Source organism: Rana temporaria, chromosome 5 (assembly GCF_905171775.1).
Source record: "Rana temporaria chromosome 5, aRanTem1.1, whole genome shotgun sequence".
NCBI lineage: Eukaryota > Metazoa > Chordata > Amphibia > Anura > Ranidae > Rana > Rana temporaria.
The window spans coordinates 77,865,462-77,937,550 of record NC_053493.1 but is presented as its reverse complement, the minus strand read 5'-3'; the positions used below and the strand labels follow the sequence as shown (position 1 = coordinate 77,937,550).

At 42.7% G+C, this 72,089-nt stretch overlaps 1 long non-coding RNA gene across 1 annotated transcript; it reads left to right on the top strand.

Moving 5' to 3' along the window:
* Window positions 1–24,396: 24,396 nt before the first annotated feature.
* LOC120939579 lies at window positions 24,397–59,626 on the top strand. Its single transcript, XR_005749275.1, has 3 exons — window positions 24,397–24,443; window positions 24,619–24,706; window positions 59,316–59,626. It is a non-coding gene; the product is annotated as an uncharacterized LOC120939579 (long non-coding RNA).
* Window positions 59,627–72,089: the final 12,463 nt, after the last annotated feature.

Here is a 72,089-nt window from a genome sequence, read left to right as displayed (position 1 = left end):
ACGAAAATGCATTCTAACGAAAACGAATGCACATGTCTAATCCCCACTTCTTTTTGCTCTGGCCATTGAACCATTGGCTGAGGCTATCCGATCCTCTACAAATGTTGTCAGATTTCGCAGATTTACAGGTGAAGATAAGATAGCACTTTATGTGGATGACACTCTAGTGTTTCTGGGGGATACGGGCCCATCACTGTCCACAGTTATGTCCTTAATAGAATTGTATGGATCTTTCTCAGGATTTAATATTAACTGGGATAAATCCGTAATGCTGCTTTTGGACCCTGTCCGTTTGAAGCATCCACACCAGGTTCATCGGATAGCCCAAGTTACATCATTTAAATATCTGGGAGTGGTAATTACATCAAATATCACAGAATGCACAGACAAGAATGTACCCTTCTTATTGTCAAATTTAGACAACTGAGTAAAACGGAGTAAACTCCTGTTGTCCATGGTAGGGAGGACAAATTTGGTGAAGATGGTTTGAATGCCCCAGATGATATATGTATTGCACAACTCCCCCATATGGTTGACATTGCGATAATTCAGGACCATTGATTCCGTTTTTAGGGACTTTGGGCCAGATTCACGTAGAGCAGCGCAAATTTAGTTTGTCCCAAATGTGCGCCAGCATAACGTAAATACTGAGGCGTAAGGCGGGGTTATTGCAAGTGGGAAGGAAGTGGGCATGCTCCATTGAAATGAGCCGTGACCCCATGCAAATGAAGGGCCAGCCGTACTGCGCATGCGTGCACGAATCTGCACCTCACTGGGCATGCTCAGAACTTGGGCCGGCGCAATCAGTGAGATAGGAAAAAGGCCAAGCAGACTAAGTGAGATCCACCCTGTGTATAAATAGCCCCACACAAACGCACTTCCATTGCAAAAGTACATCCCTGTGTTCCCTTTCCTAAAGCAAGTTGCTTTTGCTCTGTTGTCTGTTGGTCTTTGTTGGTGAGTGTAGTATTGTTAGATAAAAGATTTATAGAAGTAGGAGGTTGTAGTAGCTGTGTTTTTTTTCTGAGTGTTTTTTCTGTTTGTTTTTTCTGTGTTTGTTTTTGAATTTGTATTAGCTGTCTGCTTGTGTTGTTTGATATTGCTGTCTTTTGTTTGCGGTTTGATTTTTGTGTGTGTTTGTTCAGTGTCTTTTTGTGTGTGTTTGTTCTGTGTCTTTTTGTGTGTGTTTGTTCTGTGTCTTTTTGTGTGTGTTTGTTCTGTGTGTATTTGTGTTTGTTTGTTTGTTGTGTTAGATTTTTGTGTGTGTGTTTGGTGCTGAGTGTTGGGTGAGATGGCACCAAAGAGACGAAAGCTTAATTTTTTGGTGCGAGAAAAGCAAATACTTGCCAGGGCCATCACCCGATTTGGGCGATATTTACATGGCCCTGAGAGCCGGGACACCACCCCGGCCAGAAAGAGGGCGATCATTCAGGAGATTACTGATCAGATCAATGCGGGGGGGGGGAGACGAGGACCCCCAGTGGGATAGCCAAGAAGATAAATGACCTGAGGAGCCTGGTCCGTGACAAGATGGCCAAGATAAATGCCCATGCCACGGGCACTGGCGGAGGACCACCCTGCTCCGTCAGGCTGACTGAGGAGGAGTGGGCAGTAGCCCGGTGCTTCCACAGACAACAAGTGGTGGGCCTGCCTGGCTTTGACTCCGAGGAGGGCGTGAGGACAGGTAATATTTTTTTTTATATCTGGTGAGTAGCATGTGTGGGTGGGGGAAGGGAATATGTGCCAAGTGTGTGGATCCTCCAACCTGTGAATGTTTTGTGTCATCCACAGATGGCCAGGAGATTGCAGGGCCATCAGGCCAGTCCGCACCAACCCCCGGACAACAGGCTGCTGAAGAGCCCCAACATTGAGGGGGAGGAGGATGAGGGGGAGGAGGATGGGGAGGAGGAGGATGGGGAGGAGGAGGATGGGGATGATCGGATGGACCTTGCCAGGGAAATCCTTTTGACTTCGGATGTGGTTACCCCTGAGGCTACCCCTGAGGCTACCCCTGTGGCTGGCAGCAGTCAGGCCTCCATCAGGGGTAGACCCTCCCACTCCTCCAGCAACAGGGCTCCACCACAAGGGTCTCTCTCTCCCCTCCTCCCAGGCCACAAGCCTCAGCTGCAGGCAGGAAGGCAACCCAGAAGACCAGGGGGGTGGCCAAGGTTCTGCCGGCTAATCTGTGGAGGGACCAGGCCCGGCAGACCCAACATCTGGGACAGGTCACCCGGACTTTGGCCCAGATGGAGGACAGCCTGGGCTCAATTAAGGACTCGGTCAATGAAGTGGGCACAAACTCCTTGGCGGTCATAACATGCATTTGTGACCTGCAGACCGCCACAGCAGGCGTGTCCCTGGAGGTGAGTGCCCTGACCCAGGCTGTCCAAGCAAACACTCAGGCTGTCCATGCCAATACGGCTGCCCTCACTGTGGGTCTGACCAGGATCGCCGTGGCCTTGGAGGGCAGGCCAGCAGGAGGACAGTCACCAGGGGAGGCTCCTCCTTCCCCTGCTCCCCCCCATGAGTCTCCCCTGGTTGGCCGTGGCCGGCCAAGGCGTAGCTCACGCCGCCGCCATTAATTTTGGTTGTACTTTTGATTTTGATTTTTATTATTTTTTTAATTATACTGTGATTATGATTTGGTTTATGTGTGTGAATGATAAATGTGGGGGTGACATTCCTGGTGAAAAAGGGTGTCACCCTCAGTTTTGGTGGAGTAGGGATCCCCAGGACCAGGGAGAAGTGATCCCAGGTCCATGTGAATGGTGTATGAATGCACAGTAACATAATTGGAGCCGTGGCGTGGCGTTGCTGCTCCCTAGTCCCATGGGGGGTACTTGGGTCTAATCCAATTAGATGAGGATGTGATGTGTCTGTGCTAGGGACCACAGTGGGTGTGCATGCATGCATTCTCATTGTGCCATGATTAATGTGTGTGTTTACTGTGCAAAGATGCATTCTGCGAGGCGTCTCCTGGCTGCTGTTCCCTCAGAAGAGGGGGTACCCTCGGTTACTGAAGTCACTAGTATAGCTATGAGCATGGATGCCCCTGGCATGTTGGTATACAGATTGTTGTCCTGCAAGTGTGTGTGCTCAGCTCTTCCTTAATGGTGTTGCTTTAGCTGACATTTACACAGCTGGTTTAAAGTTAGGGCACCTTTTATAAGGTGTAATTTTACACCGTGAAACTAGCAGATGCGCACAGGACGTAGTCTACGCCGCACAAGCGTACTTTTGTGGATCGCCCTATCTCCTTCATTTGCATATTAGCATAGAAAATCAATGGTGTGTCTAGCGTAGTTTGCGCTTCAAGATGCGCCGGTGTAATAGTTTTACACCGGCGCAGTTCAGAGCAGAGGTGTGGTGCTGAAGTGACTGCATAAGAGGTGACTAAAAAAAACTGAATGAGACAGCTGGACTAAAAACAAAGTCAATTGTGTGTCTAGCGTAGTTTGCGCTTCAAGATGCGCCGGTGTAATTGTTTTACGTAGGACGGAAAAATCTGGTTTTCAGGCGTATTTCGTTTTGAGGATCAGGCGCAAAGATACGCGCGGCACATTTTTCAATTACGCCGCGCATCTTTAGATACGTCGGCGTAAGTGTTTTGTGAATCTGGCCCTATGTTGTCAGTGTTTTTGGAGCTGTTAGGGAAAGCTGACAATAATGTTAATACGCCACGTAACTTCTAGGATGCGTCGGCGTATCTTTTTTCTGTATTCAGAAAGCAAGATACGCCGGAATTTTGCTAAAATACGACCAACGTAAGTCTCTTACGCCGTCGTATCTTAGGGTGCATATTTACGCTGGCCGCTAGGTGGCCGCTAGGTGGCGCTTATGTTGATTTCGGCGTAGAATATGCAAAAGAGCTAGATACGCCAAATCAGAAACGTACGTGCGCCCGGCAATTTTTTTTACGTCCTTTACATAAGGCTTTATCCGGCGTAAGGTTACTCCTGCTATATGAGGAGTATCCAATGTTAAGTATGGACGTCGGGACAGGGTCGAATTTTGCGTCATTTACGTCGTTTGCATAAGTCGTTTGCGAATAGGGCTTTGTGTAAATTACGTTCACGTCGAAAGCATTGACTATTTGCGACGTGATTAGGAGAATGCGCACTGGGATACGTTCACGGACGACGCATGCGCCGTTCGTTAGAGACGTCATTTTATTTGCATAAAACACGCCCACCTCTTCAGAATTTGAATTTGGCGCGCTTACGCCGGCAGATTTACGCTACGCCGCCGTAAATGGCCAGGATTGAATAACAATGATTGCCTCATATAGAATTCAATGGGGTCCACCACAAAGCATGCCAACTTCAACTTTGGATATATAACTTATGTGCAACACACTCATTCGTCTGATTAAAACGAACCAATGGATTTTTTCATCAGATATCCGATGAAGCTGACTTTCATCAGTCTTGCCTACACACCATCAGTTGAAAATCTGATCGTGTCCAACGCGGTGACGTAAAACACAACGACGTGCAGAGAAAAATGAAGTTGCTTCCGAGCATGCATCGGCTTGATTCTGAGCATGCATGGATTTTTGACGGATGGATTTCCCCACAGACGATCGTTTTTTTCTATTGGTTTTTTAACCATACGAAAATATTAAAACAGGTTCTATTTTTTTTTTCAACGATGGGAAAAAAACTGATGGGGCCCACACATGATCGGTTCGTCCGATGAAAACGGTCCATCGGTCCGTTTTCATCAGATGAACCGATCGTGTCTACAGGGCATAAGAGTTATATGTCTTTTCTTTTTCATATATGTGAACTTCCGTGGCAACCCTACGAAGTACATATTTTTATAGCAGTGGTTTCTAAACTTGATTTCTGTCAATCAATTTTTACAAGAACTTATGGTTACTACAAGTAGCTATGCCAATGCAAAGGCATGGCCCATTGTTGCCACATTTAGGAAGCCAGTTCAGAGCAGAGGTGTGGTGCTGAAGTGACTGCATAAGAGGTGACTAAAAAAAACTGAATGAGACAGCTGGACTAAAAACAAAGTCAATTTAAAAAACAAACACAGTACTTTACAAAAAAATAGCATTTTCACCCTGTAATACTTTAGATCTACTTTAAAACGAATTAGCTGTTTACATACATTTAAAATAAATTGAGGGCAGGGGTCGGAGGATGCAGTTTCCATAATGTGCTAATAAACATGTCACATTATAACTAACTTTTCTCGGATATAGCCTGCAGATACCGCCGCACCGTATTCAACTCCAATGTATGGTGAATAGATGGGCTCAAATCACACCTCATCGCACCAAAGTTGTGTATGCACCAATTTTTAAACTGCACTGCAACCGGAGTGCATGGTACTTTTCTACCATGTGATCCAGTGCAGGTAAGCACACTGCTTATTGGAATGGAAGGAATAGAGTCTAAATAGTGATTTAACCACTTAAGGACCGCCCACGCCATATATACGTCGGCAGAGTGGCACGAACAGGCATTATCACGTACCTGTAGGTGGCCCTTTAAATGACTGCCTTGTGGTCGCGAGCGTGCCGCCGGCCGCGCGCCCGCGACCCTGCGGCCTTCCCCGTGAGTCGGACTGCGGGTCCCGCAAACTTGATCGCCGCGGGGATCCCCGCGATCATCTCACGGAGGTATAGAGCGGGGAGATGCTTGTGTAAACAAGCATCTCCTTGCTCTGCCTAGTGAGAATGACACTGATCTCGGCTCCATGTACTCAGAGCGAAGATCAATGTCATGTGACATAGAGCCTATCCCCCCTACAGTTAGAAACACAATGCAGGGAACACTTAACCCCTACAGCGCGACCTAGTGGTTAACTCCTTCACTGCCAGTGTAATTTTCACAGTAACCAGTGCATTTTTATAGCACTGATCACTGTGAAAATGACAGTGGTCCCAAAAATGTGTCAAAAGTGTCCGATGTGTCCGCCATAATGTCGCAGTCACAATAAAAATCGCTGATTGTCGCCATTACTAGTAAAAAAAAAATAATAATGATAAAAATGCCATAAAACTATCCCCTATTTTGTAAACGCTCTAATTTTTGCACAAACCAATCAATAAACGCTTATTGCGATTTTTTTACCAAAAATATGTAGAAGAATATATATCGGCCTAAACTGAGGAAAAACATTTTTTTTATATATATATATATTTTGGGGATATTTATTATAGCAAAAAGTAAAAAATATTGCATTTTTTTCAAAATTGACGCTCTATTTTTGTTTATAGCGCAAAAAATAAAAACCGCAGAGGTGATCAAATACCACCAAAAGAAAGCTCTATTTGTGGGAAAAAAGGACGTCATTTTTGTTTGGGAGTCACGTCGCAGGACCGCGCAATTGTCAGTTAAAGCGACGCATTGCCGAATCGCAAAAAGTGGCCTGGTCTTTGACCACCCAAATGGTCCGGGGTTGAAGTGGTTGAAGGAGCACTTATTCTTTAAGATTACCGTTGAATATAATTTGATAAACTGTTTACCGGAAGGCCCCCAGCATAAGAATTCCAGCTGTTCCTCTGCACAGTAGCTGTAGTGATAATGTTCTGTGTATACAATGCTAACAGGCTCCACAGATTCTTACTTAGAAATCCTAATTAACTTGCAAAATCCCGATATTAAACTTCCATGTGGTAGATGTTCCATACAGGTTTAATATGAAAATTTCAGCTTCGGGCTTTATAATAGTTTATAATTGGTTTCTAGAGGATAACAGCAAATCTTCCAAACAAATTTTAATTGTAGAGAGCATTGTAAAATGTGCAGTTCTTTTACCTAGGGATAATATGGTATTAAGCAGTCATGATCTTTTGTAGGAGGAGGTAAATTCATGTTTACAAAAACCATTCTGCCGCTAAAAGCACATAATCAAGAAAGTTATTTTGTTCCCTTGGTACTTAATATTTTTTAAAGGCTGAGATTCTCCAGAGTACTACTTGTTCATAAATAGTGGGTACTGCTCAGGCATTTAGATCTGTGCCTCCTGTTTTGGAGCTTTTCCAAAAAAAAAAAAAATTCAGTTCTTTTACCAGCGGTGTGGATATATACAAATATATATATATATATATATATATATATATATATATATATATATATATATATATATATATATATATGGATATACATATCTATCTATCTATCTATCTATCTATCTATCTATCGATAGATAGATAGATAGATATCAATATATATAGATCTATATATAGATATAAATATAGATCTATATATAGATATATATATATACAGGTGCATCTCATAAAATTAGAAAATCATCAAAAAGTTCATTTATTTCAGTAATTCAATCAAAAAAAAGTAAAACTCATATATTTTATATAGATGCGTTACACACGGAGTGATATATTTCAAGCATTTCTTTCTTTTAATTTTCATGATTATAGCTTACAGCTAGTGAAAACCCAAAATTCAGCATCTCAGAAATGTAGAATATTACATAAGACCAACAGAGAAAGGGATTTTTAACTGCTTGCCGACCAGCCGCCGCAGTTATACGGCGGCAGGTCGGCTCTGCTGGGCGAGATCACGTAGCTATACGTCCAAGAGAAAAGTACTACACAAGGTAGTGACAGGGCAGACTTTTTCAGGCAATCACAGGGACATAGGGATTTAGAAAAATATAAATTTAATTACAAAAGTACATACAATAAATTTCAATAAAATACAATGAAAAAGTACAGAATATACATTCACAAGCAGTATTTTCTTTCGTCTCGCCTACGCGTTTCGCCTAGCGCCTTCTTCAGGACGAGTTTGAGAGAGAGTTTTTGACAATAAAGTATTGCTAATTTCATAAATCTGCAATGAGATATGAAAACTTGTAACGTACAGAAGACATAAGAAAAATTATAAAAATAAATTAAAACACTAAAAGCCGATATGCAAAAAAGAGTCTCAAACAGTACCAATTAAATTGCTAGCCATCCACGTGCATCGAGGACCAATTGGAGTCACAGATGTACAGATGATATAAAGCTTGTGAGAGGACTAAGGGCAACTAGAACATAGAGAAAAAACAGATAATATATTGTATTGTATATACTCGCATTCAACTTTAAGCCAGAAGTTTTAGTAGATAAAACACCTACCCCAATAGGAAGAGAAAAGAAGATCTCCTATAGTTAGCAGCAAACTGTAATGTATCAAAATACATAGATCCATGTATAATAGCTGACATATAGAAGCTTAAGACAACTTGCAAAAGTGCCCATTTACCTGAAGTAAAACGAGAACCAATACAGACCGGGACCAATGAGGCAGGGAGCAGGGGGAGAAAGCCAGGAGGGAAATTAGATCCACACAACAGGCAGCCACACTGCAATGTCCATTAAAGGACAAGCCAAAAGATTGGAGGCCTGAGTAAAATACAGACATTAATCAAGTAAGAAGGGTTAAGCAAGAATAAAATTGAATCTGCCCAGTAAAACAGAGCCCAGCAGAGAAAGCATACCTCGATAAAGAAGAATCCTTGTGTGTCCCGGGGGGGGGTAGCCTGTGCTGCACGCCGAATACTGACTGCTGTGATTGCATTAAATAGGGTAGTGAGGTGGAGGAGGTGGGCTCAGGCGTCACGTTCAGAAGGCGCGATGATGTCATTAGTAGAGCGCCGAGGAGAATGGCGCATAAACAAAGGAATGGGACGATTGCTAAGATATGTCGTAGCCCCGCCCATTCGGGTCCGTAATACAGGCTACAAGGGGAGTGGGCGTGCACGAGAGGCGGTGTCAAGCAGGCCAATGAGTCCCGCCCTGACCCATCGTTCAGGATGGGTTGGGCGTGTCTAGGGGCGGCACCATGCAGATCGTTGTATCGAATCTGGCCAGCCCTATCAACGAGGCAAGACGATACTCCCATAGATATAGTGGGCGTGGCAGAACGGCTTAGCCGTGTTGAAAACAACTAATAATAGGAATATAGGCCAGGGAGAACTAGTTAGTTTAGGAAAATAACAAAAGAACAATGAGCATGCAGCCAGGAACTAGAGAGCAGAGTAAAAATCTAAATAAATAAACAAGGAGCCGTTACGAAAAACGGTTTAGACTACCGACAGAGGGGGAAAAAAAAAAAAAAAAAGTCTCCCATATATGATTCGTGGACCAGGTTCAAACAAATGTTTCAGGTCAAACTAGGCTAATTCATGTATTTCATAGATAAATAAAGACTCAAATATAACAATGGATTATCAATAAATAGAGTCATGGCTGAAGTTTGATGCGAGTGCAATAATTAGAGTTGCCACAAGATGGCAGTTACAAAACAGAACATGTCTTATAAGGCAATCAATGGTAGAGGCAGAGACCCCAATTGCATACAGGCAATCAGTAGAATTAAAAAGGGGGAGGAAATTTTAAAGTATAGAATAGATGACATTAACATAATGTATCGATTCCCTGATTAGATACGTTGAAATAAAATATATATACATTAATTTGTATAGATATGGAAAATAAAGAAAGAAAAAACGAGAACAATAGTATTGAGTTGGTTCACATATGTTATCTTAGTTCCCTAAAAGTATATGTCTATTTCTTTCCTGAGATACAGACCTGGCAAATAGGGTATTGTATCAAGTTCAAGTGTCAGGGTTGGCATTTTTCTTTAGCGATGACACATGGACTAGTAACAGGTATGATTGTGGAAAAGGGACAGCATGAAGAGTACAGGGGTCAGAGGGGGGTGACCTTGGAGCTAATGCGTCTACAGGGTGTATTTTGTCCCGCGAGTTTTAAGCAGTCAAAAAAGGCTTAAAACTCAAGGCGTCATTCAGGCCGGGAAATTTATTAGCTTGCAGCCTATGGATCCAGCGTGTTTCGCATTGCAACACACGCTGGTCAAAGTTACCCCCTCTCGGATCCTCATAGATTCTCTCTAGAGCGGTGAATCTAAATACGTCTGGTTCGTATTTATGTCTAAAGGCTATGTGATGGCCCATGGTGGTATTCAATAGGTCAATGGTTGCATAATAGGTATGATCTTTGATGCGTTTCCAGAAGGGGCGTATGGTTTTCCCAACATAGAAACTACCACATTGGCATTGGATCAGGTACACAACCCCCCTAGTCTGACAGGTGATATGTTGCTTAATTGTATGTTTTTGCCCATTGGGTAATAGTACATTAGCACCCACTATCACAAACCTGCAAAAGTTGCATTCACCACATCTAAAGAGGCCAGGTAAGTCACGTTTTATGTCACTCGATCTACTATATTTACTGGTGACCAAACGGTCACGGATAGATCTTGCCCGTCTATAGGTGATTTCGGGTCTAGACCCTATGGGCCAGATTCACGTAGATCAGCGGATCTATAGATCCGCTCGATCTACGTGATTTAAGATCCGCTCCCGCAAGTTTGAGAGGCAAGTGGCTAATTCACAAACCACTTACCTCCAAACTTGCGTCGGCGGATCCTAAATCCCCCGGCGGAATTCAAATTCCGCGGCTAGGGGGAGTGTACTATTTAAATCAGGCACGTTCCCGCGCCAATTTAAATGCGCATGCACCGTCCGGGGAATTTCCCGGCGTGCATTGCTCCCACTGACGTCACTAGGACGTCAGTGGTTTCGACGTGAGCGTGACTTGCGACGCGCGTGTTTGTGAATCGGCGTACGCAAACGACGTTAGAAAATTCAAATTCGACGCGGGAACGCCGGCTATACTTAACATTGGCTGCGCCTGATAAAAGCAGGGGTAAGTATACGACGGGAAAGCCGCTACGGAAACGTCGTAAGAAGACTGCGTCGGGTCCGCGTACGTTCGTGAATTTGCGTATCTTGCCGATTTACATATTATTCAAGGTAAATCAGCGGGAACGCCCCCAGCTGGTGCCATCTGGTGGTGAGCCGTTGGTATTACAAGTTATTACCACCAGATGTGAGCTGGCTCCATCTGGTGGTGGCCGTTGGTATTACAAGTTAAGCATTACAAGTTAAACAGCAATTCTAATGTCATTTTACACTATTTTCACTGCCATATTCTTCCCTCTAATTAGAACCCCCAAACATTATATATATTTTTTATCCTAACACCCTAGAGAATAAAATAGCGATCGTTGCAATACTTTCTGTTACGCCGTATTTGCGCAGCGGTCTTACAAGCGCACTTTTTTGGGAAAAAATTACACTTTTTTTTCATTAAAAAATAAGACAACAGTAAAGTTATCCCCATTTTTTTTAATATTATGAAAGATAATGTTACGCCGAGTAAATTCATACCCAACATGTCACGCTTCAAAATTGTGTCCGCTTGTGGAATGCCGACTAACTTTTTTACCCTTTAAAATCTTCATAGGCGACGTTTAAAAAAATCTACAGGTTGCATGTTTTAAGTTACAGAGGAGGTCTAGGGCTAGAATTATTGCTCTCACTCTACCAATCGCGGCGATACCTCAAATGTGTGGTTTGAACACCGTTTACATATGCGGGCGCTGCTCACGTATGTGTTCGCTTCTGCGCGCAAGCTCGTCGGGACGGGGTGCGTTTTCTGGCTCCTAACTTTTTTAGCTGGCTCCTAGATTCCAAGCAAATTTGTCAAACCCTGACTTACACCAGTGCTGGTGGTAATAATGCGCTCACTGACACCAGTACTGTTGTTTTTGAAGTTTGAAAGTTTGCATGCGGCCCCCCATGGCATATGAAAACTTGTCTTGTGGCCCTCAGGTAATTTGAGTTTGAGACCCCTGCTGTAAAGTGTCTGGATTAGACTCCTGCTAGAACAAAATTACAATCTTATTGACAGCTAAAGTAGCTCACAGATATGTTTCAATTTTGTATTTAGCTGTTTGTACTAACATTTTAATGGATTACCATATATTAGGATATTTCTCAGGCTCCTAAAATAGAACTAAAGGTAAAACTTTTTTTCATATTGGATATATTAAGGGAGGGTTGTAAACCCTGTCAGTTTTTTTCACCATCTGTGTCACTTCAAAAATTTCCCTTCACTGAAAAAATGGCACCAGGGTTACCAGAACAATAGTATGCCTATTGAAAGATTTCCTCTCCATTCCTGTTCTGGGAACAACCTGAAATTTTGGATGTTCTTTCACGTCCACTCTTGGTGGCAATGGTGATCAGGAAGGAAAAATACAGAAGGTGAATATCCCTAATGGAAGTTCAGACAGCACAAAAATCCCGTCAGGCTTTCAAATCCCTCTCCACTCTATTCAAAGCTAAAAAAAAAAAAAAAAAAAATATTTATCTTTTAATACACATATTTTAAGGAAACTGTCACAAATCACATTTTTTGTGAAACCTCAGGTGGGAGCAGCCATATTCTCATTCCTCAGCTGAATACTAATCTTGGAGTAGGGACATCAATATCTCAGTGAGTCAGAAAATTGAGGCTTCTCGCATAGGTATTTTAAAATAGATATTTTTTAAATGTCATATAAACTTTAACATTCTGTTGTAATTTTAATCTTTTAAAATCTTTAGTTTTCCTAAAATAAATATATATGTCAAATGGGTGCAGCGCTAGATTAATTCATAAAAAAATATATAGAATAAATATATAACTATGAAATATATACATATATAAATATATTAAAATTCCAAAGTGAAAAGAATAAAGTGGAAAAAAAAGAAAACTAATGCAAAGTCCCAACATAGATAATGTCCATAGATTCCTATGTAGCAGTATCCATTCAAGTAAACAAATGTAAAATTGCAAGAAGAAAATTATGACACACTCTTCAACTAGAAAGCATAGTGCGCGCAGATCGCCACCCAAGGTGTTTGAAAAACCTGCTTACCAGAAAGCGATGACCGCCACTGCAGTCTCACCCAGCATAGGGAAGTAAAGGTCTCCCTTGAACCTTAGAAAATGTCCGGAGCTCCTGCTGTTGCTATTGGTACTCAAAGACATAAAAAGAAAGAAACTTCCATGGTGTAGTATGTTGATAAAATATGGGTTTAATAAAGGAATGAGTTTGCAATTACAAGAGAATGGTCATCTAACGGCAAAATAACGATACAGATTCAGCTTGTCAGAGTTGCGGTATCTCCACCAGCCTCGCTACACTTCCGATGTCATGCGCCCGTCCACCATCTCGGAACGAACAAAACGTGATGAAAAGTCACCGTCAATGGCTCCACCCTACATGTTTCGTCATCCATAGGACGTTGTCCAAAACCTGGTTATTCAGCCATGTAGGCCCTTGTAAAGGTACTTCCAGTGGTATGGTGACTGCACACTGTGATACTCCCTGACTCTCCATTGATCACAGATTACCAGCTCACCATAATGTATTTATTCATTTTCGTAAAAGCAATAATAAATGTTTTGAGGCCGTGGTGGGTCCCCTTTATCTGACAGACAGTTTCTACTGATTGCACTCTAGCATTGTCACCCTGTTATATGTACTTCCGGGGGAGACTATAAGTGACAGCACCAGTGTTCGGTACATGAACATATTATGATGTTGTCACCATCAGAAGCCTACTTTGTACAATAGCATGCATTTATCTTCTAGAAAATATTACACAAAACTTTGCAGAACTCCAAAATTCACTTTGGATAAAGGAGGCAAAGGTTAAAACCATTCTCCATTTTTGTTCTGTCTGCCATTAGGGTGAGTACCCTTCACTTCCTGCCCTGAAGCCACCATGGGGAATGAAGAGAGGGCTTGTTTACATCAGTTCTGCCCTTAAAAAGTCATCTGGGGTGGATTGCTTTTCAGGCGGTGTTTGACAGGTGGCGAGGAGCCATTAAGTTGCCTCCTCACTTCCTCTTTTAACCCCTAAAAACACACAACACCATGCCACAACTGTGTGCATTATACGCAGTTGCGGTGTGTCCCCCTTTCAGGGGAGGATAACTTTTGCCCCACTGTGATGCAAGATATCACAGCCCCACCATATGTACAGTACACCCCCATCTACTGTCTTTGCAAGTTAACCCCTTTGCGACCACCTAACACATTGGTGCAGTTGGAAAAGAGTGGGCTTTAATGCCCACACACCTCACATTTGTGTGTTTGAGTGGCCAATGTTTTTGTGCTAAGAGAGCACCCCCAGCAAAAGACAGCTTTAAGTGCCAACTAAAGATTGGTTCAAGATAAAAATGTATACCACTCCAGGTAGAAATATCAAAACTTCACCTCCCCTAAACATCATGTGTAGAGCACATGCAATAGAGGAAATCTGGACAGCCGCACTCCAGTGAAAAAATTATTTATTGAAAACAATCAGTCCATACAGCCATCAAAGAGAATGGATAATCTTCTGACGCGTTTCACACTCCTTACCGGTGCTTAGTCATAGCTGAAGATTGGTTCCGATCATGTGGCCACTGCCAATAAGGAATGCCGGAGTAGGTGCAAAAGGGTTAAGGAGGAGTGGTTGGCTGGTAGTAAAAACGCAGCTTAACTGCATGCTTTTACTTCCGCCAAAACGCAAGTGTATCACTAGGACAGATGTTCCCCATTGTAATTGTAAAATTTTGGCCCAGATTATCAAAGGGCTTATGACGGCGCAACGCATTGTACGCTGTCGTAAGTCCTAATCTGGGCCGTCGTATCTATGCGACTGATTCTTAGAATCAGTTACGCATAGATATCCATTAGATCCGATCTGTCGGATCTTAAATGCAATTATTTTTTTGCCGCTAGGTGTCGCCTCCATTGTTTTCCCCGTCGAGTATGCAAATTAGCAAAATACGCAAATTCCCGAACGTACGCGCGGTCGACGCAGTGAAGTTACAACGTTTACATTAGATTTGCGACGCGTAAAGTTGCCCCTGCTATATGAGGGGCAACCAATGTTAAGTATGGCCGTTGTTCCCATGTCGAAATGTAAAAATTTACGTCGTTTGCGTAAGTCGTCCGTGAATGGGGCTGGACGCCATTTACGTTCACATCGAAACCAATGACGTCCTTGCGATGTCATTTAGCGCAATGCACGTCGGGAAATTTTAGGGACGGCGCATGCGCATTACATTCGGCGTGGGAACGCGCTTAATTTAAATGCTATACGCCCCAAATTAGGCGGGCTTGCGCCGGGTGATTTATGCTACGCCGCCGCAACTTTACAGGCAAGTGTTTTGTGAATAAAGCACTTGCCTGTAAAACTTGCGGCGGCGTAACGTAAATGACATACGTTACGCCGCTGCAGTTTTACGCCCATCTACGAGAATCTGGGCCTTTGTATTTGCCTTCACTGTCTGTCTAAACCATCACAGTCACCACCAGGACAAAAAGAAAGGATGGATCTCCCTGGCAGAGACACAGACAGTAATAAAATCATACAAAAGATTTCAACAACTCTCTCGTCTATCCAAAAAAAAAAAAAAAAAGCTTTAACTTTAGATACACCCTAACTCTTTGCTGTAACGCATGTAGCCCAGATCCCTATTACAGCTCTCCACACTCAAGAATTGAGGGTTCATTACATGTCTTTAGATAAAATTCAGCTTAATGCCTTGTGCAATCTGGAAATAACTATGTCTGCTACTTGTTATGTTTAGGACTTTATTCATATTTTCAATGGGCAAGAGAAATGGAGGAGATGATGAAATATATGGATATATCATATTCTGCAATTCCTGAACCCCACACTGTAAAAAATGCTTTTCATCTACTGAATGTAAATGATGTTCTTATATATTCCATTAGATTCAGAACCATTCAGCCAGATTCCGCTTCAGAAACTGAACATTACTCACCATTCGCTCCATAACAGGAAAGAATTCCAATGCCTTCTGTTCTCTTCGCAAAGAAAGTCAATTTATTCACACAAAAAGCCAATCAGTGAGATTGCTGTACTTTCTCTGTTATTGATTTGCAGTCTCTATATGACTGCTTAAGTTTTTCTCTCTGTCATAACCACAGGCTTAGCTAGCATGAATTTATACCCCAATACCAGATAAAGATTATGATAGAGTTAGAAGTAATTTGATCGTATTTAACTGTGAAGTGGCAGATACTTGGCGCCCGAAGCGCAATGTCTAAGCACAGAATCTTCCATGAAGTGGCTTTGTCATTATTATATTTTATGTATTTTAAAAGCTTGATTGCTTCATCAGATGCACTTGTATTACAGCATTAATATAACAATCACAACTATACTCTGATATAAAAACGGATAATTCCATATGAGAAAAAAAATCTGGATGCACTCAGAGCCCAATAAAAGGGAGGGAAAACATGGAAGTGTTATTGTTTGCGCAAGCCAATCAATAGACACGTATTGGGATTTTTGTTGCCAAAAATATGTAACAGAATAAATATTGTTTTAAAAAAAAAAATTAATTGGACATGTTTTATAGCAAAAAGTAAACTTTTTTTTTTCAATCGGTCTTTTCTTGCTCATAGCGCAAAAAATAAAAACTGCAGAGGGTATCAAATATCAGCAATAGAAAGCACTCTTTGTGGAAAAAGGGACATACATCGCATTTAGGTACAGCGTTGCACAGCTGCGCAAATTTCAGTTAAAGTATCGTAGTGCCGTACCGCAAAAAAAAAATAGCCTGGTCATGAAGGGGGGTGAACCTTCCAGAGCTGAAGTGGTGAAATAAAGTTTATTGAAATGTCCCACAGACATTTCATAAAATTCAATTGGCCGCCACATGGTGTGACGCGGTATATTGCCTCATACTGGGCTGAAAAAAACGAATACATTCACTGTTTTCGTTTCACCCCGCAGTGGTGTGAACTATAGGCACATAAGGAAACAAGGCATTTTGCCTTGTTATACACTAGGACTGCCCTGGAATTGCCGCCCAACGCAGTCATATCGCATCTGATGTGAATACACTCTAAAGCCTCATATACACGATCGGACTTCCACCTGACTTTTCTGTGGATTTTGGTCCAAAGGGGCGTTGGCCGTCAACTTGGTATGCATGCATACGGCAGAACTTTTTTAGCCAACATTCACTAAATCACATAGTTTTTCAGCTCTTTACCGCCACCCTTTGGCCAACTTCTGCTATTCTTGAGTGATGTTTAGTATTAGTTCTGAGCATGCATGTTTGTATTTTGGACTTCAGTCCGATGGACTTGTGTACACACAATCGGATTATCCTCCATCGGACATTTGTTGCCGGAAAGTTTGAGAGCATGCACAGCGAACATTTGTCCAATGAAAACACGAAAACAATTGTCCGATGGAGCCTACACACGGTGCGATTGTCCGATAAAACACGTCCGTCGGACCGTTGTTATCAAAAAGTCAGATCGTGTGTATGGGCTTTTAGACCCTATTAGATTTTCTGCAGATTTTTGTCTTCAGATTTACCAAAACCATATAATATGAGGTCAAACCTTAATGCCTCGTACACACAGCCGCATTTTCCGAGAAATCAATCCAGACAGGTTTTTTTTCTAGGAAAGTCCGTCCATGTGTAGCCTCCATCAGACTTTTTTTTTCGGAAGTCCGACGGACCTTAGATAGAGAACCTGTTCTCTTTCTTTACGTCAGACTTCTGACGGACTCACTGCGGACTTTTGCACGGTCAAAAGTCCGACCGTGTGTACAAGGCATAAAAGTGTCAATTTGTATGCAATCAGGCAGGTCCTTTCGCTACATGGTTTTGGTAAATCTGAAGACAAAAATCTGCAGAAAATCTAATATTGTGTATGGGGCCTAAAGCTGTGTCACTAGGTAAAATAAAAAACTAGAATAAAACTAATGCAGCCACCACATCTAATGATTGATAAGCTGCAATAAATGATATTTTTGTTTTTTGGGTTTAATACCATTTTAATTACAACTTAATTAAATTCAATGTTTCTCATATACTGCATTAATGGATGAAAACGCCCAGGATACAGCTGGCTGCAAGTTACCCTTGTTCAATTAACCAACCGCTATTACAGTTGCAATTCTCCTGGCAATTAATGGAACTTATTATCATAATATAATGTTCTAATATGTTGTATAAAATGAAATAATATATCTAATGTGTTTCATAAAAAAGAACATGGCTAAACTATGAATTTATTTTGTTTCTCATTTTATGTTTTTTATTTTCTTATTTTAATAACTAATTTGTTATGTTAATCTAAGCAATAGTATACTAATTAATCTGCAACATTTGACTAGGCTAAAGAAAATGAAATAGTAAAAAGCTATTTTTTTCCCAGCAGGTCAGTACATAGCTAGTGGCTGTATTGAACGTTATTGAATGAAGTCCTTTCTGTTAAATATAAATAAAAAAAGAACACAAATTAAGATTAATTCACAGTGGCAAACTGGTCAATATAACCCTTTGGGCTTCCTTCAAAACTAAAGAAGTTAAGTTTAATTAGTGGATGTGCAAGATTTATTTTACCAGTATGTAGACAATAGCACTGCAAGATGCATAACATTCTTTCAATTGCTACATTATTAGTTAAATCATATTTTTTTTCTGTAGCTGCAAAAGTAAAGGCACACCTAAATTCTCAATATACCCATTAAATATAGTGGTGTTTCCACTTTAAAGCGTAACTCCACTTTTGTTGAGAAAAAAAACATTCCCCTCTGGGTGATCTATATATAGTGCAAGGATTTTAACAAAATTTGTTGCAGATTTCTACCTTTTGTTATTAAGAAGAAATCCCTTTGTGTCTGTCTACTGTATATCCATGTGGGAAGGAGAGTCTAATGGAAATGGTTTCATAAATTTACCCAGCTGTGCAGCTGTAGGATTCTAATGAGGAAAGCTGCAGGACCTGCATCCCTTAAGACCCGATTCACACTGGGGCAACCTGTCAGGCGACTTAGTCCCCTGACAAGTCATGCCCCATTCAGTGCAATGGAATCGTTCTAATCGGAGTGACTCAAGTCACTTTGACTTAGAAAAAGTTTCCTGCACTACTTGGGGGTGACTTCAGTGCGACTTGCATTGACTTCTATCAGCCCCGAGAAGGATATGCCCACTAAATGACCAGGCCATTTTCTGTGATAAGGCACTGCGTCGCTTTAACTGATAATTGCACGGTCATGTGACAATGTACCCAAACAAAATTGACATCCTTTTTTTCCCACAAATAGAGCTTTCTTTTGGTGGTATTTCATCACCTCTGCGTTTGTATATTTTGCACTATAAACAAAGACCACATTTCTTCATCAGTTTAGGCCGATATATGTTCTTCTACATATTCTTGGGAAAAAAGATTGCGATAGGCGTATATGGTTTGCGCAAGACAAAGCAGGACTACGACAATGCAGCGGACAAATCTGATCCCAAATGACACTTTTTAGGGACCAGTGACAGGATTGGATATATCAGTTTGTAAATGGATAGAAAACTGGCTAAAAGACAGAATTCAGAGAGTGGTGGTTAATGATTCTTCCTCTGAATGGTCCAAGGTTATCAGCGGTGTACCCCAAGGTTCAGTGCTGGGACCCTTACTTTTTAATATCTTTATAAATGATATTGGGTCTGAGATCAAAAGTAACATTTCTGTCTTTGCAGATGACACCAAGCTATGCAGTGGAATAACGTTCTTACAGGATGTCTCCAATTTACAAGCCGACCTCAATGCTCTGTCTAATTGGGCGACTAAGTGGCAGATGAGGTTTAATGTTGATAAATGTAAAGTTATGCACTTGGGGGCTAAGAATATGCATGCATCATACATACTAGGGGGAGTACAACTGGGGGGATCTGTAGTGGAGAAGGATCTTGGGGTGTTAGTTGATCATAAGCTCAATAATGGCATGCAATGCCAAGCTGCGGTTTCCAAAGCGAACAAAGTCCTTTCTTGTATTAAGAGAGGTATGGACTCCAGAGACAGAGATATAATTTTGCCCCTGTACAAATCATTAGTAAGACCTCATCTGGAATATGCAGTTCAGTTTTGGGCCCCAGTTCTCAAAAAGGATATCGGAGAACTGGAGAAAGTGCAGAGAAGGGCAACCAAACTGATAAGAGGAATGGAGGAGCTCAGCTATGAGGAAAGATTAGAAGAACTACATTTATTCACTCTTGAGAAGAGGAGAATAAGGGGGGATATGATCAACATGTACAAACATATAAGGGGTCCATATAGTGAACTTGGTGTTGAGTTATTCACTTTACGGTTAACCCTGAGGACAAGGGGGCACTCTCTACGTCTAGAGGAAAAGAGATTTTATCTCCAAATACGGAAAGGTTTTTTCACAGTAAGAGCTGTAAAAATGTGGAACAGACTCCCTCCAGACGTGGTTCTGGCCAGCTCAGTAGATTGCTTTAAGAAAGGCCTGGATTCTTTCCTAAATGTACAGAATATAACTGAGTACTAACATTTATAGGTATAGTTGATCCAGGGTAAATCCGATTGCCTCTCGGGGGATCAGGAAGGAATTTTTTCCCCTGCTGCAGCAAATTGGATCATGCTCTGCTGGGGTTTTTTGCCTTCCTCTGGATCAACTGTGGGTATGGAGTTGGGTGTATGGGATTGCATTGTGTTTTTTATTGTGTTTGTTTATTTTTTTTATTTTTTTTGTGGTTGAACTGGATGGACTTGTGTCTTTTTTCAACCTGACTAACTATGTAACTATGTAACTATGTGACATTATTACATTGATCAGTGCTATAAAAATGACACTGGCAGGGTGGGGGTTAACACTAGGGGGCGATCACTTTGTTCCCTAGGTGTGTTCTAACTGTAAGGGGGTGGGCTTCCAGGGACATGACAGAGATTGCTGTTCTTGATGACTGGGAACAGAAGATCCCTGACATGTCATCTGTCAGAATGGTGATCTGCCTTGTTTACACTGGCAGATCCCCATTCTGCCTCTGTACTAGGCGATTGTGGGCTGCCGGCGGACATCGAGTTTGCCCGACCCACTGGCACGCTCCCACAGCAAGCAGCGGGCGCCCATCCGCCACTGCGCCTGTGCGAGCAGTTGTACAGCTACGTCGATTTACACAGGAGAGCCAGCCTGCCGCCCTATAACAATGGCGGCTGTTCGGCAAGCAGTTAAAAAAGTAGTTTGCAAGCCGCGATGAAGTTGTGCTGTGCGCCGCAGCTTCAAAGTCTGCCGACTAGTGCAAACTGAGCCTTAGATGTGATTTCCTATCGGAAGTATCTCACCAAAAATGAAATTTCTGTTGCAGGGGATGCCTGAAATCTGACATGTATCTTAGTGCAGACTTCTGGGAAAATTGGTGAGCCAATCACACAAGCAGTACATTTTGTTTCTGGGGGGGTTCTGGACACATTTTCCAGAAAATCACAGCGGCTGCAGAATGAAAAGGAAAGGTAATTTTTAATAACATTTAATTACAATATGACTTGATTCGCAATTATATATGCTATATTATTTTCTCTTCATTTGCAATTTTTTTTTTCCCACAAAAGTGAGCATGCCTCTCATCATTGGCTGAGACAGCAGTGCGGTGCCATTTACAATCACTTTAACTTACACTTTTATGTTTCATGGATTATGTGGTCTAATAAAATTATGTATTTTAACTATTGAGTGCCTAAAAAGTCCATGTTTCCATGTACTTCTTTTCCAATATATAAATGTAGGACTTGGCACAGTGAAAACATTTTTTGGACACCCACAGTACCACCCTGTGGTAGCGTGTCTATCAGGTACTATTTTAGTCAGGAAATTAAATGTGCAATTTATGCCCCTAGGATTTCTGAAGGTGCTGATTGGATTTTGGTCCTCTCTATGTAGATAGGCTGTGAAAAAGTCTCACACATATAGTATCGCCCTACTCGGGAGGATTATAATAATGTTTTTGGTGTGTGAAAAAATGACAACTTTGTGCAAAACAAAAAAAATGTATTTACTTTCATAATTTTCCCAAAAGTTATGGCAAAAAATTACAACTTCAAAAAACTTGCCATGCCCAGAGTGCATACTGTCTATGTTTGGAGCTGTATACCTACACCCACAAACCTGTCAAATTATTGTGTTTGTACAGCTGCTGTGTCCCAATAGTTTCTCATAGCCTGTCGGCCACATAAAGAAAATATGACCATAGACTGTACAGGACATGACACCTATGTGAATGAGCCCCAAAACCTCATTCACACACAGCTTTATTTATTAATTCAATGCAGTTTTATCTTTTATGTTTAGCAGGAAATTTGTAAGTTAAGTTATGTGACCACTAATTTTTTGCAAAATATTGTTTTGATATTTTCCTGTGTGGGGGGTACCTAGTCAGGTAGGCTGTACGAGGACCCATGATTTCTAACAGCAGTCCTGAAGACACATTTTGAATCTTCAATACATTTTGTCACTCAGTTCAGAACACCTTCTTTATTTCTAACTTTGAATGCAGAGAAGGCATTGTCACTTCACACTTAACACTTGGTTTCACTGATTAGTTCCTTAATGTGGTTAATAGCATTATACACACTGCCCTTCAGCTTCAGTAAGCAATGTGTGCTTTCACTCCAAAACGATTTCAATAAGAAATAGCACAGCATAATTAAGTCAATCAGTGATATTCAGCATTAAAAAAAAGGAGAGATTATGAATGCAAATTCACTTTTTTTTAGGAAGGCACCATGGGCCTGATTCATCAAGCAATGCGACCACTGGCAGAATGCTAAAAATGGCACAGCAAGCTATTATATCATGTGATAGCACATGGAAGAGGGCAGAAAGTTTAGAGTTTAAGTGATACCCTGTATTAGCTTACTTGAGCTATTAAGGGTGGATGTTCCTGAATATCCTCCCTCATCAGAGGTTTGTGCATGGCTCCAAGAGCCACGAGCCTGGAGCCTGGTGATCAGTGTGTGTCCCGGACACAGCAGATCACATGACGGGGTACAGAAACAATGAAATTGGTCCTGTACCATGTGATTTCTGTGTCCAATCTGTAAAATGTAAACAGAAGCCACGTGGTGTGGCATCCAGCTCCTTCTCCTTACACTGTGATCTGTTTTTGAGAAAGAGCTGTTAGCATCGCCAGAACCTGTATGGTATTTGAAAATCAGTTTTACCCCACTGCCATCAACCTCAGTATCCCTGATCACTGCCACCTGTAAGTCCTGTTTACCCATACAGTGTGCCCTGATAACCATACCAGTGTGCCTTGATCACCAAACCAGTGGGTCCTGATCTCCTTACCAGTGGGTTCTAATGACTGCCACACCACATCCTGATAACCACCATACTAATGTGTCCTGATCACCACCACACCATATCCTTCCTGATCACTGCCACACTAGTGTGTCCTGATCATCATACCAGTGGGTCCTGATCTCTGTACCAGTGTGTTCTGATCACCACCATACCAGTGGGTCCTGATCACCATACCAGTGGGTCTTGGTCTCCACCATACCACATCCTGATCACCTCCATACCAGTGGGTCCTGATCACTACCATACCAGTGCGTCCTGATTATCGACATACCAGTGCATCCTGATCACTGCCATACCAGTTGGTCCTGATCACCATCATACCAGTTGGTTCTGATCACCGCAACACCAGCTTTCTGATCACTGTCATACCAGTGGGTCCACTGTCCTGGTGCTCCATGGCCTCCAAAAATGTGATGGTTAATTGAGATATAATTAGATGACATTAAATGTGTAATTTATGCCCCTAGAATGCCTGAAGGCACTCATTGGATTTTGGGTCTCTCTTGTGGCTAGGCTATGAACAAGTCTCACACATGTGGAATCGTCATACTCAGCAGGAGTAGCAGAATGTGTTTTTTGGTGTAATTGTAAGTATTCCTTTTTTGTGTGTGAGAAATAACTTTAATAATATTTCAATAATATTTCTGAGCATCTAAAAAATATTTAGATGCTCAGTAAGGAGTGCAAGCATGGGGGGGGGGGGGGGTTGTGCAATCTTTTGTCATGACATGGTGGTCAAGTATGTTGTCAACCCCTGCTTGGTTACATAGTTAGTGGGGTAAAATAATACAAAGGTCCATCTAGTTCAATAGAAAAAAATTAACAAAACTCCATATACACAATCTGTTACCCACATTTGATCCAGAGGAATGCAAAAAATCCCAATAAAGCATGATCTAATTTGCTGCAGCAGGGGAAAAAAATCTTCCTGACCTCCCAGAATATGTGAAATGTTAAATATTCTTTCTTTGAACCACAGTTTCAGTTCACTTAGCATACCACTCTTCACAAAGTACTTAAATATGTCTTGATTGCGTGAACTGTTTTGCTCAATTCCTAAAAAGTTTCCTAAAAGTTTGTTGCTAGTAGGTGTTTCTCTTACCCACATAAGAAAATTTGGGGTATGGCCATTTCTATTCATTTTGCTTTCAACAGTACAAGTAGCTGAAAAGTGGCCCAGAACTAGTTGGGGTGTGAGTGAGAAAGGGGTTATCCATGCGTATTGGTATTAATCATTGCAAACTGTATTTTAACCTTTTCTTTTAGGGAAAAACAAACATAAAGTTATTAAATTTTTATTTGTATTAACTTATTTATTTTTGGTTTATGTAGTTGTACATTAATCTGTGTGGACTCTTTTATAGACATGTTTTCAAGCATATAATCTGAGGAGCTGTGAATCCCTTAGGGTAAGAATTTATATTTCTCAAGATTACAGAGTGAAGCCAAGCATAGAGATAAACAGAAGACACAGTACAGTCCTGTATTGCCAGATTCCTTCAACTAGCCTCAATTTATTTTTCTCAGCCAATGTTGATGTTAATCATAAGCCATGCTTCACTAATGTTTCAATAATTATTTCAGAGCAACGTACCCAATGATGGCTGAAATCCTATGTAATGCTGGCAAAAGCCTGCCAGTTTCCCATCTTCTTAGAGTCGCGAGTGTATCAGTAAGTACAAATTTTGTTATGTGGCAAATAGCGTGCAATCTGCAGTCTGCTGATACTATACAGCCCCCACAATTTCACACTGACAGGTTTATCTGAAACAAGATTAATGCTCGGGGGCTGATGTTGCTCCTTACACATCCAATTTCAGAGTAATACAGAACAGAGTTAGATTTCAGGAAATGAATATGGAACTTACTGAAAAAAAAATCTTGTCATTATTTGTAGTCCTTACATACTCTATTCACTTCACTGCCAATCAAATGAGTAGGATTGAGAAGAAGACTTTGTTTCTCAGTAACTTTACAAGTTTGCAAGAAAAAAAACCCTAAGGCCCCGTACACACCATAGTATCCATCCGCACATAAATCCCAGCAAATGGGTTTCAGCGGATAGATCCTATGGTGTGTATCCCCTGGGATGGATTCCAGCAGATCGGATATTTGCTGACATGCAGAACAAATCCATCTGCTGGAATCCATCCCAACGGATGGATCCGCTGGTCTGTACAGACTCACCGGATCCATCCGTCCTAAGGGATCCCCCGCATGCGTCGTAATGATTTGACGCATGCGTGGAATTCCTTATATGACAGCGTCGCGCACGTCGCCGCGTCATAATCGCTGCGACGGCGCGACATGTCATCGCCAGAGGATTTCGGCGCGGATTTCAATGCGATGGTGTGTACACGCCATCGCATAGAAATCTGCTGAAATCCTCGAGAGGATTTATCCGCGGAAACGGTCCGCTGGACCGTATTCGCGGATAAATTCTCCCGTGTGTATGGGGCCTAAGATGTCACAATATGCAGCAATAGTCAACTTTTTTTCTGAAAAACTTTACCTGTATCGCTCATCATTAAAAATCAGTCCTTAAGTTCTATTGTAGTGACTTTGCCTTGACTGAGATGATGTCACCGGTCTGTTTTAGGCAAGAGGAGCATTTCCTCCATTTATTCACCCCCAGTGGTCACAATATAACTTTGTAGTAATTCACAAGATAAGAGGTTGCAGAAGAGTGCAGATCATTTATATCACACACAGACACCAGGATTTAAATAATTGTGTCATCCATGAGCCAGCAGCATATTAGTAAGGTAGAAACCATTTTGGTTTCTCCAGTTGACCTCCACTTCACTACAGGACACAGGAGGTTAGAGGGAGGTCAGGGGGACACAGCAAACCGGCAATCCCAATCTTTACAGCGGAGGAACATTCAGCAGCTCAGGCTTCAGAAAGTTAAGTATTTAATTTATTCTTTTGCAGGTGACCCTTAATAAATGAAAAGAGCTGCTTTAACTGGTTGCCGACCAGCCGCCATCGTTTTACAGCGGCAGGTCGGCTCCCCTGCACAAGAGCACGTAGCTATACGTCGCCTCTCGCGCAGGCCACTAGGGGCGCCCCCCCGCTCTTCCCCGACTCCCGCTCGAGTGCCCGGTGGGTGCGATCGCCGCCGGGCACACACGATCGCTCGTTACAGAGCGGGGAACGGGAGCTGTGTGTGTAAACACACAGCTCCCGGTCCTGTCAGGGAGAGAAATGCTGATCTTCTGTTCATACAATGTATGATAACACAAAAAAACTCCTGCGCTCTGGTGTTTCGCCAAACCGGGTACAGCGATCAGTCATTTTCCCATGTCAGTCCCACACCCCCTTCAGTTAGAACACACCCAGGGAACATAATTAACCCCTTCCCCGCCCCCTAGTGTTAACCCCTTCCTTGCCAGTGGCATTTTTATAGTAATCAATGCATTTTTATAGCACTGATCGCTATAAAAATGCCAATTGTCCCAAAAATGTGTCAAAAGTGTCCGAAGTGTCCGCCATAATGTCGCAGTACCGAAAATAAATTGCTGATCGCCACCATTACTAGTAAAAAAAAAATATTAATAAAAATGCCATAAAAATACCCCCTATTTTGTAAACGCTATAACTTTTGCGCAAACCAATCATTAAACGCTTGTTGCGATTTTTTTTTACGAAAAATATGTAGAAGAATACGTATCGGCCTAAACTGAGGGAAAAAAATGTTTTTATATATTTTTGGGGGATATTTATTATAGCAAAAAGAAAAAAATATTCATTTTTTTTAAAATTGGCGCTCTATTTTTGTTTATAGCGCAAAAACGAAAAACCGCAGAGGTGATCAAAGACCACCAAAAGAAAGCTCTATTTGTGGGGAAAAAAGGACGCCAATTTTGTTTGGGAGCCACGTCGCACGACTGCGGAATTGTCAGTTAAAGCGACGCAGTGCCAAATCGCAAAAAGTGCTCTGGTCTTTGACCAGCAATATGGCCCGGGGTGTTAAGTGGTTAAAGCAATATTCATAAACCCAAATGCAAATATGTATTGTATTTCAGCTCACCAATTCTTAGATGTGATGTCTACATATGTTTTCTTTTTAAGGCTTTCTTTCTTCTATTTTCATCTGGTGATCCAGCCAGCAAGTCTGTTTTTTTCAAAAGAACAATCTCTCCTACATATGTATCGATTTATAGAGATGAGACAAACCATTTCACAATAGAGAGGGTGCTTACTTTTATTTATTTATGAAAAACTTTATTCTAAAAGGAAAAAAAATGTTTGTTGTAACTGCTAATTAAGTATTATCTGGAGTTTGGCTTAAATTTGTTGGTGTATTTAAATCTTCAAGTTTCTTTAACCCTACGCCCAAGTGACAATGCTGCTTTCTGCTGTGACGCCTCATCCAGAGTGGGGACACTCTATCACAGGAGGTGTCTTCTGTAGCTGGCCAGCTAAGACCTGTCCTAGGTTGCTAATATGACTTATGGCATATACAGTTAAACCTGCTAATAACCTTAATACAGTTCATATGCTCATATGTGAGAGATAATAACAGAGTTATTTACTTTATATATGTGTAGCGCCCCCTTACTTTGAGTAAAGGCGCTACACTAAAGTTAGTGGGGGAATGAGAGAGGTAAGTTGCTCTCATTCCTAATTATGTTAAATGTGGCTGTCGCCAAATCTGGATTGTTCTGTGGGTCAGACTGCGTTCCAGGGATGCGGTACCATTCCTGGGCATCAGGTGGCGCCAGAGGGGTCCAGGCGGAGCCGCTTCTTCCCAGCAGCCAATAAGAGGAGTTGAGCCTCGCTGTGCATGCTGGGAGGGAGTATTTCTGTGGCGAAAGCCGTTGTTCTGAGTTCTTTGCGGGTTCCTGTTTCCGGGTACGGCATCCACCTTTGGGGTGTGCGCACATCGCAGGCCCCACCACTATTGCCTACCTGGCCTGGGGTCGCGCACAACACGGAGTTCCTGACTCTAGGCCCTCATGGCCTGGAGTAACGGATGCTACCAAGGGCCCCAGTGACTTACTGGGTCCCCAGCTCTACTGAAGAGATCCTAAGCTATGTGCTGTGCGGTGGGGGATTGGCTCAAGGAGAACTCGGAGGCAGGTTGTCTAAGAGAATTGAACGAACCATCAGGGATCTGCTGACCGGGACACTGACAGGTACACTTCCACTGTCAACCGGTGACCTTAGCACAACTCATTGGGAGGATTTGCTCTGCTGTTCACATTGTCAGTATTGAGCCTGTGGTAGAGGCCTCATCTGGCACCTTAAATTTAATATAATCAGAGCCAAGTCTGTGGCAGGGACTTGTTTCTTTCCCAGCAACCTTAAAGTGACATTTCGGCTGCCAGGCCTGTGGCAGGGGTCTGTCCAGGGGCACTTCACCCACTCTGGCTGGAGTGGCAACGAACTGTACTGTTACTGAAAGCAGGATTGCTTTCCTTCTATCCAAGCCTGATACCACAAAGTTCCTTTACTTCATCAACCTTTCCTATCTACCTCGAGTTGATGTTGGTCGTGTTGGGCCGAGAAATAAAGCATTCAGAAAAAACCTTATTCGCTGATCGGACATTAGTTTACTGCTCTACTCACTACCATCACTCCTAGGCAACGATTAGAGGTAACTTAATACGCCGATCCCAAAACAATCAGCGGCTCCTGAGGGGGTAGTGCTACATATGGATGTCATATAACAGTTGTATATTGTGTTCACAGAAGCAAAAAGAGAGAATATGCCTTTTAAGATTTGTTGTGTGACTGTAATGTAAGCTCAAGACCCAGCAGAATTGAAACCAGAAAGCATAGAGTTAAGCTTTTGTTACTCATCAGGAGTCTTGGCCAATCACAGCCAATCTCACATTGAGCAGGAGTCCTGGCCAATCACACCCAGCCTTACACTCATTCTGTCTGGCAAGTTCCCAGCAGAGCTACTAGAATTCATTACACCAGAGAGAGAGAAGATCTGAACAGACACACACCACAGAGGCCCAGATTCACGTACAGCGGCGTATCTTTGAGCGGCCGTAACGTATCCTATTTACATTACGCCTCCGCAACTTAGACAGGCAAGTGCAGTATTCTCAAAGCACTTGCTCCGTAAGTTGCGGCGGCGTAGCGTAAATAGGCCGGCGTAAGCCTGCCTGATTCAAATTGTGAAGAGGTGGGCGTGTGTTATGTAAAATAACCATGACCCAACTTGATTGACGTTTCTAACGAACGGCGCATGCGCCGTCCATGGAATATCCCAGTGTGCATTGCTCCAAAGTACGCCGCAAGGACGTATTGGTTTCGACGTGAACGTAAATTACGTCCAGCCCCATTCACGTACGACTTCAGCAAACGGGGTAACATTTTAAAATTTCGTTGCGGGAACGACGGCCATACTTAACATTGGTACGCCGCATGTATGCCTCATATAGCAGGGATAACTTTACGCCGGGAAAAGCCTAATGTAAACGGCGTATCTGTACTGCGTCGGCCGGGCGTACGTTCGTGAATTCGCGTATCTAGCTGATTAACATATTTCTAGGCGTAAATCAGCGTACACCCCCCTAGTGGCCAGCGTAAATATGCAGTTAAGATCTGACGGCGTAAGAGACTTACGCCGGTCATATCTAATACAAATCTATGCGTAACTGATTCTAAGAATCAGGCGCATAGATACGACGGCTCAGACTCAGAGATACGACGGCGTATCTGGAGATACGCCGTCGTATCTCCTTTGAGAATCTGGGCCTCAGAGTTCAGTTTTAGCAAGTGGCCAAAGTAGGTATTTAATACAGTTATAAATGTTCTTATTGTTAATAGTGTGATTAGAACTGTATACTGAACTAGTTGTGTGTGTTTACTTGTCGTTCCACCAAACCAAACCTCAAACGTGCTATCAAACATCACAGGAAACTGCAATAGCAAACATGCTATCGAACCTCAAACTGCAAACAGCAATATAGAGCGAGTAAAACTATTGATTAAGCCTCAGAGAGATCATAAAGTGTTTAAATAACTTAAAGTGATAGTACAGATACTGAAGAAAGAAATATATCTACCATTTTATGTAGAATGACAAGATTCAACAGTTAAGCCGCGATTTGTTATACTTTATTCAACACATGTTTGTACATGCAAAATTGGCAGTGTTATATATGAAGAAAAGCTGAAGTTAATAAAGAAGTTATCTCAAGAGTTTGGTGTGCTCTTTAAACCTACTGCTTCCATAGAACGTTGCTAGAGGAATTATAGAATAACAGATAGTCTTGTTTGGACTAAAAGATCAGAGAAATCAAATTTCTTCTAATCCCACACCCTTTAAACGCACTTCATAGTGCTGCGCCTGCCACATCTTCACCAAGTGAAAATAAGAAATAAAAACACCCTAAAAAAAGAATATTATTGTAGCCACCACATCTAATGATTGGTAACTTGAAATATATAAAATGTTTGGCTTTGGAATAATACCGCTTTAAGGATGGCCATACATTATACAATTTTTTTTTCAACTTTAGATTTACCTTCAAGGGCCTGCCTGATTGCATACAAATTAAAAGTGTTTAGGTTTGGTGTTTGTAAATCTAAAGGAAATTTTATTTTTACAAAAAGATTGTATCATGTATGGCCAGCCTGAGGCTGCATGGGTACTCAAAGCTGCTCAGTTGGAAATCTGGCGTTTCGTGATCACCTTCCCCCTAGCTTCCATTTTTGTAAGGAAGGGATTTATTATCTATTTCTCTGTAGTTATTCTAATTATGATCAGTCAGACAACACTATTCACCTGCCCTACTGAAACAGGTAGAAAGCTATATGTGCAGTTAGGTGTACATAAGAATACGGTTCACAATTAAATGAATTATTTTACTTGATGCCTGAAGTTGCTCTTTTAGGTAAAGTAAATCAGTGAACTGATAAGGCCAACAAGCACACAACTGCAATTGTTCTAAAGATAGACGTTAAACTCTTAAAGCCCATATCTGGAAATTACAAAACAATTTCCCTTGTGGTTTGGCCACCACAACAACAAGGGTTGAATGCTCATTTAGTCTAGGGGTAGAGGAATAAAGTGGAATATTTACCTTTTTAATCAATGCAGTGGGCCCCTGTAGAAGTCCTATAGGACGAAATGCATAGGGTTCTACGTTTGCTACCTTTACTGCGCTTTTTTATCTGTGATCACTTTGCGTAATCATTGCTGGATGTTTACCATTTTTTATCTGCCATTTTTATATTTTTGTTTGGTTCCTGTGTTTTAAATAAACCCCTTTTTGGTTAATCTGATCTACGCCATGTGGAGGCTTTTTTTCTTCTTTCCATGTTTTTTCCATATCCTCAAGCCGTGGAGGAGTAACATTACTGCTGCAGTATACTCCAGCAAGCTGTCGGGAGTTCACAAATGTGGAGGATCGCATCAGGATTTATGACGGCAAAGCTACAAAACACTGATGGAGACTTTGACGAAAAGAGCCTGAGTGAGTAACTTGTATAGCGCAACAAATGCGAACTTAATCGCCTCAATGCGCCGGTCCTTCAGAAGAGGTGGGTCTTTAGTTTTTTCCTAAAGGCCTGATGGTTTTCCTCCAAGCGCATGGTAGTGGGTAGAGCATTCCAGAGCCATGGTCCTTGGACCGAAAATCTACGTTCTCCCTTCCATTTGTAGCGGGATTTAGGAATTTGGAGAAGGTTTTGGTCGGTTGACCGGAGAACGCGCTTGGTGACGTAGGGTTTTATTTTACCGCTTAAGTATTGGGGAGCGTTCCCCTGTATACATTCGTGGGTGAGGCAGAGTGTCTTGAATGTCACCCGATCCTGTACGGGCAGCCAGTTGTCACATCACTATTACCTCTGCTTTCATTGACCCAGACCGAAAGGCATTTGGGTCCACGTCACATGGTAAGAGTATTCAACATATCTATATAGGATTGTCTCCTTGTTTTGATTTGAGTCCACCGTCAAGCTCCACACCCCACTTCCCTATCAGCTGGAAGATCTGCCAATTTTAATTTCATTCTCGCATAGACTTTCCATTTGTTGCTGCGTGCAGTCTTTTCATTAGACTTCTTTAGATCAGCTTATGTTCACATTTCATTGATGTTTGGACCTACATGAGTCTCTTATGCTGAGATGCCCGTATATGCAGCAAATTATCTTCTGTTATACTTATTTTTTTATTTTTCACCTATGTTGCCAATGTGACATTTTTGGTTTATTTGTGTATATATTGATTTATATCACTCTTATATATCCTGTTTATCAGGGTTTAGTTCACTTTTCTTAGCGCTGCACATTTGTATTTTTCACCTTTGTCACATATTTTTCTGTATGTTTTAGTGCTAGCAGCTGCCCCACACTCACCCAGCAGCGTGGTAATTTTTCCCTTTACCTTTAATGCAGTGGGCCCCCTGCATCTGTGCAACTAATCCCTGAAGCCTCCTTTCTAAGATGCTCTGGCTGGTGGTCACTAAAAGTTCTGCATCCTCCATGTAGATGGCGAGGAACCCCCTAGAGCAGGGGTCTCCAAACATTCAAAACAAAGGGTCAGTTTACTGTTCTTGAGACATTGAGTGGGCCGGACTGTGGGCATTGAGAGTAGAAAAGGTCCCGACATCAGTGGAAACAAACAATGCTCCATCTTTGGTGTCAGTGGGAGGAAAAGCGCCACATTGTTGGTGTTAATGGGGCCCATTGTCGGTGTCAATGGGAGGTATTTTGCCCCATCTTTAGTATCATTAGGAGGAAATAATGCCCCTTTATTGGTGTCAGTGAGGACAATTACGCCCCATTGTTGGTATTAGTGGATAAAAATATTGCCCAAAAGGCCAGATATAAGCAAGCAAAGGGCCCTAGAGAGTCAGAGAGAAAAGGAGAGCTGGAGCAAGATTAAAGGTAATTATATCACCTTATTCATCTACCCCGTAGACTTAACAAGTATTTAGCCCTTGCTGTGTGGGGAGGCCCCACCACAAGGGATAGCTGTGTGTAATTCCAGCAGTTGAGCGTTAATCTGCAATTTATGTAGAAAAGGTCACATTGTGCTCCTCAGCCTCTTGTCTCATGATTCTGTATTGTGCAACCGCCGTGTCTATGATTGACAGATGGTAGTGTCTGTAGATTGAGCACTATGCTTACATATTTATAGACCTCATTTCAGGGGTGATAAAAAAAGAGAACATGGCCAACCATATGAATTTAACAAATGTATCCATATGTGGCCTAGGATAAATTTTAGAAGTCACTCAGGAAGTAAAAAGTGAACCTAGGTCTGTTTAAATGTAAGATTTAATTGCATGAATCATTGATTAGGTTATGTTTTTGACATTTAGACCACAAGACCTGTATTACATTAGGTACAGTATGAGACTCTGTATGTGATAAAAATTTAGCTGAACTAAGTCAACGCTTTCCTTATTTTTTTCTTTGCTGCCTACTACAACATACATTTCCCTAGTGCCCATAACGTAACTGCTCTGTAGCTATAAAACAGCAAGGTCTGATTTCTGTCACTTACATTCTTCTACTATATTTGTATCAAGGGAGATATTAGTTTATTGTTGTTTCAGCGTCTTGAATACAAATCCAATCCATAATCTTCAGCAACATATATTGCCTTTTTATACAAATGTTTTTTTGCAAATGTTGCTCTATGTAGGGAACAAAGGTCCCTACATAGAGCAATTGTTATCAGTGACATGACCATGAGCCATTATGTAAAGAACCTGGGGGTAGGAAACTTTCTATTCAGGAGTCTCACTATTTTATGTTTATAAGGGTGCAGTGACCCTGAACAAGTCAGACCTGCTGTACAGCGAAATGTTATAGTCATGCTGTGGTCTTAGCTACCTAGGGAAGGCACATGAATAAAGACATGTGATATCTGTATAGCTTTGTGAAACAATAAGGAATTCTATGAGGAAATTAAACAATCTGTTTTCTGTATGCTGTATGGATGCAATGGATGGGTACCTAACACCAGAACTGATTCACAAAGATTGGAGAAAATCAAATACGGGCAGCTACTCCCTGCAGTAAACATTCAAGAATTACATTTCTCTAAAAATAAAAAAATAATTCTGATTAATTATTATGGGCAAACCTTAACACCCACTGTTTTATATATTTATTTTCTCTTTGCCAGGTTCACAGAATATTCCCTTTATGTACACGTAGCATCCCCTAGCATTGCTAGAGTGCTAGAGTTACAGTAGGATGTTTGGTAGGTGTAGGTAGGTAAATTGTCAAGCTTGGCTGGAAACCAAGCCTGTGTTTTTTTCTGGCGACTTCCCTGCTTGCTAGAAACTTGGAGAAGATTCCAGAAGTAGCTAGGAGGGATCTCGGAGGAGCTGCCTGGAGTATTCTGAGGGCCCTGACCAATCCCCAACAGATGGGTTGGCAGGGGACAGGCCCCTCAAATACTCAGGGTCAGCCCAGCTAGAGGAGTGTGGAGTTTGGATGGAAGATGGAGTGTTAGGCTTTTGAAAACCTTTGAGAGTAGCACCCTAGTCGGTAGGAGGGAGTGACCTCAGAGCTGGGCTCGGGTTTGGAAGGGACCCCTTCTCATGACACAAGGAGGCATGCTGACCAGAAGGCACGTGAGCATGGGGAGGACAGCGGGAGAACTCTGCCAGGCAAATCTTCAGGGAGGAAAACAGCCAAGAGGGCTGGTAAGTGATGCAGTCAGATGATTGAGAGGCATGCCTGAAAAGACTGGGTGCAAGCAGTTTCGGAAGGATGCAGAGTCTGTCCGGGAGGACTGTGTAAAAGTAGCTAGGAGGACTAGGAAAAGGGGCAGCTGCAGCCAGGCAAGCTGGCAGTGCCTGAAGAGATGGTACTGGGAGAAGAATGTACAAAAACCGGACAGCTAGCACCAAAGACCTCTCTTTTTGCTACACTACCAAAGGGGCCACGGTCCCTACCTACAAAGGGCATTTGCTTTGGATCTGACTGAATCAGTGCTGGATCAAATTGTCAGTCTAATTGATCCTGGACTCCTGGGAGATGTAGTTCTACAAGCAAGTCTGAGCTGGAGGTAGAAAAGAAGAAGTGTGTATACATTGGATGTATTTTGTGTCCCTGAATATTTCTCTGCTGATCAAGTGGGCATCCCACAATAACCCTTCCCCATCCAAGTTTAATCCCCCTAAATAAAAATAAAAACACAAAGCTGCAAGGACTGATTCCTGTCTCCAGAGAGAATTGAAAATGTGTGTGCCTGGCTGTGCAGGGTGGGAGATACCCATATTCACCAGCGGCTCCCATGGGGGTAGCACTACATACATAATCATGTTAAACAACAACATCGGGAGACTCTGCTACAGAGTCGGATGGCAACTTAATACCGGAGCTCCTGGCTATTCGGGGATACAGCGGAATATAGCGACCCGCTGGGACACTTTTAAACCCTTTTTTTGGGGCGATATGACTCTGGGACAAACTGGGACCATGACTAGAAAGAGGAAGAAGAACAGAAAGCCACAGCGCCTAATGGATTTCTTCATCCACAAGCAGCATGGAGGTAGGCAAGATGGCACCAGTTCATCCTCTACCCCGGCAGCTAGGTCACAGGCAAAAATGCCTAAATTGAGCACCCTGTCACAAAATAGTGGCTCCCCTGACAGCCCACAATCCTATCCTCAGTATCTGGCAGTCCGGCTAAAGCCAAATTTTGGATGGATGGAACCGGATGCAGCCCAGCAGTGAGCCCTGTCACTGATTCCGAGGATGACACGAGGGAGCTGCCTGAATCTATTGAATCATTGGATACTGTGCTAAAGGATATGCTTTTGTCCGTCAGCAGCACATTACAGGCTGACATTATGACATGCATGCATAGATTTAATAGTGAAATCCAAGCTGTGGAATCCAGAGTGGAGCACATAGAAAACAAAATGGGGGAATATGCCTCCATCATTAATGACTTAGTGGATTCAAATGAAGAGAAGGAGGGGGGGATAAGAGTGGATTAAACCTAAATTAGCTGATATCGAGGACAGGTCAAGAAGAAATAATATGAAAATAAGGGGGATCCCTAAATCCATTCAGCACTTATGCCTCATCACTGTTTAAATCTTTTCAACCTGACCTCTTTAATTTAGATGTCACTATAGACAGAATCCACCATTTATCCAAACCAGTGTACCTAGAGATGTGGTACTCCATCTCCACTAACATACTAAGGAGCAGCTTATGATGGTAATGTGTTAATGAGATCAAATCACATCACAATATCAAAATCTGCAATTTTATGCTGATTTATCTCAGTATACTTTGCAAAAAAGGAAAAACTTAAACACTGTCACCAAGGCACTCAGGAACTACAGGATTAATTACAGATGGGGCTACCACACTATAATCACCTCTTGAGAGAGGGACGCACACATATTGTAGACTCCCTGGAGAAGGGCCTTTTCCCCTTTCCCAGGTTACTTTTTTTTTTTTTTTTTACTAATCACTAGGGTTGGGAGCAAAGGGCAGGTGCTGCCCCCTTAGAGTTGGGAATGTTTATCACATATATGTAAACATAAATAAAATTAAAATTTTTCTTTTTTTTTTTTTTCTATTCCACAAATCACTAGTCGGAATCGGAGGTAAGGGGCAGGTGCTGCCCCCTTAGAGTTTAGGTAGGTTTTTACCACAGATATGCATATATAAATATAAACAAATTGTATTTTTTTCTTTTTTTTTTTTCTCTCTCTTCTGCTTCTCCTCCTTTCTCCCCTTCCCCCTTTCCTTTACCATCCCTGTCTCTACACCCACTATTGGTATTTGGACTAGGAATCATGGTACAGAGTTATATATATACTAGAGAGGCTTTCTCCCTCTTTTTTAAGTGAATGGGGGAGAATAATAGGACACCATAGAATAATAGAATAACCGAAAATAAAGGACTATAAGGAGACCATGTGTGTATGTGATGTTATATGTATGTCAACATATGGATGTAATAATGTATATGTCAATGTTAAGTGTATGTCAAAAAAAAATATTTAATAAAAATGTTATTGGAAAAAAAAAAAAAAAGTCATGGGAGCTTTCTCTCTGTGGCACTAATCAAGGAGGTGTGACTACTGTGTGTCTTAAACCCCTCAGAACCAATCACTTTCATTTTACAAACCATCACTGCCCTCTATTGGCTCTGTGTCTCTGTACTTCACAGAAGCATGAAACTAGATGCATAAACAAAACTGAAACCACAGGTACATTATATGATTGATTTTTATCTATTTTTAATCATTTTTAAAAGGAATCAGTTAACTATTACGTCTCTATACCCTGTAAACAGTCATTTCAGCAAAACATTTTTTTCCTTTACAACTCCTTTAAGAGGCACTTAGACCGCTCTTGACAGAAATGCCAATATTCTGGCCCTTCCTTTTAATCTGGCGTCAGCACCAAGGGGTTTCACCAAGCAGCTCGCACTTATCCTAGCTTGGGATAGTTGGGACAGCGAGGCTTTGCCATCGTGGGCTACTTAGACGACTTTCTTCTGAGAGCAGCTTCTGGCTCAGAATTAGTGGATGTGTCTATAGCAATTCGGACCCTCCAAGAATTCGAGTGGGTGTTAAACATTTGGAGTCGGTCCTGGTTCCGACTCAGCGTTGGAGTATCTAGGGTTGATCCTTCGAGGCGGTACCGTATGCCCAGTTCCACACTCGTGTTTTCCAGAGGGAAATACTGTCCGAGTGGAACAAATCTCTTTGTCTCTGAATCATCAGATTCAGGTGCGCCACCTAGTCAGAGTCTCTCTGAATTGGTGGCTGAGATCCCTGACTCTTCGGTCAGGGAAGTAGTTTCTTCCTTCCAGTGGATGGTGATTACAATGGACGCCAGCCTCACGGGTTGTGGGGCACCTGGGGGGTCCAGTCGGCCCAGAGTAGCTGGACTTTAGTGGGCCTACGAGGAGGCCACGCCTACGGCCACGCCTCCCTGAATGCGCCCACTCGTCTGATCTCAGTAGTTACCCAGGGTCGGGCCTGGTTAGTACTTGGATGGGAGACTGCCTGGGAATACCAAGTGCTGTAGACCCTGTCTACCGTTCATTGTCCTAGTACTTTGGGCGATCAGGCTATGCCTCTCCTCGTGTTCAAGGAGGTTGCAAGGTCGGCCAATCTGGATTCAGCCGGACAACGCCATGGCCGTGGCTTCGGTATACCATCAGGTATACAGGCAGGCTGACTACTGGAGTCGCCAGATGCTGGACTAGGGCGCCTGGTCTTTGTACTTAGAGGTGTTTCGGCTCCCTTGCAGGAGGTGAGTGTCACAGGGCATGGATCTCCTGGCCGCTTGTCTCCACCGCAAGGATGTCGAAGTTAGTGGCCAGGCCTAGTGATCTTGTACAGACGCGTCAGTCGCGCTGGTGGCTCTGTGGGGTCTGTATCGGCGGCTTTATGCCTTTCCTCCATCGTAGTTGCTTCCTCGGCTGCTCCACAGAGTTGGAGGCTGAGGGGATCCCGATAATTCTAATCGCTCCAGATTGGTCTCGGCGTCCTTGCTACCCTGATCTCGGGCGCCTGGTAGCGGAGGTACCTTGGCGATTTCAGCCTTGGCTGTGTTCTTTCAGTGGCCTTTTTGCGGCCCATTCCCTGGTGGGTAACTGTCACGTACCTGGTTGGAGGCCGAAATGCCGAGAGGGCTCCCCTTGCGGCTAAGTGCAGTACACCCCTGAGGTTGGGTACAGAGGGTGTAGTGCCCAGAGAAGCACAGGTTGCCAGATGGATCCAGGAGAGAAGAGCTGGTGGGTGCCTGAAGAATACAGGAAACACCGCTGGGCTGCAGTCTCTGGGAGTCCTCGGTAACACTTAGCAAGGTGTGCACAAGGAGCAACAGTGGAAGCCGGCTGGGGATCAAACACTGTGGATCCAGGCAGGAGGTGCAGGTTTGCGGGAGTGAAGACAAGCCAAAGGTCTGGTGTTGGGAAACAGGCAGGAACAGATAACTGAAGCAAGGTCCATGAAACAAGCCGGGATCAGGTGCTGGAGAAGGTAACAAGTCAGTAAAGCAAGCCAGGGGGTCAAACCAGGAGAGCGGATCAGACAGGTTAGGAACAAGCCGGGTCACAACAGGAAATCCAAACAGCAGTAATACAGAGACTCAGGAACTCAGGAAGGCTGACGACAATCCAGCAATTTGGATCAGACAGAGGCAGCCTTTTATAGGCCAGCAAGAGGAGGATCTTCCTGTCACATGATGAGCCTATGGCTCCCATTTCTTTTACTGGCAAGATTGCCAGTACTTCTTCTATGGCCATTTCTTCTACTGGCAAGATTGCCAGTACTTCTTCTATGGCCATTTCTTCTACTGGCAAGATTGCCAGTATTTCTACGGACATTTCCCTGACAGTAACTTTTTGTGCAGGGGTTTTGTCATACTTTCCCCTCTTGGCCCACCTCTTCCCCCATGAGTTTTGACTCTGCTGCTCTCAGTTCTTCAGGAACCTTCCTTTTGGAAACATCAGAGAGATTTTTCTCTTGACACTATCTCTGAAGGTGGCTCCTTTATTGGCCTTTACCTCTGTCAGAAGGGTTTCTGAGTTGGCGGTCTTGTCTTGCAAGTCGCCATGCTTGATCCTCCATAAGGATTAGGTGGTGGTGCGCCCGCGATCTTCCCTTCTTCCGAAGGTGGTTTCGGCCTTTTGTCTGAATAAAGACTTTGTTCTTCTATCCTTATGTCCTCGGCTGGCGCATCCTACGGAGGTTGCGTTTCATACTATAGGCATGGTACGTGCCTTGGGGGTGTACCTGCCTGCTACGGCTCCGTTTCGGAGATCTGACTCTCTTTTTGTGTTGGTGTCTGGTCCACAAAAGGGCCTGGCGGTCTCGTCGACCACCATTTCTCGGTGGATCAGGCAGACCGTCATACATGCCTATGCTCTTAGGGGGCGGGCGTCCCCTTTCTGGTCACAGCATTTTCGACCAAGGCAATTGGTGCATCCTGTTTTTTTTCCGACATCATGCGTTGGTCTCACAGGTGTGTGAGGCAGCGACTTGGTCGTCCGTTCACGCTTTTTCCAAAATTGACAGGGTTGCTGTGAGTGCATCTTCTGATGCTTCTTTCAGCCGCCAGGTTTTGCAGATGGCTGTTTAAAGTTGCACCTCCTCTGTTGAGGAGCTCTGCTTGTTTTGGGGTGAAGTTACAACTGGTTTTACTGATACTGTTCCCACCCCTCTTTTTTGACACTGCTTGGGGACGTCCCACTTGTCAAGATTTAAGGAGCTGTGTCCATCCATGGACGATAAGAGAAAATAGGATTTTTTGTACTCACCGTAAAATCCTTTTCTCTGACGTCCATGGACAGACACAGCACCCACCCCTCCTTTTTAGGTTTGTACTGCTTGTTACGAACTGAGGCTGTATACTGCAGGGAGGAGGGTTATGTCTGGAGGGACCGCCCCCTGGGCGGGGCTGTTCAACTCTGTTAAATTAACATGTATTTAATTATCTAACATATTTCTGCCTAGTCCTCTCCTGTAAACAGGGAACATAAGCCACTTGTCAAGATTTAAGGAGCTGTGTCCATCCATGGATGTCAGAGAAAAGGATTTTACGGTGAGTACAAAAAATCCTATTTTTTCTCCACTTCAGACAACAACCAGTTGCTTTTATGGCCTATGTTCAGCAAATGTTCCACTGTTTACAAAGTTTTGGCTGAAAAGAACAGCTCCCAAAGGTGAAAAGAATTTGGATCTGATGCACGTGAATTTGTGGAAAATAATTTCTACGAAGATGGTGGGCCTACAGAAGATGAATCAATTGATCTTCTCAAGAGACTTCAGGATATGCTTGCAGTGACAAGTTAATGAAAGTCTTTCCTTCTGATGACCATTCTGTTAGTGTAAAGGGATTTGAGCTAGGAATTAATCTTTCCCTCAATGTAGCCTTGAAATGCTTTGGAATATCAAACAAGAGACTGCTGTGATCAGCATTTATGTTCAGTGTAAGATACTTCTAAGATAACTTACTTCTGAAAAAACAGATTGGGATGCCCCATCACCCAGAGAGAAACAACAAAGATGGGAATCAGGGAAAGAGTCCCTGAAAGCACTATCACAACTTCAGATAACGCACTCTTACATTTCTGCATCACTACTCTACTACTTTCTCATCTCCCCCATCACTTTCTCTCCTTCCTATTCCTATGTCTCCACCCCTCCTCCCCTTAATCCATCTGCCCTTCTGTCTCTATCCCTCTACTCCCTCTTCCACTCTTAGGGCCAGATCCACGTAGATGAGCGGCGGCGTAACGTATCGTAGATACGTTACACCGCCGCAATTTTTCATCGCAAGTGCCTGATTCACCAAGCACTTGCGATGAAAACCTACGCTGGCGGCCTCCGGGCGCAAGGCGGGCCAATTCAAATGGGCGTGTGCCATTTAAATTAGGCGCGCTCCCGCGCCGGACCTACCGCGCATGCTCCATTTCCGAACTCCCGCCATGCTTTGCGCAAAGTGACGTCATTTTTTCGAACGGCGACACGCGTAGCGTAATTCCGTATTCCCGGACGGCTTACGCAAACGACGTTATTTTTTAAATTTCGACGCGGGAACGACGGCCATACTTTATACAGCAATACGATTGCTGTGTAAAGTTAAGGCACCAAAAAAAAGACTAACTTTGCGACGGGAAACTAGACTAGCGGCGACGTATCCCGTAACTCCTAATTTGCATACCCGACACTGGTTTACGACGCGATCTCCCCCCAGCGGCGGCCGCGGTATTGCATCTTAAGATCCGACAGTGTAAAACAATTACACCTGTCGGATCTTATTGCTATCTATGCGTAACTGATTCTATGAATCAGTCGCATAGATAGAACAACAGATACGACGGCGTATCAGGAGATACGCCGTCGTATCTGCTCTGTGAATCTGACCCATAGTTTCTAATAGGAGTTTCTGTCATATTTTAGGTTGTTAGTAAAAAAAATAGTTTCGTCGGTAGATTTTACATGTTTTCTCAGTGTGGGGGTTGGCAGCCCTGTCAGAAAGGAGCAAAGTGGGAGCCGAAGAGCCGCACAACACAATTAACCCTCATCAGTAGGTGCTAACTACAGCCCCCAAGAGCCACACCCAATTTTTTTCAGCGGCTCACTGCACTTTGGCATTAGGGCCCAAATTGTGATCTTGCACACAGGCCCACTGCCTTCATAAAACACCCCTGGTTGCATCATAAAGAAGACTGCCACACCATGACCATCTTTAAACCTGGAAGTCCCCAGCGGTTTCTACGGAAAGAACCTAGGAACTTTCATGTGGTATATATTTAAATGCCCCCTCTATGCAGATGGCTGCAATAACAAAATGATCAGGGTCATGGAGGTTCTTTGAGACATGGTTGGGAAGCCTTCAGGCACCGGACAGGTTCTCAGATGCCTGACAACTTTGAACCTGTCAGGTGTTTGGTGGCTTCCCAGCAATGCCAATGGGAATCTCCATGAGACTAAGCTGCAGACAAGAACTGGGCATTTGCCCATTCTTGAACAGCAGGGCTGACAGCTTTTGCAGTTGTCCGTCAGGCTCTTCTGTGCAGTTGAGCTGTAATATGTGGAGGATGGCTGCCATGAATGCATGTAATGTGGGAAATGCAATATGTAGGAGGGGCTTTGTGTGGGTGTGGCTTGAGTGTGGGTGGGGACACAGGATTCAGGATCTCTTTGTTGCCATGGGGCCCCATGAGTTGTCTGTCCACCCCTGCCTGTAACTGAGACTGCAGTCAGTGTGTGACTGCCAATCCTAACCCTATGGGAAGAGGGATATCTCTTACAAAGATAATTCTGTCTTCCTTTTTGCTACAATGTATTAGTATAAAGCAAATCTTTTGGTGGTCTAAGGCAAGCCTTCACACTCCTATACTGGCCTTTTCTTTTCTACCTCGCTACTCAATTAATTCTTGTGAACCAAAGAAAATATTTCCGGGAATGTAGGAGCATTTGCTTCACTTCATGTGACAGTGCTGAGCCCATCATCAAGACTGTCACGTGGGAAATCCATAGAAGGGTGCAACTATGGTGATTATGGTAGGTTGTACAGAAATATACTTCACTCTTTGTGGCTAAACGAAGCAGTGGGATAGGGAAAGGAAGGTAAATATATACTGCTGGGAAGAACTAAGTTAAAGTAACATTGTTGCTTTGCCCGGAGTGCAAAGCGCAAGTTCACTTTAGAGAGTAAGGTGTTAGAGGTATCTGAATTTCAATAACAGATCTACTATAATTAAGATACACACACATTTCTATTAAGTACTAACTTTTTAATACACTGTTGTAAAGGCATTTTATCATCTGCTTTGGTTTTAATTACTATTGTGCTGTTTATAAAATAACATGTAATGTAAAAAATAGCTAAAAATGCTGAGTTGTTGCTCATAGTGATCAGTGAATTTTAGAAATTCCACTTTTACTTTTATTTTATTTTCTCTAGTTTTTAATAACCAACCCACTCAGTAGAACAATAAGTCTCTGAAGACTAGTGTGTATTTTACATTATTACATCACAATTGGTTTTAAATTAGCTTGCTAGTTTAAGCTGTGTCTTTTTTCCCTCTAACCTTAGAACACAAATATATATTTGGACTTCATCGCCAAATCTGCATTATTTATGCCCTGGAAATTAAAAAGCAATATTGCAAAAGACAATCCTCTTTGCTCCTTCGGCTTTTTGAACATATGATACATTAAATATATCTGCCAACAATGTGATAGAAATACGACCTGTGAAATTTAGTATTCAATAAAGAAATAGCATGTTGGTATAAACAGGAAAAAAAAATGTAATCTGATATTCTGTGGAACTGTTACATCTATAAATGTTTAAACAGAGGTTTAAAAATGGCTGTGACTGTAGATCATGCAATTAGTTTTGATCTATTGAAAATTGTCAAATGAGGGGAAAGTGATAATGAAAATCTGGCTGTCTAAATTGATCAGGAAATATTTTTCCATTATTCCTCATTTTATTATGAACATTATTAAAATATATAACATATTGACCTATGGACACAAATACATATAATTCACATGTGTAGCTCCTGGTTGGCATGGCTGGTAAAAATCGGACATGTTTCACCTGATTAGGCTTCCTTAGAGGATATAATTGTCCGCTTTGCTTCATGCTATTCTCTAATTGCTCAATGTATTGCTTCAGAAAGTTATTTGAAAATAGAATTGCTATCGTCCAACCTATTTTTGGAGTTCAGTGGGGTCACAGGAGACACATAGTATCAGTCTGTCTATCAGTCTGCTCATTCTCCTCTGACTCGAAGGAGAGAAAGAAGGTGATCCCTCATCCTGCACATCGGTGTGGTCCTATTGATGGTGTTCAGAGTGGCAACCTCTGCCTTGACCAGGCCTGGGAAGTGTATTGGTGGAATAATGGTAGTGTTGGTATTAGGATAGAGAAGGGGGATAAGAGCTGGGTGGGTAATGTGGGAAATTTGTGTAGGGAGCAGGTGGTGGTGTGAATGTGTATGATGATGAAGGAATGATAATGAGGTTTAGGATAAGGCGGACTTGTTGATGGAAGGGATGGGAGTTGTGAGGGTGTGGTTTTGTGAATGAATGATGAAACAGTGTTCAGCAATGCTCTGCACATTTCTACCGGGCTAAATTGGGGGACTCGCATTTAAAATTTGTTTCGGTTTTTAGAAATAAAATGCTTTCCTCAAATCTTTTGTAGAAGTCATCCATTAGGTCAACCAGCCAGTTAAATCTGTCCTGCCCCCTGCCTCAAGCAGGCATTGCCAATGAGGGGTGACCACTTCAGCTGGAGGAGTGACCACTTCAACCAGAGGGGTGACCACTTCATCCTGAGGGGTGGCTACTTTAGACTGAGGGGGTCACATTTTCGCCAGAAGACGCCATTGATGTGTTGGTAAAAAAATTCTGGAGGCATGTGAGGCTTTACCTGCCGTGCTTCTTCATCGTGGATTTCATCATGGTATTCTTGAGGAGCAGCAGCAGCACTAGCTGCCGTTTCACCATGAACATGTGCAGTACAATTTGGGATGTGATGCACAATATGGTGATGGCAAAGCCTACGAAGGAGGAATGGCTATCGATAGCAAATTTGTTTTGGGATCGGTGCAATTTTCCGAACTGTGTTGGAGTGGTAGATGGAAAAAATATTCACATCGTCCAACCACTTTCAAGTGGAAGCAAGTACTTAAATTATAAAATATATTTCTCTTTTGTCCTACTGGCAGTTGTCGATGCCAACTACTGCTTCCGATGTGTTGACATTGGCTCCTATGGGAGTAGTTCGGACTCCAGCATCTTTGCCCATTCCACCTTCGGCCAGATGCTGCGGTCCAATGATCTGGACCTGCCTGCAAACTCTCCACTACCAGGAACCAATAATCCACCTGCACCCTACGTTTTTCTTTGGGGATGAAGCATTTGCATTAGGAGAGCACTTTCTAAGGCCCTACTCCAGAAGAAACCTAAACTTTGAGAACATGGTGTTCAATTACAGGCGGACGAGAGCAAGAAGAGTGGTGGAATATGCCTTTGATGACATAAATTTTAATATGTAGAATGCCAAATGTGCATTAAGGCAGTGTACATCTTGCACAATTTTGTAAGGCAGCAGGATGGCGTTTTCTTTGAAGATAAATCGGCCTATACAGAGGGCTCAATAGAGCAGAAGCCGTGGGAGTGCAAGTAGCGCCCATATCTGGGATGAGTTCTCCACATTTCTCATGACAACTGGACAGGTTCCATGGCAATTGGAAGCCATTGAAAATTGATAATATGGCAATTTCAAATACATTTGAAAATAAGGACTTACTTACCTACCAATACTATTTTCCTGTATTGCTGTGCACAATAAAGTTTTGGAATTGACTTTTGTGTTATGTGTTTTTTATGTCAGCTTAATCTTAACCTTTTTGGATCAGTCTTTTTTACCACACCATTGACCATGGGGGCCACATCTTAAGGAATTTGGCGTGGAAATCATGGAGGATACTAGTCATCTTCTCATTGTTTATGATGGTCAGGGCCGGCGCTAGCAATAGGCCGATCAGGCGGCTGCCTAGAGCGCCAGGGTAAGGGTGGCGGCAAAATCCGGATCCCCAGCCACTTGCTGGGGATTCAGGTTATTAAAGAATGTCCAGGACTGACTTTTTTTTAAATACATAACATACTGCCTTATGGCGCCAGCTGCCAGGCTAGGTGGCGCCTGCGCCTGTGAAGACATCGAGGACCACTCTGCAGTGCCGCCCTAGCAATGAGAAGATGAGGGGAGAGGAGCCAAGACAAGGAGCAGCCGAGGAGTGCTCGATGGAACCGGCTGGGGCGGATGAGATGGAAGCCCTGCATACGGGCTTGGCGCGATATTCGCTCCCCCTCCTCCTGGTCGCTCGGGGATCTGTTGTGAGAGGACAGGCAGGCAGCAGCAGTGCCGCTCTCATAGTAAAGCCATCACCCGCCGCTGACAGGTATAGTGGAAGCATAGGCAGCACGGTCATACATGCTGCAGCCTGCGGTCACAAATAAAAAATGTACTCTGCTTGTGAAGTTTTTAGTGCGTTGCACTGTATACAGATGAGAGACAGATGTGTGCGGGGGGGGGGGCAGACGTGCAGAGGGGGGGGGGACAGATGTGTGTGGGAGGGGTTACAGAGGGGGATCAGATATTTGTGTGGTGGGGGGCAGACTTGCAGGGGGTACAGAGAGGAAATTATTGGTGTGTGGGGCATGTAGAGGTGCGTGGGGCATGTAGGGGAACAGAGGTGCGAAGGGGGTACAGATGTATGTGTGTGGGGGGTGAACAGACATGCAGAGGGGGAACAGGTGGGGAGGGGGGAACAGGTGGGTAGGGGGGGACAGATGTGCAGGGGGGTACAGAGAGAAAATTATATGTGTGTGTGGGGGGCATTCAGAGGGGAACAGAGGTGTGGAAGGGGGTGCATAGGGGAACAGAGGTGCGGAGGGGGGCTGCAGAGGGGTGCAGAGGTGCGGAGGGGGGGTGCAGAGGTGCGGAGGGGGGTGCAGAGGGTAACAGAGTTGCATAGGGGGGGGGGTGCAGAGGGGAACAGAGTTGCAGAGGAGGGGTGCAGAGGGTAACAGAGTTGCAGAGGGGGGAACAAAGTTGCAGAGGGGAACAGAGGTGTGGAAGGGGGTGCAGAGTTGCGGAGGGGGGTGCAGAGGGGAACAGAGTTGCTGAGGGGGGAAAAAAGTTGCAGAGGGGAACAGAGGTGTGGAAGGGGGTGCAGAGGGGAACAGAGGTGTGGAAGGGGGTGCAGAGGGGAACAGAGGTGTGGAAGGAGGTGCGGAGGGGGGCTGCAGAGTGGAACAGAGGTGCGGAGGGGGGTGCAGAGGGGAACAAAGGTGCGGAGGGGGGCTGCAGAGGGGAACAGAGGTGCGGAGGGGGGTGCAGAGGTGTGGAGGGCGGGTGCAGAGGGGAACAGAGGTGCGGAGGGGGGTGCAGAGGTGCGGAGGGCGGGTGCAGAGGGGAACAGAGGTGCGGAGGGGGGTGCGGAGGGGGGGTGCAGAGGGGAACAGAGTTGCATAGGGGGGGGGTGCAGAGGGGAACAGAGTTGCAGAGGGTAACAGAGTTGCAGAGGGGGGAAATGCGGAGGGAAACAGAGGTGTGGAAGGGGATGCAGAGTTGCGGAGGGGGGTGCAGAGGGGAACAGAGTTGCTGAGGGGGGAACAAAGTTGCAGAGGGGAACAGAGGTGTGGAAGGGGGTGCAGAGGGGAACAGAGGTGTGGAAGGGGGTGCAGAGGGGAACAGAGGTGTGGAAGGAGGTGCGGAGGGGGGCTGCAGAGTGGAACAGAGGTGCGGAGGGGGGTGAAGAGGGGAACAAAGGTGCGGAGGGGGGCTGCAGAGGGGAACAGAGGTGCGGAGGGGGGTGCAGAGGTGCGTAGGGCAGGTGCAGAGGGGAACAGAGGTGCGGAGGGGGTGCAGAGGGGAACAGAGGTGTGGAAGGGGGTGTGGAGGGGGGGTGCAGAGGGGAACAGAGGTGTGGAGGGGGGTGCAGAGGTGCGGAGGGGGGTGCAGAGGTGCGGAGGGGGGGTGCAGAGGGAAACAACGGTGCGGAGGGGGGTGCAGAGGGGAACAGAGGTGCGGGGGGGGGGGGGTGCAGAGGACCACGGCTGAAGAAATAGGTGAAGAGGCACCGCAAAAATCTCAGTGAGGGGCAGAGCCTATGGGGGGGGGGGGGGGGGGGCGGCAAAATGAGGTTTCGCCTAGGGTGTCAAAAATCCTTGCACCAGCCCTGATGATGGTTGTCTGGATGCTCTTCACCTCTGCAAATGAAACAGCAGGTTTTTTTCCAGGCCCTGGTAATCATGCACTTGGCACCAATACATAAGTACGTGGCCAGTTTCTGTTTGTAGGAAAACAGGCCCTTGATTGGACAATGAAGCAGTATTTTTTAGATTGTAAGCTCCATGAGCAGGGCCATCCTATTCCTTCTGTATTTAACTGTATTGTAAATTGTACTGCCCCCCCTTTATTGTAAAGCGCTGTGTAAATTGTTGCCACTATATAAATCCTGTATAATAATAATTTGGCATCTTAGGTATGTGAAAAAAGTGCACAAGAGTGCAAAGACCCTTGACCAGAATTCCTCAAGGCAGGGGATAAAAATAATTTTCAAACCCCCTAATACTACAAGACACAGTCTAAAAATGCCAGCATGCATTTCCTTTTGCCCTTCTTCATGATTACTGGGGGATGCTAAATTGTTCCTAGGAGGGCTGGGTGATATAAATGCACCAGTTGGATGTGCTAAGTATGGATTAGTGAAATTGAGAGTTTTATCCCTACAATTTCGGGAAAAATGCATTTGGATCAACAAGAAAGGCAAAAATAACATGGGAATGTTGGGAAAGCTCGATATAACTCTTTTTTTTTCACAGGGCATAACCGCAGAGAAAAAGTACAAAAAAAACAACAGTACAAAATCAACAAATGTATGGAAAAAATAAAAAACACAAATAAAAAGCACCCTAAATTAAATTAACTAAACTACCCTAGAAACAGCCTCCAAAAATGCCCTATATTCTGTTTACAAAAAGTAGAACTGTTTATTTAAAAAAAAATCTTAAAGCGGAGTTCCACCCAAAAATTGAACTTCTATTTAAGTACTTGTAGCCCCCTGACATGCCACATTTGGCATGTGATTGTTTTTGGGGGGGATCGGGTACCTAGTTTTCACAGGTACCCAGCTCCCACTTCCTCTCCTGGCACCGCGGCACAGAGCAGAAGTTCACCTCTCCCCTTCCCCTTCTGGGACACGTCTCAGGTCCCAGAAGATCGCCCGACCATTCACAATGCACGGCTTGCGCATGCGCAGTGCGTGCCCAGCACTGAAGCCACATCTGGGCACCCTCTTTTGCAATGCCGGCGCCGCAGAGAGAAGGGGTAGAGAAGCGAGGCTTCGGGCGGCTGCATCACTGGACCGTGGCACAGATGAGTGTCTATTTATTAAAATTTAGCAGCTACACTTTTTATAGCTGCTGACTTTTAAATGGGTGGAACTATGCTTTAGGCAGCTTACTGAGCGAAAGGAGAAATCTGTAATTACTTGCCTGATTTTCTCTGCTGAACTCAATTGCTAAGTAAAGCTTTCAAGGGAGCCTTGAGGTGTTGTCCATATATAAGGCCACCTGGACAGAGACTTTTTGGTTCGTGATTCCTCATCCAGTACCAAAGGTTAAACCTAATAACAATGTGCAGAAATCTAATTTTAATCACTTTCATTAGAAACCTTGTTATTCTAGGCTGTAAGCACAGCTCATGACCTTTTTGAAAGTAGATTGTAAGTCTTGTATGAAAAGTCAGAGCCACGTCTTATGTACACAGAGTGGAGCTCGGAAGGGAACACGTACGAGTGCTTCCATAGCAAGCGGCTTGCTATTGGGAAAGTCAGCGGGGGGAGGATCCAGGTGCACTGGCGGGGTGACCTGAGACGAGGAAGATCAGGGCTGCTCTGTGCAAAACCATTGCAGAGAGCAGGTAAGTATGACATGCTTGTTATTTAAAAAAAGAAAACTCAAAGTTTTACAATCACTTTAACTAAACTAGCATAAATATACCGCCACCCAAAAAACACCCTCTAATTAAAGAAAATTATTAAATCAGTCAACATCTCAAATCAAAATGTTACACCTTGAAATTTTACAGAATTAAAAATCATTCATTTTATGGCAAAATTAATTTACTTGTACTTGCTGATATGTAAGGACTTTGCCTACCCTCAGGAATTTATGGCACATGGTGCTCCTAAATGTGTTTTCTTCCTCAGTGCTACCCTAGTTAATACTAGAAATTAGTGAATCTTCCTGGGTTCAGTCCACAAACCGTTTTGAAAGTCTTGCCCGAAGTACAAAGTTTGGGAACTTTGCGTCAGCACCACTAAAGTATTTGAGAAAGGAATGGGAGGGGCATTTGTGGGGCTAATAGGCAAGCAATTGTCAAAAACATTAGGCATAGGAAGTTAAGCTGTGAAAATGTGGAATAGACTTCCTAAAGAGCTGGTTCTGTCCAGCTTAGTAGATTGCTTTAAAAAAAATGTACATATTATAACTGGATACTATCATTTATAGGTAAAGGTGGCCCAGGAAACATCCGATTACCTCCCAGGGGATCAGGAAGGAAGGGTTTTTTTGCCTTCCTCTGGATCAATTGTGGGTATGGGATTGATGTATATAGGATTGTAAAAAATGTTTTTGGTTTTCTTGGTTTCACCTTTTTATTGGTTAAACTAGATGGACTTGTGTCTTTTTTCGAACAGACTATGTAACTAATGTTAACATTTAATAAAGGATAATAATAAAAACAACATAAAAACAAAAAAGTATCTCTCCCTACTCAGAATTATATGATCGCTCTTACTGTGTCAACTAGACATGTGCGGTTCCTTTCATTCCAAATTAAAATTCAGACAAATTTTTCGAATTACAATAGTGCCGAAGTTACAAATCTGAAATAACAAAATTCGGATGAAATTCTAATCTTATTTCGAAATTGATTTTGAATACTTTTAGAATTCGAATACTTTTCAAATTTGAACTCAAATAGTTTTCAAATTCGAAAAGATTTTGAATTTGAATAGTTTTCCAATTTCCAAAGAGAATAAATAGAATAGAAAATAAAGTGATTGAATAGAAAAAATAATAATAGACTAGATAGAAAAGAATATAACAGAAAATAAAAGAATAGAAGAAAATAGAGTAAAACATAACAAAATAGAAAATAAAAGAACAGAATAGACTAGAATATAATAGAAACAAATAGAATAGAATAACATAGAAATAATATAAGCATCTTTTGAAATCTGAATTTCAAATAGAATAAATTTGAATATGAATACATAAGAAAATAATAGAATAGAAACAAATAGAATAGAAAAAAATTGAATAGACTATAATAAAATTTAAATGAATACAATTAAAAAAATATCTAATAGAATAGAAAGAATATAACCATTTCCCAAAATTCAAATAGAATCAATTTGAATTTAAGAAGAATAGATTAGATTAGAATAGAATAGAAAATAACAGAATAGTATAGAAAAAACAACAGAATGGAATAGAAATAGAGGGCCAAATTCTCAAAAGAGATACGCAGACTTAACTCCATTTTTCTAATTTTACACGGCGCGTATATTTGCGCGCGATCGTCAAAACGACTTAAGCAAAGATTTCCGTATTTTCAGCCGTACTTAAATTAGTTACACCTGCGCATTCCCGGGCGCAAATTACGCTAGGCTCGCCGCTGTTTTTGATAGGCAAAGATGCAAATGAGGGAGTTAGGGCGATTCTCAGAATTAAGTGTGTGTGCCGTATTTTCCGCCCTGTGCGCACCTGTTAGTTTTTCTGACTAAATTTCCACATTATAAAACCAGCCCTAATTTTACACATGCTGTGGAAGGGTTTGCAGAAGGAAGTGACTAGAGGTTACAGCTCTAGTTGTGAAGGTTGTTGTTTAAAAATGCCAGGACCAGCGATGATTTTAACGGCACTTGCTGCCTTACAGGCACAAAGGAGGAGGAGGGCACAGAGGAGGAGGATGAGGGCACAGGCGCGTGTTTATCGGCCACGCCGTGATATTTGGCAAATGCCAGCTTATGAGGTCATCGGCAACTACCGATTTGATAGGGAGGCCATCCTGGAGATCACCCAACTCCTTCATGAGGATCTAATCGCCCCAACCCTACGTTCCCATGCCCTGACACCTCTTGAAAAAGTTATGGCAACCCTCCATTTTTTATCGAGTGGCTCATTCCAGCGAGCATCTGGAGGTGTGGCTGGGATGGTGCAGTCAACCATGAGTAAATGTCTACATCAGGTGGTCCCTGCCATACTGCGGCGCATGAGCCACCAGTTTGTCATGCCCACCCAGGAGGACCAGCGTGTGCAAGCAATGACAGACTTTTACAATATTGCTGGCTTTCCTAAGATCATCGGGGCGATTGACTGCACCCATGTGGCACTCCAGCCCCCCCATGATACTGAACACCTGTTCAGAAACAGGAAAGGCTGGCATTCGATCAATGTCCAGATGATCGTAGATGCACATGGCCTCATCTGGCACGTTTGTGCCAAGTTTCCCGGCTCGTGCCATGATAGTTTCATCCTAAGGCAGACCAAGGTCTACAGAGACTTTGAGATGAACGTGTATGGAGACAGCTGGCTGATTGGTGAGTGACATTGGTGTCAGGTATGCCCCCCCCATGATGCAGACATCACAAGGGGCACATGCATGACTAATATCCTCCTGTCTTTTCCCTTACAGGTGACTCAGGATATGCATTGGGACCCCACCTGATGACCCCCTTTAGGAACCCCCAAACACCCGGAGAACGAAAATTCAATGAGGTGCACAGCCAGACCCGGGCTATAGTAGAGCGGACTTTTGGCATGCTAAAGTCAAGATTCAGATGCCTGGACAAGACTGGGGGTACACTATTGTATTCCCCAGACTTTGTATGCAAAATTATTGGGGCATGTTGCATACTGCACAATTTTGCATTAAGAAGGGGCATGCATGTGGAGATATCTCCTGACCTAACCCCCCACCCAGGCAACCCCCCCCCAAACCCCTCTACCCGGTCTGCTGAGGGCCAGGCAATCAGGAGACAACTGTCTGAAGGCATCTTTGCCCAGTAAATGGATCCTAATTATATTTTTGTTTTTGATTTGCCCAGACCAAATCACAGAGATTATGTGACCTTTAAATCTTTATTTTGCTAAATAAATGCACATTACTTATATGCCAAAGAGAATGTTTATTTTTATTTACAAAACGCACATTAATTATCTCACAATGAGAATGCATGAATGCATGTCACTGTGGTCCCTAGCACAGACACATCACATGCACATCGAATTGGATTAGATCCAAGTACCCCCCCCCCCCCTTTGGTACTTGGGAGCAGTAACGCCCCGCCACGGCTCCAATTATGTCACTGTGCATTCATACACCATTCAGGAACCTAGGATGACTTCTCCCTGGTCCTGGGGATCCCTACTCCACCAAAACTGAGGGTGACACCCTTATGTTTTCAGGAATGCCATCCCCCCACATTCACACATCATTCACACACATAAACCAAATCATAAGTACAGTGTAAAAAAAAAAAAAAAAAAGTACCCCTGCAAATTAGGGATGTTGCCGAGTGCTCCTTCTGGGCTGCCCACGGGCACGGGCACGATCACGGGCACGGGGACGGCCACGGGGACGGCCACGGCCGACTGGGGGATCTTCACGGGGGGGGGGGTCTGTGCAGGGGAGGGAGTATTTTCAGGGGGGGGGGGACTGTGCAGGGGAGGGAGTATTTTCAGGGGGGGGGACTGTGCAGGGGAGGGAGTATTTTCAGGGCGGGGGGACTGTACAGGGGAGGAAGCAGCCTCCCCTGGTGTCTGTCCTCCTGCTGGCCTTCCCTCCAAGGCAACGGCTATCCTTGTCAGACAGGAAGTAATGTCAGCCGTATTGGCCTGCACAGCCCGGGTATTGGCCTGCACAGCCTGGGTGAGGGCAGTCACCTCCTGGGCCACACCTGTTGTGGCGTTCCTCAGGTCCCACAAACAGGTGATGACCCCCACGGAGTTGGTGGCCACGTCACCCAGTGACTCCCTCATTGCACCCAGGCTGCGCTCCACCTTGCTCATTGTTTTTTGTATTGCAGACAGACTGCGGGTCTGCCGGACATTGTCCCTCAACAGACTGACCGGCAGACGCACCAACCCCCCCCTGTTTTCAGGGGTCGGCATCCTACTTGCCCCTGAGGCTTGTGGCCTTGAAGGAGGAGTTGGAGTGAGCCATGGGTGCTGCTGCATGTTGGAGGAGGGTTGGAAGGGGCGACCCATGATGGTGGCCTGACTTCTGGGCGCCTGTGGGGTTCCCTCAGGGGATGATTCAAAGGTCATATCTTGGCCCATCATTATTTCCTGCCCAATCAGAATATTGTCATCTTCCTCCCCCTCATCCTCCTCCCACTCAACATCCAAATTAGGGGAGTTGTGGGCACTCCCCTCCCATGGCGAATCCTGCCCTTCTTGGGACTCTGCATGAGCCTGTCTTGGGGGTGGTGCAGCAGCCTGCCCTGATGGGCCTGCAACCTCCTGACCTGATGGGCCTGCAACCTCCTGACCTGATGGGGCTGCCACCTCCTGGGCTGATGGGGCTGCCACCTCCTGGGCTGATGGGGCTGCCACCTCCTGGGCTGATGGGGCTGCCACCTCCTGGGCTGATGGGGCTGCAACCTCCTGGCCATCTGGGGAGGACACAAAACAATCACAGGTTGTTGGATCCATACACTTGGCACATCTTCCCTTCCCCCACCCACACATGCTAATCACCAGATAGAAATTCCAAAAAATTACCTGTCCTCATAAGAGGATCATTGTCAAAGCCAGGCAGGCCCACCACCTGCTGTGGGTGGAAACACTGGGCCACTGCCCATTCCTCCTCACTCATCCTGACTGGGCAGGGTCCCCCTCCTCCAGTGCCCCTGGTATGGGCATGCAGCGTTGCCAGCTTGTTCCGGGACACGCTCCTCAAGTCATTTTTTTTTTTTTGAACTCCAGCGATGGTCCTGGTCTCCCCCCCCCCCCCCGCCGCATTGATCCGATCGGTGATCTTTTGAAGGATCTCCTTCCTCCTGGCCGGGGTGGTGGTGTGGCTCTCAGGGCCATGGAGAAATCGCCCAAATTTAATGACGCCCTGAGCAAGTATATGCTTCTCTGCCAGGGTAAAATTAAGCTTCCTGCGCTTGGGAGCCATGACAGACAACACCCAGCAACAGAGAACTCACCCAAAAAACAAACAACAATACACACACACAACAAAGAAAATACAAACAAGCCAAAATAAAAAATATACAGACAGCTACTATTAATTCGAAAACAAACAGGCAAAAAAGGAAAACAAAAAATATAAACAAAACCCCAAAAAAAATATTATGAAAAACAAACAGGCAAACAATCAAAACAAAAAACAAATTAGCAAAAACAAACACCAACTATACCCTCCAACTCCACAAACACTTTTCTCACAAAACAATCTTACCAACAAACACTGACAAACGTTCAAAGCAGAAGCAACTTGCTTTAGGAAGGGAACACAGGGAAATACTTTTGCAATTGAAGTGTGTTTGACTGGGGCTATTTAGACACAGGGCGATCTTCAAACTAAGTACGCTTGGCCTTTTACCTATCTCACTGATTGCGCTGACCAAAGTTCTGCACATGCGCATTGAGGTCCAGATTCGTGCGCGCATGCGCAGTATGGCCGGCACTTCATTTGCATGGGGTCACGGCTCATTACAATGAAGCACGCCCACTTCATTCCCACTTGCCATAACCACGCCTTACGCATTAAAACTTAAGTTAAGGATGGCGCAGTTTTGTGCGCAAATGCACTGAGAATACGGTACTTACGACACCAACTTAGGGCGCCGTAACTTAAATGACATAAGTTAGATAATCCTAAATTTACACATGTTTTTGAGAATTTGGCCCAATATAACCATTTTCCAAAATCCAAATTTCAAGTAGAATAAATTAGAACTTGAATAGAAAAGAATAGATAAGAATAGAACATAATATAATGGAATAGAAAATAATAAAATAAATAAACAAATAAAAAAAAGAGTATACTTAAAAAAAAACAATAGAATATAACCATTTCCCAAAATTCAAATAGAATCAATTCAAATTTAAAAATAGGATAGGAAGATGGTTATATTCATTCTATTCTGTTGTTTTTTTCTATTGTATTGTGTTATTTTCTATTTTATTCTACCCTATTCAAATTTGAATTGATTATATTTGAATTTTGGAAAATGGTTATATTATTTCTATTCTATTATATTGTTTATTTATTATATTGTTTCTATTGTATTTGAATTTCAGAAGATGGTTATAATCTTTCTATTTTATTCTATTCTTTTTTTATTCTATTCTATTTTATTAAAGAAAATTATACAAACAGTATAAATATCACCGCGCTACTTAAATAAACATACAAATGGCAGCCAACACCACAGAATAGATCAATTCTGCAAAAACAAACAATTTAAACAAAAAAGTGTAGCGCTAAATATATGAGGAAAATTAGATATGGTTGAAATAAATCTAATGACGTGTGACCATAAATGTAAAATTATATATAAGTCCACAAATGAAATTGAAAAAAAGGCTTGATGATAAAGTCTCTTATATGATGATAAAGAAATAAATACAATCCAAAAAATAGTGAGTCAATCAACAATAAAGTGACTTGTCTTCACAGGCATGAAGTGATAATCTGAAGTGAATCCACCACCGAAATAAATGGAGGCTTACCAGAATCAGTGGACCCAAATAGGCTTATACCTAATGGGTCATACAGGCTTGTAAAATAATGGTATCCTACTCCTAGAGGTATCATAGATGGCAGGCAGGAAGGAGAAATCCAATGCGATGTAATGAATGTACCAGGAGAAGGGTTGACTCAATGTCAGCTTTTGATGCTAGGGACTTGGACCCATATGAGTGGCTCAAAATCTCAGCTCATGGAGCTGAGATTTTGTTATTTTATTTTCTATCCTATTTGTTCTGTTTTACTCTATTATATTATATTATTTTATTTTCGTTTATATTCGTTTCTACTACATTTTTTTCTTTCTTTGGAAATTGTATTTAAATTCAATTTGAAAACTATTAGAATAAAAAAAAAATGAATTGATTCAAAAAACAATAAATGAAACAAATTCAAAAAACGAATGAAACAAATCTAACTAAAAAAAGTATGTAAATAACAAATAAAAAAAAAACATTTTTTTTTTATTCTGCACATGACTAGTGCCAGCTAGGAACTGTATTATAGGTTGTTCTTTATATTTGGTGGGGAACCTGCACAATTTTCAGTCAGAAACATATGATTTGTGAACTTCTTAAATCCCAGTCATTTGCAGAGAACACAAATCTCATCCCTTTTTATAACACTAGTCTTTTACATGTTGTTTGTCTGACACTTGCGTTGACCTTCTGTCCTGTGTTTTGCAGCAGTCTTAGTACAATTTGGCAATTCTATGCTTGTGGTATAGCTCAGCCCAAAGCTTTCGCAATGACCTTACATGTTCACAAAATATGTTTTTTCCTCAATACTTTGCTTTTGTGATGTGGTACTTAGCTAGTTGTGGAGCAATTCCAAGGACCACCACATGTGTTAAATACCCAAATATCCTTGCAGATGAACCTTGACAAGGCTTAGCACTCCAAGAAGCCAACCACAGACAATTCAAATCTGGGCCGGTTCAGCAGGGACCAGGCAAGATTCAGGCCCTATATAGGTAGGTGACTGTACCTAAGGTGATCAATCACACAAAGCAGCCTTTTGGATTTTTCATGCATTTATTGCCTGTGGCTAAAGCTTCTGGCAATAATAACTGTGTTCTCCCAGCCAGGGCAGCTCCTCCCATTCCCCTGCCAGGAGAACACAATAGCTCCACCGGAAGGATTTCCCAAGCAGCTCTCACTATGTTGATGGGGGAAAATCGCTCCATCTATGGCCAGCTTTAACTGTATCTCTTGACTCCTGCCGCTAATGAGTGGAATTAGCATCAGATGCTTTTTTTGCAGGAGAAATTTCTGTTAAGGCTCCCAAACTATGAGCAAGGATGTAGTTTCAGATTATGTTACATAAGGGGAGATTTACTGTTATTATTATTATTATTATTATTATACACGATTTATATAGCGCTAACAGTTTATGCAGCGCTTTACAATGTATAAGGGGACAACACAATTACAGTACAGTTCAATACAAAAGGTACAGGAGGGTCCTGCCCATAGAGCTTACATTCTACAGGGAGGGGGTGGTGGTAAAAAAGGTAATAGCTGCAGAGAATGATTTGATGGGGGTGGCTCAGGGACAGTTGTTAGGTGGGTGTGTGATAGGCTTCCCTGAATAAATTAGTTTTCAGGGATCTCCTAAAGGCAGACAGGGCAGGGGCTGATCGGACATACTGGGGCAGGGAGTTCCAGAGGATGGAAGAGGCTCTGGAGCAGTCCTGAAGGCGAGCATGGGAGGAGGTAACAAGGGAGCTACAGAGCAGGAGGTCCTGAGAGGAGCGGAGGGGACGATTTGGCCGATATCTGCAGATGAGGTTGGTGATGTAGATAGGGGCGATGTTGTGAATGGCCTTGTATGTTATGGTTAGCATTTTGAATTTTACACAGTGGGGTGGGGGAAGCCAGTGAAGGGATTGGCAGAGAGGAGCAGCAGTCACGGGTCGGTTAGTGAGGTGTGTTAGTCTAGCAGCAGAATTCATAATAGACTGAAGTAGGTATAGCCTGCATAAGGGTAGGCCATTAAGGAGAGAGTTGTAGTAGTCAAGGCGGGAAATAATCAAGGAGTGAATAAGTGTGTGGTATCATTAGTCAGGAAGGGTCGAATTCTGGAGATGTTGTAGAGGTTAGGAACACTCAGAATCTGGTGCAGCTGTGCATGGTAGCCAATCAGCATCTAACTTCAGCTTGTTCAATTAAGCTTTGGCAAAAAAAAATGGAAGCTGATTGGTTTCTATCCAGAGCTGCACCAGATTTTGCACTCTCCAGTGTTAGTAAATCAACCCCATGTAGTTGTCACCTCTGTAAATGGTTTATTTTTGATCTCCTCTCATCTGACCTGGGAACCACTTAACCTTCTTGACCCTTCTCTTTCACTTATAAAGATAATCATCCTACAAAACTTTGGAACACTTGTGTGACATTGGAAAAGGCAGTTTCTAATGTGAAATAAATTGCCCGTATAGTCAGAACTGTAACAAATAAGAATATTTGTGGGTTCCATTAATAATTCTGACACACTTATATCTCTTTCAGATCCAGGAGACCGGTCCATCAAGTTCCTGATGATCGTAGCAGATCTCTTAAAATAAATTAGAACGGGAGGGTAAAAATGATTGCAGAACATAAAAAGAAATATTTGCATCGAACAATTCCATTTCGTTTTTGTTCAATTGTCCATAATTATCCAATAACAGCTCATGAGAAGCTGGGAAAAATGCAATCCCAGAATTGAATGTTTAACGCTCTTTTCAAGTCAGTTGATTTTGATGAATGCATTGTTTTCTGTTTCATAAATAGGCCTCTTATTAATTCCTTTTAAATAAATAAATTATTTTTATTTGCAATGCCGTCAAAAAATATTATTTAAAAGTACATGACAGATTAAACCATCGTTTCAGCACTTTTGAAGTTTCATTAAACTAGTATTATTTAAATGAATTCAAGCCATGATCTGAAAGTTATTACAGACTGTCAGAGGAAAGTATTATCTATCACTTTGGCACACAAGTGTTGACTGTAGTAAGTAAATCTCACAGACATTTGAAATAAATTGTATATTTTTCACAGTCAGAGAAGAAGATACTAAGAACAAAGAGAGCTGTGAACGTGGTATACTGTAATAATGTGATTATCCTTGTTCTATACTCACACATCAGTTGGATTTTTTTAAATCTGGCCACTAACACTAATGCCTTGTACACACGATCGGAATTTCCGATGAAAAAAGTCAGATGGAATTTTTTCATCGGATATTCCAACCATGTGTGGGCCCCATCTGACTTTTTTTTTTTGAGAAATAGAAAATGTTTTATTTTTTTCCGATCGTCTGTGTGGAACTCAGATGGAGATAAAACCGTGCATGCTCAGAATGAAGTCGATGCATGCTCAGAAGCATTGAACTTCTTTTTTCCCGGCTCATCGTAGTGTTTTAAGTCACCGCGTTTTAAACGGTCGGAATTTGGTCTGACAGTGTGTATGCAAGACAGCTTGAACGGAATTCAGACGGAAAATTCCATCGGATTTTATCCCATTGGAAATTCCGATCGTGTGTACAGGGCATAACACTAACCTTCTCCTAGGTACTACACCCAGGAGAACCCAGTAAACATAATAGCTAACCTTCATCTAGGTCAGGGGTCTCCAAACTTTCTAAACAAAGGGCCAGTTTACTGTCCTTCAGATTTTAGGGGGGCCGGACTGTGGCCAGCGGGAATAGAATTTTTTTCTGGCATCAGTGGGTGTAAACAGTTCCCCATCTTTGGTATTAGGGGGAGGAATTGTTAGTGTCTGTGGGAGAACTAGGACCCCATTGTTGATATAAGTGGCAAGAATTATGTCCCATTTTTGGTGTTAGAGGCCAGAATGGTGTCTCATATTAGTGGGATGAATAGTGCCCCAAGTGCCCCAATAGTTCCCCAATTGTTGGTGTCTGTGGGAGAACTAGGACCCCATTGTTGATATCAGTGGCAATAATTATGCCCCATTTTTGGTGTTAGAGGCCAGAATGGTGTCTCATATTAGTGGGATGAATAGTGCCCCAAGGGCCGAATAAAGGCAACCGAAGGGCTGCATCTGGCCCCCGGGCCACAGTTTGGAGACCCCTGCTCTAGGTTAACTTAAACGCTAATTCCATATTTCTGATTATGTTTCATGTTACACCCATGTTTAGGGCGTAGCATGAAAAATAGTCAAATTTCTTAGCCTTCCCACCCCAAAGCTACACTTTCCCCCATTTTACAGAATCTGGAGGATTTTCTTATCGCTGGCTTCGATCATCTTTTGAATTCAGGTGGCTTACATTCACAGCCATGGCATTCATTTATAGGAATAGTGAATATTCATTCATAGAATAGTGTATTTAAAAACTACAATTCCCATGTGCTGCTGTGGCAGAGGGACTTCTGGAACTTAATGGAGCATAAGAGCGATTACATCATTACAATTGCAGTCTATTGATACTTTCATATGCCCCATACCTGAAGGCAACCTTTATCTGGAGAAATACGGGGCATGGGGCACGCAAGGCTGATGCATACCGGAAGTGACTGGAACTGAGGTGAGAAGGCGTCTGGAATGCCGTTTTTTCGTTTACTTTGCTCATTCTTTTATTTCTTGATGTAAGAGTCCTATTTTTAGCTAATAAACAACCTTATTTTAATGGTAATACACTATCGGAGGCATCCTTTTTCTTTCTCTTCCCCCTCCACTGGCATGTTCTGAGGTTTTACTATCCCCCATGGAGAGGCACCTATCACCTTAAACCAGGAAAGCTGCACCTACTGGAGACTGTATTGCACATAGAGTTGGAAAAGGAGGAGGATAGAATGGAAGCCTGTGGTTGACATATCAGAGATCTGTGCAAGCCTATCACCATCTCATTGAGGTGAGAGTCCTGAGAGACAGGTGGGAGCTTTCCTTTATTGTTCCAGATCATCTACTATAGAGCACCATCCTTCATGTACTACTTATTGGCCATTTGAAGATTCACACCCATACAATATATGTGGACTTTCTTTACCTATTACCACCACTGTTTAGTGTTTTCATTTTTATCCCACCATTATATATATATATATATATATATATATATAATTATTTTGTCACTTGCCACTCACTTCAGGCACTGCTTTTCAGGTTATTGTTCTGCAAGCACTGGATCATTATCAAGTGATGATTTATCTTTTTTAACCACCTTCACTGGTTACTTCTGTTTGACTACACTGTCATGTTTGGAATTTTGTGTTTTTATGGCTGATGTATTTACTTTTCTTGAGTGCGTTATCACTTTTTTTAAAATACTAGCTGGAGGAATAGTCTACGGGAGCCTGGGTATATCCACTCACTGATCATACTTGCAATTCTTTGCAGACCCTAATGTAAAAACATGCATTTTCTGCATTTTTATGAGTGAATATCAGTACATCTTTCTTTTCCCTGGGCAAAAAAGGTGGAATTAACCCTTAATTCCTTTTCACCTCTCCTGTGTCTGGATCTGTAATGCCAGAGATCAACTATCCCGGGCCCAAAGATACCAGAGCCAAAGTGCTAAAGTTGAGGAATTACCTCAAGCAGACCATGCAAATTACAATCCATTTGTAAAATCTTCTTTAGATTTACAAATACAGGGCCTATACACATTTGAAAAATCAGCTTGTTAACCTATTTTGGCACTTCTCTCCTACATGCATAAATCATAATTTTTTTGTTAGAAAATTACTCAGAACCCCCAAACACTATATATGGTTTTTTAGCAGACACCCTAGGGAATAAAATGCCGGCCATTGCAACTTTTTATCTCGCACAGTATTTGCGCAATAATTTTTCAAACGCCTTTTTTTGGGGGAAAAAAACAGTTTTGTGAATTAAAAAATAACAAAGCAGTAAAGTTAGCCCAATTTTTGGTATAATGTGAAAAATGAAGTTACGCCGAGTAAATAGATACCTAACATGTCACGCTTTAAAATTGCGCACACTCATGGAATGGCGCCAAACATCAGTACTTAAAAATCTCCATAGGCGTCGCTTATTTTTTTTTTACAAGTGACAAATTTAGAGTTACAGAGGTCTAGTGCTAGAATTGTTGCTGGCGCTCTAATGCACGCGGCAATACCTCATGTTACGTCATAACATCGCGCCCGGGCCTCCGACGATCATAGAGATGACTGGTGACCATCTGGTTTACTCTATCGTTTCTCCGGGTCTCCGATGGCAAAGGAGAGCCCGGAGAAGCACCGGATGGCGGCGGGAGGGGGGGCGTCCCCTCCCGCCACCTATAAGAACGATCAAGCGGTGGAACCGCCACTATGATTGTTCTTATGTTGCAGGGATTCGCCGGCTGAAGAGATGGATATCTGAATGATGCCTGTAGCTGCAGGCATCATTCAGATATCCCCACTGAAAGTCCAGGACGTCATATGACGTCCTTGGGCGGGAAGTGGTTAATTGTGTAGCCAGATTAAAAAATAATCCAATTGATGTGCGACTATAGAGCAAGGATAATTACATCATTACAATATACCACGTTCACAGCTCTCTTTGTTCTTAGTGCCTTCTTCTCTGACTGTGAAAAATATACAATTTATTTCAAATGTCTGTGAGATTTACTTACTACAGTCAACACTTGTGTGCCAAAGTGATAGATAATACTTTCCTCTGACAGTCTGTAATAACTTTCAAATCATGTCTTGAATTGATTTAAATAATACTAGTTTCAAAAACATCCCCCCACCGCTGTAATTGTAAATGTAATTCAGGCGGTCATTGGTCAAAGAGGGGGTGGCAGGAGAGAGGGGGCGGTGCCCGTGCACCCTTAAGGACGTACCATCACAGAGCGGTGGAGGATATACTATACAAATAATCTGCTACTTACACCTGTGTGATTGAACTCTTTTTTTGATACATATGTTTACTAATAATAATAAAAAAAATGGTTACTTTTTTTGGCACTATATTTTTGGGACATTTTATGGTCTTCTGTTTTTTGCTTCTGTTCTTTGGCTATATATAGACACATACAGATTGAAGTGGATGTTTTATGTGGGTTTGGTTACCTACTCTTTCATCACATATTGGAGTGGTCACCCATCACATTATATTATTTAGATTAATTATTTAGATCATATTATTATCTCTTATTCTGATAGAGAATAATAGTATTGTGTTGGGTCAGTTTTAAGTTATATATATATATATATATATATATATATATATATATATATATATATATATATATATATATATATATACACACACACACACATATATATATATATATATATATATATATATATATATATATATATATAGACTTTTTTACAATTACTTTAACCTGCCTAAAGGTATTCCCAAGTGTGGCTCGGGTGAGATTTTTGTGCTATGATCAGTAACCCTGAGCCACACTCGGGTTTGCCTCGCTGGATGCAGGAAGAAGTGACTTACATTTTCCCTGCGATCCAGCGATGTATTTTCACAGTGCACGGCGGCCAGATGTTCCGCCCGATGCACTGTGTTCCCCTGATTCCCTTCCCTGCGAGCGTCACGACGCAGGGGGGTGGAACGGCGCCAAATTCAAACAGTGAAAAGTAAAAACACAGTAAAACACACTGATACAATTGGATTAGAATAAAACATAAAATACAGTGACCTTTGATTGCCCCCCAGTGCTTTCTCCAGTGCCATTGTCTGCAGATTTACTGTACTTTGTGTCTGTAAACTGCACAGCGACCATGGCATCAAAAAAACGCACCTCTACCTCAAAATCGCTATGCGACCTGCTGGAAAGCAGCGACAGCGATACAGAATCGCTTGCAGAGGAGTTGAGTGACAGCGACGCGTGGGAAAGTTCATCATCAGACGCAGAAAGTGATTTAAGCAATGATCCTGCGACTGTGCCCAGTGATGTGCGGACTTGGTGCGCAATTGATTGCAGTACAGAGCACGTAGCGCCCCCAAGATTTCCGTTTACAGGAGCACCGGGGATCAAAGTGGATGTTGAGGATGACAATCCCTTGGCATACCTCCAACTTTTTTTGACGGATAAAGTGATCGCTAAAATTGTTTTGGAGACAAATCGCTACCAGGAACAACAAGCTGCTACCCATCAGCAATTTTCAAGGCGCAGAAAATGGGAACCTGTAACCAGCGACGACATCTGGAAGTTTCTTGGCCTTACAGTATAATTTTACAGGGAGTGGTGGGCAAACCCCTGCAAAAATGGTACTGGACAACCAACAAATTATTGGTCACACCTTTATTTGGAACCTTCATGTCGGAGTATAAATTTTCACTGATCATGAAATATTTGCACTTTGCAAATAATGAGGACTTTGATGAGAGTTCTCACCCAGCTGAAAAAAATTTGGGAGGTTTACCAGATTATTTTGAGTAATTTTCAGCAGACCTATATTCCAGAGAGAGACATTACTATTGATGAAATTCTTATGGCCTACAAAGGTAGACTCAGCTGGATACAGTTCATCACATCAAAGCGCGCTTGCTTTGGCATAAAGTCATTTATGCTGTGTGAATCCAGCTCTGGGTACATCTGGAACTCAGTCCTGTACACCGGGAAAGGGACCAAATTCTGCCAGCGATTCAACGGTTTTGGAATGGCAACCGCTTCGGTTCTTTCCTTGATAGAGCCATTTCTGAACCAGGGCTACTGTGTCACCACAGACAATTTGTATACCTCCCCAGAGACCATGAGGCCTAACCGGCATAACATGCCGTCAACATTTGCCAACAAAAAGCTTGGGGCAGGAGAAGTAGCTAAATGGCAGAAAGGCAAAATGATGACACTGAAGTGGCGGGACAAAAAAGACGTGTGCCTTATGAGTACAGTTCATAACACCTTGACCGTAATGGTACACACCAAAGGTGGAAAGGATGTGATGAAGCCACAGGTTGTGTTGGACTACAACCACACGATGGGAGGTGTGGACAGAGCTGACCAGGCCATGACCTTTTATCCAGCGATGAGGAAGCAGCAAAAAAAATACTATAAAAATATTTTCCGACATCTTGTGGAACAGTGCCTCTGGAATTCCTTCATTCTGATGAAAAAAAAGTGACAGGCCTTTGTGTGGAAGGTTGCAGAACTAATCTTTCTGAAGCACCAAACGCCAACGACGGTAAACCGATCTGGACGTCGGGCTGCTGGTGTTGTGAACCCTGAATGGCTGACATCACTTTATGGACCACATTCCACCCACTGAAAAAAAAACAGCACCCACAAGGATGTGTGTGGTTTGCTGCTCCAAGCGCGACGCCAATGGAAGAAAAATCCGTAAAGAATTGTGTTTCTATTGTCCCGACTGTGACGTTGGACTTTGTGCTGTACCTTGCTTTAAAATTTTTCATATCCGAGACGTTTACTGACTAAAGATATTGCACCCTTGTTTGACCCCCCAAAAAAATCAGAGTTTTTGAATATATTATTTACTAAAATATATTGAATAAAAAGTATTGTTATTATTAAATTATTATTTGTTATTATTTATTATATTATAATTTATGATTTTGTGTTTCAAACTTTATCATATTCTACTAGACTCTGGTTTGGACAGATTTAGGTGAGTTATTCCTAAGAATTACAGGCCTGCAATCTAAAATGCCAAATTTCCATTCAAAATAATGGTACCACGTTCAGCACCTAAAATCTGAAACAATCATACCGCCAGGGAGGTTAACACACACCTGGGCACAGTGCTGTCTCTTTTTATTTATTATTTTCTTGTTGAGATTTTTCAATTAGACAGCAACTAGACAGGATTAATTAACTATTATCACCTCTGCGCAGTTTAATTCAAATTTTTCATTCTCAGGAGGGATGTGCTTGAACTGGAGAGAATCCAGAGAAGGGCAACAAAATGAATTAAGGGACTGGATGATCTCAGCTATGGGAAAAGACTACAAACATTAAACATATTCTCTCTGGAGAGGAGACGCTTGAGAGGGGATACGATATTGTTGTACCCAAAAGTGGAACTTCTGCTTAATCCACTCCTCACCCCCTTACATGCCACATTTGGCATGTAATTTTTTTGGGGAGGAGGAGTGGGACTTACTGTCCCACTTCCTCCTTCCGCCCAGGGGCCGCTAAGGCGATTTTTCATATTGCCTTTTGGCGGCCCCTCCCTGTAGGCGATCACCTGGGACACGTGACAGATCCCAGGCGATTGCCTGACCAATCACAGTGCGCAGCGCCACTCGCCCGTCGCTGAACGGTGGAGCAGGTGAGTACATGTTTATTAAAAGCCAGCAGCTACACTTTTTGTAGCTGCTGACTTTTAATAAACATTAAAAACGCCTGGAACTCCCCTTTAAACTGGGCAGAGGGTTCTTTACTGTCAGATAGGTAAGGGTGTGTAATTTTCTTCCACAAACAGTGGTATCAGTGGGGAGCATCAATAATTTAGAAAAACTATTAGATGGGTACCTTAACGATCACAACATACAGGGGTATACAATGTACAATTAACATAAAAGCACACACAGGTTGGACTGGATGGACTTGTGTCATTTTTCAACCTCACCAACTATATAACTATGTAACTATTTAATAACTTCAGATAGTACAGCATCAAGCGGCACTCTTAATGAGGTGCATTGTTATTATATAACACAGACACTTTTGCAGATTACATTTTTAAATAATTTAAAAGTAAAAATGTTTGCTAAAAGGGTAAATTCCCTAAACCAGTAGCTAGCACACTATTAGATACAAAATGGTAATACCAAATATACCCAAACTAAAGTGCAGAGCTCATAATACAAAAACAAAACTGATAATAGTCGTGTATGTCTATAATAGATTGGTCAAACAAGCCCCCCCCAAAAAAACCTGGGAATTAAAGATGAAATCATTTTCATATAATATCTAAAAAAATCCTCCAAGTGAAAAGAACCATGCACTCTGTGCTCCCACACCAGTGCCCAAATCAAAGCCTTACCGGAATGGTATGACCCTCACAATGAGAAGTCAAATAGTGCTTGAACGTGGTTAGCGCAGATCTTGGATTTTTGATGTCACCACTAGGAGGAGTTTTTTTATAGCATATGAAGATTTTTTCATCTTTAATTCACAGTGAACATTTTTTGTTTGCATAGACAATCTATTTTAGACACACACTTTAAACTATTATCAGTTTTGTTTTTGTTTTATGACTGCTGCATTTTAGTTTGGGTTTATTTGATAGTCCCTCATTTATATGTCTTATTTTTCTGAGATGAGAAACAGGGACATCTATTTGCACAAAGTAAGTAGGAAAAGGGCACAGCCCTGCCATCTCTCTAGTTATGCAGACCATGGAGAATTATTACACAAAATATAATTGCTTAAAACCACAAATTATTTTTTACTACTACTTTTTTTTTTATACTGGCTTTTTAAAATAACAAGTTGTATAATTTAGAGGTTGGATGAAAGGTTTAGTGTTATATAACACTTTGGTAGTTTAATTATGTATTTTTTTAAATAGAAATCTATAGATCAAAGCAAACATAGAGACTATTAAGGAGGAAAGGACAGAGGGATTTGGTTCAGAAAGAGGGACAGTTCTTTCAAATGAGGGACAGTTGGGAGCTATGATCACTAGAATTTTTTGTTCATTACGGTAACTGCTAATGTTGTGGTATAGATGGAGGCACATAAAGACTCAGTAAATGAACTATTAACTACCTGAGCTCCAGAAGATTTACCCAACTTCCTGTCCAGGCCATTTTTTTGTGATATTACACTGCATTACTTTAACTGACAATTGCGTGGTTGTGCGACCCTGTCTCCAAATAAAATTGATGTCCTTTTTCCTCCACAAATAGAGCTTTCTTTTGGTGGTATTTAATCACCTCTGCTTTTTTATATATATACGTGATTCTGTGCAGTGTGGTGCCCTGTAGCAGTAAATCGGCTATGGGGCGGTCAGCAAGTGGTTAAAAAATATCAAGTGTAGCAAGTATAGCTTTTGAATTTTCAAGTGGCTTTCTTGAATTCTATACAGCTGTGTGTATATTTGCTTTGGAAATATCAGACAAAAGGTTATTTATCTAATTACAAAGCTTTGTCTCTTGGCTATTCATTGAAATTTATATTTTCATGACTAAAATCATGTATTACTTAGTGTTACAAAATGTATTTTGAATCTTCTTAAATATAAACATTAATATGTAATTCCAAAGAGAGATTTCCCTGATGACCTTTTGTTTTCAGGGCCTTTTAAGGACAGTACATAATCAGATTACTCAGAATGTTATCAAAGATGAACCAATGACAAAGATGTAAATTAAGCCCAAAAACCACAAGTGCCTTTCACTCAACATAGAACAATCAATACAACACTAAAAAGGGACAGACAAATAGGTTAAACTGACACATTCAAGATCACTTAAGCAATTTTACAGATTGCAATGACCTATATTGTTACTTAAAGTGGTTCTATAGCCAAAGGGGTTTTGACCTTATAAAAATAACAAACATGCCTATACTTACCTGCTCTGTGCAATAATTTTGCACAGAGCAGCCTATTACTCCTATTCTTCTGGGGTGCCTTGTACCTCCTCTTCATCGGGTCCCCCATGGAAAGCCATTTCCCTGGGGTCACCCATGTAAACTCGCTCCTGAGTCCTGCTGCTGCGTCTATTGACACAGACAGCTGGACTCTGCCCCACCCCCCCTGCTCCAGTATCACTGGATTTGATTGACAACAGTGGGAGCCAATGGCTCCTGCTGCTATCAATCTGTCCAATGAGGAGACAGTGGTTGGAGCTGCTGCGCTCGTTTACATCGCTGGATCAGATCGGGCTCAGGTATGAAGAATATTGGGTCTAGGGGGGAGCTGCAGCACAGAAGGTTTTTCACCTTAATGCAAAAAATGCATTATAATGAAAAACCTTGATGCTTTACAACCACTTTAATGCATTACCTGCATTAAGGTAAAAAATTAAAATTCTACCAGCTGTTCCCCCACCTACCTGGGTCCTGTATCAGTCCAGTGCTATGCCCATCTCTCTCCCTCTTCTCACAGGTGTAGGGGCAGCAGAAGGAGACATTGGATCCTGATGTTGTCAATCAAATACTGTGAGGTGGGATTGGGGGGCAGGCCTAGCAATGCAGTGTGTGTCTATCGGTGTACAGAGCCCAGCTTGGGATAGTGCCCATATGTGCACCCCCATAGCAGGCAGATTTCTATGGGGGCACATGGAGATGAGGAAAAGCAGACAGCACCGGTGGGAGACCCAAGAAATTTATATAAGGGGTCGCTCTGTGAAATTCCATTGTGCTAAGCAAGAAAAGTATAAATCTATTTTCTTATTTTAGAAAAAACATTCAAGCCTTCAGTATCACTTTAAATTAGCGTTAACGTTGTAGTTACTCTGTACATAAGCTACATCATACCCCAAAATAAGTATTGTGGGTTATTAGAATTTGAACTGTAAAAAAAAAAAACTCCCTGAACCTGCCACTTTCTGTATCCCCCCTATCTGCGCTGACAACGAAAATCAGGGCTGCTGAGCCCTAACCATTATTGTCACCATACGTCCCTTTGTCAGCTGCGACCTTGCTCTCTGCTATCCTCTCTCCCCAACACCCCTGCCCTCCCTGCCTGTCAGCTCCCTGTCTGTGTCTCTGTCTCTGCCCCACCGCTATTATTGATATAAAAAATGATAAATGCTTACTGCCAGCCCCTCTATTAGAGCCTAGAATATCACACTGTGTAAGTCTTTTTTTTTTTTTAAAGAGGCTTGTGAATACCTGTTTAGCGCCATCTTCAGGCCAGTTACATGACATTTCCAGGGCTACTGCATGAGTGGCTAAGCAACCATGTGATATTCCCAGCTGACGTCAGAGGGAGATCTTGGCCCATCCTACAGAAGCCATCCATCGGAGCTGCACATCGACCGGCCTGAAGACAGCTCTAAATAGGTATTTACAAGACTTACCCAATGTGCTATGCCAAGCTATAATAGAGATTGCTGACATAAACATAAACTTAAATAAATGGTCTAACAAACACTTTGGATTTCTCTGTCACTTGGCAACTCAAAGTTTCAGCTCCCTTTTACATTTTTACAGGATTAAGGTCTGGAGGCTGGCTAGGCCACTCCATGACCTTAATGTGCTTCTTCTTGAGCCACTCCTTTGTTGCCTTGCTGGTATGTTGTGGGTCATTGTCATCTTCAGTGTTCTGGCTGAGGGAAGAAGGGTTTCATCCAAGATTGTACAATACATTGTCCTTTGGCCCCTCAATGCGGCAAAGTCGACTTGTACCTTTAGCAGAGAATCAGCCCCAAAGCATAATGTTTTCACCTCCATATTTGACTGTAGGGATGGTGTTCTTAGGGTCATAGTCAGCATTTTGCTTTCTCCAAACACAGCACAATACTTTACATGTACAGGCCCATCTGAAGTTTGGCAATGAACATCCAAATGATTCAAAGAAGCATTGGGAGAAAGTGCTGTGGTCAGATGAGACCAAAATTGAGCTCTTTGGCATTAATTCAACTTGCCGTGTTTGGAGGAATACAAATTCTGACTATGACCCTAATGCCGCGTACACACCATCACTTTCTGCGATGGAAAAAAACGTCATTTTCAAAAACGTCAATTTAATTGACCGTGTGTGGGCAAAAACGTCGTTTTATGTCTTCTAAAAAACGACAGAAAAAAATTGAAGCATGCTTCAATTTTATGTGTCGTTTTTCAAAAGTGCACTTTTTACCTCACAGAAATTGACCGTGTGTAGCAAAAAACGTCGTTTTCTAAGACGTTTTTTCATCTACGCATGCCCAGAAGCTAGCTTCAATGGTAAAACGTGGTGGAACGTAACCTGACTTTGCAAGATCATTGTGAGAAAACGATGGTGTGTATGCAACTTCGTCTTTGAAAATTGAAGTTTCAAAAACGTCATTTTTTACTTCACAGAAAGTGTCGTTTTTTTTCATCACATAAAGTGATGGTGTGTACGGGGCATAAGAACACCATTCTCACAGTCAAGCACAGAGGTGGAAACATTATGTTTTGGGGCAGTTTCTCTGCTAAAGGTACAGGCCGACTTTGTCGCATTGAGGAGCCAATGAACGGGGCCATGTATTGTAAAATGTTGGCTGGGTCCCTGGCTTGACATCTGCTGAAGTTTCCCTATTCTTCACCACCCCTGGTTGCTGAGAATTCTGCTCCGGTACATGCTTTAGCTACTCACTGTGGTCCCTGGTAATAAGGTGGATGGTCCCTTTATGACCGGAAGAACCGTCACTTCTGGTTGGACTGCAAGCTGCAACAAACCCATCCCTACGCTGCTCTCTTGCTTCTGG